The sequence below is a fragment of the Salvia hispanica genome, chromosome 5 (assembly GCF_023119035.1).
Source record: "Salvia hispanica cultivar TCC Black 2014 chromosome 5, UniMelb_Shisp_WGS_1.0, whole genome shotgun sequence".
Taxonomy (NCBI): domain Eukaryota; kingdom Viridiplantae; phylum Streptophyta; class Magnoliopsida; order Lamiales; family Lamiaceae; genus Salvia; species Salvia hispanica.
The window spans coordinates 20424791-20496879 of NC_062969.1; the positions used below are offsets into that span (position 1 = coordinate 20424791).

At 38.4% G+C, this 72089-nt stretch overlaps 5 protein-coding genes and 1 pseudogene across 7 annotated transcripts in view; 2 read left to right on the top strand and 4 right to left on the bottom strand.

The window, feature by feature from the left end:
* Window positions 1-9016: 9016 nt before the first annotated feature.
* On the bottom strand, window positions 9017-10873 carry LOC125186076 (ATPase WRNIP1). Its single transcript, XM_048082392.1, has one exon. It carries the CDS (start codon window positions 10846-10848, stop codon window positions 9262-9264), a length of 1587 nt encoding a protein of 528 aa, XP_047938349.1. The 5' UTR covers window positions 10849-10873; the 3' UTR covers window positions 9017-9261.
* Window positions 10874-12667: 1794 nt separating this feature from the next.
* On the bottom strand, window positions 12668-16146 carry LOC125188858 (transcription factor TGA2.2-like). The gene is made up of 10 exons (XM_048085920.1): window positions 15840-16146; window positions 15074-15180; window positions 14681-14751; window positions 14417-14614; window positions 14244-14318; window positions 14101-14160; window positions 13848-13977; window positions 13496-13767; window positions 13174-13422; window positions 12668-13023 (listed from the first exon to the last, which is right to left on the bottom strand). Exons 1-10 carry the CDS (start codon window positions 15926-15928, stop codon window positions 12877-12879), a joined length of 1398 nt encoding a protein of 465 aa, XP_047941877.1. The 5' UTR covers window positions 15929-16146; the 3' UTR covers window positions 12668-12876.
* Window positions 16147-22637: 6491 nt separating this feature from the next.
* Window positions 22638-28418, bottom strand: LOC125189595 (annotated as a pseudogene).
* Window positions 28419-37662: 9244 nt separating this feature from the next.
* LOC125187197 (3-oxoacyl-[acyl-carrier-protein] reductase FabG-like) lies at window positions 37663-39273 on the top strand. The gene is made up of 3 exons (XM_048083740.1): window positions 37663-38042; window positions 38559-38788; window positions 38873-39273. Exons 1-3 carry the CDS (start codon window positions 37706-37708, stop codon window positions 39149-39151), a joined length of 846 nt encoding a protein of 281 aa, XP_047939697.1. The 5' UTR covers window positions 37663-37705; the 3' UTR covers window positions 39152-39273.
* Window positions 39274-58397: 19124 nt separating this feature from the next.
* LOC125189596 (microtubule-associated protein RP/EB family member 1-like) lies at window positions 58398-59573 on the bottom strand. Its single transcript, XM_048086858.1, has one exon. The coding sequence runs from the start codon at window positions 59571-59573 to the stop codon at window positions 58398-58400; it is 1176 nt and encodes a 391-aa protein (XP_047942815.1).
* A 10366-nt stretch (window positions 59574-69939) lies between these two features.
* LOC125188532 (mitotic-spindle organizing protein 1B-like) overlaps window positions 69940-72089 on the top strand; it is a 2424-nt gene continuing 274 nt past the window's right edge. Inside the window, exons 1-2 of one of the 3 annotated variants that reach the window (XM_048085447.1) lie at window positions 69940-70054; window positions 70274-70481. In XM_048085447.1, coding sequence (XP_047941404.1) covers window positions 70277-70481 — 205 coding nt within the window. In that variant the 5' untranslated portion in view covers window positions 69940-70054; window positions 70274-70276. The remainder of the gene's footprint in view (window positions 70055-70273; window positions 70482-72089) is intronic. The other 2 variants (XM_048085449.1, XM_048085450.1) reach the window with 2 other exon arrangements.

Consider the following 72089-nt stretch of genomic DNA (forward strand, 5'->3'; position numbering starts at 1 on the left):
TGGATATGTTATACGAATTCGGGTCTGAGTACGGGCCGCAAACCCTACCAGGCTGTGTACACGAGGGGATCGTGAGCCGTCCTTGCTAGTCGGCCGGTCTCGTGGGCGAAAAGTGTGGCCACACTTTCGTCGCACCATGGATATGATTGTTATTTTGATGAGAAAATGGGGAGTTGTTTGATTGGCCAATCTATGAAAATATTTTGTGATACTCGATGATATTTTATTTGATAAATTGTAAAACTCGAGTTCACTTGGTAAGGGTGGCATAACTTATAAAATGTTTTGGCAACGAGCTCACTGAGTATTTCAAAATACTCAGCCCTGCATGTGTTTTCCTTATGTGCAGGTTGAATGACGACGAGCGGTGGCGGGTGTTGAGCATGATAATTAATTAAGATGGATGTTATGAACTTCAAGCATAGTTGTGTCTTCATACATGGCTATTCTTTCTCTTGGTCGTTTTCCGCTGAGTTTTGATGCACCTTAGAGTTCGTCGTTTTTGGATATTTACATCTTTCCTTCGATTTGAGGCCTTAGACTTTTTCTTGTGATTTTATCTTAAATATTATGTCGTACTCTTGAGAATTTGATCGTTATTTATGATACCCCTTTCTCTTTCTCATTCGAGCTTTTAGGCTAAGTTGTCGCTTTAAATACTCTGATAGTTCTTTTAAATCTCTTGGTCAAAATTCTTTAAATGAAACCCTAGCCTTGTTCATTTCTTCGAATCCGTTTGGTATATATTCTTAAATATTGTATTCATAAATATTGTACTCTCCTTGTCCCAATTAAGTTGGTACAAAACTTTTGGGCGCAGAGTGTGTTAAAATAATTTCCTTTATTCATATCTCGCACGAATTATATGATTCACTATGAATTTCATCAGCTGCGCAACGCCATGGGGATATCTTAAAATAATCTCCTTGGTCTTAACTAGAGAGAGTATGTTTTTCTTATAAATTTATAAGAAAATATGTATTCTTAAATATTGTATTCTTAAATATTGTACTCCCTTTGTCCCAATTAAGTTGGTGCAAAAATTTTGGGCACGAAGTGTGTTAAATAATTTCATTTATTCATATCTCGCACGAATTATATGATTTGCTACGAATTTTCTCAGCTGCGCAACGCGCGGGGGATATACCAGTTGACACTAATAATAATGACGCTTTATGAAGCGTTGGTGACTTATCGAATTCTTTTGTTGTAGCGACTATATAGTCATAGGTTTGCACGCTTACTAGCACTCCTATGAGCAAGCAACTTAGCTTCATACACAAGCCATGAATTGGGTGGTACTCCAGACTTACAACCTTTGTCTCCATAACTGCATCAAATTAAATAAAAAGATGATCATGATAAGTAGAGGAGTATATGATATCATACCACGTTCATCCAAGTACACAAAAATTTATACCCTAGAGATGGAGGAATAGTAAACCTTCTCTTATCACCAACACGCATCCCTAATTTAAAAAAATATAATGATTAGTCACATCAAATTATATTTCTCCATTCTCGGCATTGAGAGTACATAACTATTATACCAATACGTAGACCCGGGATGAGTCTCCTATTATCTAACTAAACATGACAGATACATCCATGAGCATCACATCTTTGTTTATAATTTAATCCAAAGAAGGAAAACAAATGATTATCTACCTAACTTCCATCGAAACAGTACCCGTGGCTTAATTGGCTGCTCATCACTATCCTTGACCTTCATAGCCATATGAATTCTAACCTACACATAGATGATAGATACATAAATCCAACTTAATTAAATACTTATATTACATTTAATTAGCGCCACATCAGCATCCACATTTTATCCCCAGTTTTTAGCCAACCCCTACAATGGTTTCTCCCTTATTTCTCCCTTATTTCTCCCTAACTCAACATTTCATTTTTACATCATCACTAATTTAATTGTTTTATTTTTATATATAATAAAGCTAGCTTATTTAATTTATAAAGATAAATCAAATAAATAGTAATAAAGTTCGTTGTATTAAACACGGGTACACATTACAACGAAGAAAATTAAAAAAAAAAAAAAAAAAAAAAGTACACGAATGGAAATAAAAAATCAAAAAAAAAATTCAAAGAAAAAAAAATTCAAGGGCGGTGGGCGCGGTTTCTATTTGCCCACAATTCTTCGATGATATCGTGTTGTAGTGCTTGATGGGCCTCCTTCTGGTGTATGTCCATGAACGCCTGGAACCGTTCATGTTCGTTGTGCGGTACACCCTGGCGGGCGGACTCGGTTGAGACACCGTGACTCGATGATGCAACACTTGGGTCGTTGGTGACGTCGAGGACGCCTTCGTGTTCATCTTCGATGATCATGTTATGCATGATGATGCACGCATACATGATATCGGCAATATCCCCCTGGTAGAAAAAGCGCGTCGGACCCTTTACCAGTGCAAATCGCGATTGGAGCACCCCAAATGCCCTCTCCACATCCTTGCGCGCAGACTCTTGCGCTCGGGCAAAATACCTTCTTCTATCTCCGAGTGGGCATCTGATCGTCTTCAGAAACACGGGCCATTGCGGATAGATGCCGTCAGCCAGGTAGTACCCCATGTTATGCACATTGCCATTGGCCGTGAATTCGATGGAGGGGCCTAATCCGTTGATCCGCTCGTTGAAAAGGGGCGAGGAATTGAGAACATTTAGGTCGTTGTTCGACCCGGCTATACCAAAATAAGCATGCCAAATCCAAAGCCGTTGGTCGGCAACGGCTTCAAGAATGATGGTGGGATGCGTACCTTTGTAGCCGGTAGTAAGCTGGCCTCGCCACGCGGTTGGGCAGTTCTTCCACTTGCCGGTGCATACTCTAACCTACACATAGATGATAGATACATAAATCCAACTTAATTAAATACTTATATTACATTTAATTAAAACTACATAAATCAGCACTTACCATTGCCCCTTTGCAAACTTTCTTTCCATTAGGGTCTCCCTTTTCCAATACTTCTGTGACAAGATGTTGATCTTTTACTTGGGGTGATATGGTTTTCTTTTTCTTCTTCATCTTTCTTTGCAAAATTTTCTTCTTTGTGCTTCATTTATCCAATAAGGTTGATCTACATCAAAATATACATGACTTCACTTAATAAAATAAGGATAGCATGTTATACTATTGTTATACTTACCCATCATCCTCAATTTTTTCACCATTTGGTACTTGTGGTGGTAGAACAACCTCCATGGCACAAGAATTAGGTGGATTTCTTGAAAAATGACATAAACATTGATTGGAACATTGTGCCATAACAAGCTTAAGTAAGACTAGCTTATACTATTGTAATACTCACCTATCATCCTCAACATTCTCACCAATTGGTACTTTCTGTGTAAGAACATCCTCCATGCCACCATTATTAGGAAGATTCCTTCAAAATGACACAAATATTAATTGAAATATTAGGCCATAACAAGCTTACTAAGACTAGTACTCCTAGGTAATTGTTATATCACCAGTTAGTGGAAGAACATCATTCATGCCACTAGAATTAGGATAATTTCTTGAAAAAAGACATAATTATTAGCTGGAATATTATGATATAACAATCTCATGTAAGACTAGCTTATACTATTGTAATACGCACCTGCCATCCTCAACTTTCTCAACAATTGGTACTTTCTGTGTAAGAACATCCTCTATGCCACCATTATTAGGAAGATTCCTTCAAAATGACAATAATATTAATTGAATTATTAGGCCATAGCAAGCTTAATAAGACTACTAGGTACTATTGTTATATGCACCCAACCTCCTCTCACTTTATCAACAGTTAGTGGAATGAAGCAGTGGAAAGTGAGGTTTTTCCATATTAAAAGTGAACTTGGATTCCTAATGGCCGACACACTAAAATAGTAAATGTCCCTACTAATGGCTGACGGATGGAGTACTATTATTTTACTTACCCGACCTCCTTAACTTTATCACCAATTGATGGAAGAACATCCTTCATGCCACTAGAATTAGGAAGATTAATACTTTTATTATGCCATATATAACAAGCAAACAAAGAAACATGGAAATCATATTTGCTTACCCCAATTGATTTTCAGTCTCCTCTTCTACACAGCCACAATCAATTGAAATGTCCATTGCCACATAAATTATAATTTGCCACATCAGTTTGGATCGAAGCATGTATATCAATCTAATGAATAAAAGAAAGGGGAGAGAGATGGGTGAAGAAGATGATGGCATGGAATTTATTTTTTATTTTTTATTTTTTAAAATATAATTAATCAAAACGACGTCGTTTTGATTGCCACATAAATTATAATTTGCCACATCAGTTTTGATTTTTTATTTTGGGGAAAAATGGAAAAAAAACTAAAGTTCATGTATTTACATTCAAAAAGTAAAATTTAGGAGAAAAATCAAAAAAAATTGAAAGTTCATGCATTTACAGGCAAATAACCCATTTTTTTTGGAGCAGTCAATTATGGTTAATCTTCTTAAGGTAACCCTATTTATTTTGTTATTTTATTTGAATGAAACAGAAAAACTAACGGTGTTAATCAATTAAAGAAAATGTATTAGTTTAAAACACTAACAAAACATTTTGCATGTAATATGTTAATTTGAAACTTTTTGTATCAATTTGAAACACTAATAAAACATTTTGTATGTATGGTGCAATTTCCCTCTTTTCATGGGATTGTGTTCATCTTTGTCTTCATGTGTATCCATCTTTGTGCTTGTGTTTGTGTTCGTCTTTCCCTCAAACATATACTATTAAATATTTATACTTTCCTTATATGTTAAACACCCATGTTTATTTCACATTTTCAATAAGCTTCTATTTTATAATCACTCATTTATTTATAATCAAATATCGTATAAATTTATAATTATTTGTCTTTCTCATGCATGAATAATTACATTTTTCAAATATTAAACAACATATGTATGCTGTAATATTCTGCATTTCCCTTCTTTTGTTTCGAGTTATTTATTGTTAATAATTTCATATTTTAGTATGATGTGATCCAAAAAACATTCTTTCCTTTTAGTGCGTATATATTTATATAGAATATACCCACCGTATGTATAACAGTGACCAATATATCGTTTCCAATACAACATTGATTCATTTTAGCAAAGATATGATTTTCTTTTCCAAGATTAGAAAATTGAAATTAGAAGCAATCTATCCTTAATTTTGATTAAACTACATTAATGACGTCTTAAATTAATTGAGAACAACTTAATTGCTTAGTAAACTTACCTAATGTTTATTGTTACATTTTAATTGCTAACAAATTAATGCGCATAATAGTTATTAATTAGTTGATTTGTTTAGATTAAAAAATGATAAGGAACTGTTCATATACACTATTCAAAATATTTATAATTGATGTTAATATTGGGTAGGGAGAAGTGAAACAATTGAGTAGATAATTATGTTAATTTTTATGTAAATTATAGTGTCTTTTCTGGGAATGGATGTTTTGGATAGCCAAATTCTCACTAACCCGCGTGGCTTAAGGCATTCACAATCATGTCTACAATCTATCTATATGGATGGGTCCATACCGATACCATACCAAATTTTCAATATACCAGAGTGCGATATACCGAAAATTCGTTATGATTAATTTTTATAGTCATCAAGAAAAGGAATGAAATCCAACAATAAATAACAATATTCGGTATGGTTAATTTTTGTAGTCACCAAGAATAGAAATAAAATCAACCAATAAATAATAATTTCATTCCTTTTATAGTCATTTTCACTACTTAGTAAGAGAATGGAAATGAATTATCATTCCATTATATCTTCATTCCATTTATTCCTTATTCTATTTCATCAAACCACAGTATGACGTAAAGATTTTAAATTTTCGATTTCTTTACTAAAGATTTTCAAGTTCTTTGTCAATGCTATGCTCATTATAAGATTCGAAAGCTCAATCTTAAAACTTATTAATTAAATTTCATTTAATTAAATCTTGTTCAAATATACTCCTTTCGTCACAAGGTAGACACATAATTTTAGCCTTTTAGGAGATATTTTGAGTGGAAAGAGAGAATTAATTTTTATATATTAGTGTGAGAGAAAAAAAAAAATTAGAAACGTGACATTTCGTAGTATGTAACAAACTAAAATTGAAAAGTATTATATCAGGAGTATTAATTTTCAATAAGGATTTTATAAAATTTTAGTTAATTTTAATTTGTCAATGTTGAAAATTAGTTATGGCCGTGATGGTACACCTGGTTACGTAAGGAAATTCTCTAAGAGCATCCGTGAAAAAAATTTCGTCCGTCCGTTCGTGCCGCTGAGCAGGCGTCGTCCGTCCGCCGCTGCAGCACGTCTGTGCCGCTGAGCACCCTTACGTGGAAGCGTCTGATTGGCCAATAGCATAGCCGCCGTACGTGGAAGCGTCTGATTGACAACTTCGATTTTTTATTTTTATTTTTTTAAAATTAGAAATTTGTTTAAAAAAATGTTTTTAAATAAAAAAAAATATTTTCCCACTTCCCAAAAAATTATATCCATTTTCTACCCACTTTTAATTTATTTTTCAATTTTTTCCCCAAAATTCACATTTTCATCTATAAATACCCCCACTTCAACACAAAAAAAATCACATTCTCATCTATTCTATCATCTACATTCTCTCATCTTTTTTCTCATATTCTCTCATCTAAATTCCCACCACACTACACAATGTCCGGCTCCGGCGATCACCCCTCCGGCAATCGCGGTTGGAACCACGATTGGTTCGACTCCGACTCATTCCCTAGTCCGGAAACGCAATTTACGGCCCCTCCTCAAACCCAAGGTTCGCAAGCTCCGGGTGGCTACCGTCCTTACCCGGTGCACAACCAAAATGCCTCCGGGTTCGGGTGGACACCCGAACTCGGCTCGGGAGGGAGCAACAGCTCTACTCCTACTCCTACTTCTATTCCTACTCCTACTCCTCCTACATTCGTGGCACCCGCACCCCGTACACTCCTAGTGAGATGATGGCGATGTTCAAAGCCTACTTGGCAGTCTCCGAAGATCCGGAGTTGGCACGAACCAAACCGGGGAAACGTATTGGTGGCACATCACTCGTCTTTACAATGAAACCCGGCCGGGGGGAACCATCTATCGCAATGATAGTATGGTGCGCAATTGCATCTACAGATGCAACGAGGCAATCGGGAAGTTCCAGGGGTATTACCTCCAGGAAGAGCGGTCGGCGGGGAGCGGCACGAGCGAGCTCGACATCATCACTGCCGCCTTGGCGACCTATCAACGCATGGAGTTCAAAGCGTTCAAGTACCTCGATTGTTGGCGGGAGGGGCGCTACATCCGAAGTATAAGGGCGGCGTAGTAGCATCCTCCTCCGGCAAACGGTCGAGGTGGGTAGCCCTATCCGACGGCGCCTCCGATGATGTGGCTACCCAGCTTGCCGGAACTAACTTGGGTAGCCCCGACGCTGGCCCGAGCAGTTCCCGCCGGCCGCAAGGAAGGAAGAAGGCGACGGCCACCCGCCGTTGCGCCTCGACTCCATCCGCCCCGCTCCCGCTCCCTTTGTGCCCCCTCCACCCCCGAACAACACGTTGTGGACCCTCTTGGGTCAACTCTATTTGAACGATACGTCTAAGATGACTCCGGAGCAACTTGCAATACGTGAGCAAATGATCTGGGGTCTCAAGAGGCAATTGGGGATAGAGAACTAGTCTTCCACGTGTGTAATTTTTAATTTGTAGGATTTTAATTATGTATTTTTTTATTTTCTAGGATTTTAATTATGTATTTTTATTTTTTAAGATTTTAATTATGTAATTTTTATTTTTTAGGATTTTAATTATGTAATATTTATTTTTTAATGTATTTTTATAATGTAGAAATATTTTTAGTAATTGAAGTATTTAAATTGAATAATAGAATGGTGGGTGAGACCCTTGAGCTTGTCCTTAGTTAAGAGCACGAATGTGAGTGTTGTACTCTTAGCTAAGGACAAGGAGTAAAAGTGGGTCCGGACCCACTTCCGTGCTCTTAGCTAAGAGCACGGATGGGGATGCTCTAATTTCAGGTGCATGGAAATCTTAATTGAAGAAAAAGATTATGGACTCTTCCATTCACTACACAATTTTAACTATAGTTTCTCCTTCTATAAAACATGTGCCAACTCTAAATGACATAATAATTCTATAAGACGGAAGGAGTACTATTTATAATCTCAATCTATTGTAATATGACACTTATTTGGGATTAAAGAAACAAAGTAAATACTAAGACAGTTATTGTAGAAGCATAAACATGGTGGAGGCCAAAGTCCAAACTAAAGAACTAAAGAGTTGTTGGATATCTTGAGATACTTGAAAATGGAAGCTAAAATATCAGATGGCTGACTTGGTTGAGATGGCTCAACAAAGTTACTATTTGAATTACATGTTCGAGACCCTCCAAACCAAAATGAGATATAGTGGATGAAAGAAATGTTGCATCAGAACTCACAAGGATACATCTATGTATCAAAGGCATGATTTGGATGGGGAAGACAGCTCTGGCTACAAGGCTGTCGCTAGCCAATTCGAGCCCTTTCTAGTAACAAATGGTGGAATGATATGAGGGAGTAGTTGAAAGAGATTTTTCGTTGGAAGAAATGGACAACCCAAGTCTCCTATGAATGCTTTGGCTTATTAGTTGTCCTTGGTGAGCGACATGAATTTCTTGGACTTGTTTTAGCAGTTGATGAAAATGCTCGAGCTCCTAGTGCATGCTTCTCAGTGCCGGTCACCCCTTTGCCAAGTATCAAAGGTCTTTTGCCCCATGGTATGCGGTGTACCACGTTGCTGATTTCTTCACAAAACTACTCCATCAACATTGTAGGTTGCAACGCGCTGCAAAGGTCGCCCGCAGTTCTTGATCACCTCAACTCAAGTTGTACATAGCCAGAAAATCATGTAATTATTGGAAAAACCACATTTCCCATTTTGAACAAGTAGTTTTGAAATCTGTCACTACAACCTGAACTAACAGGAAAACCAAAGGAGATCGGCTTCACCATCAAAGATGTTTCTCCTTCATATATCATAGCTACATAAATCAGTCTTGAATTTTTGTATATTTGATTACTCAGTATTTCTCCCTTGCTATCATACTAGTACTGTCTTTTACTTGCATAGCTTAAACGGAGAAGCACATTTTTTCAAATGTTTTAATCTTTACTAAGTGGGGTACAAAATATTACTCTACATTTCAACATAAAGCAAAAACAGAGGATCTAGGGCCACTGAAGGAATTTGCAACCTTGGAGCGATGGCGGCAGGTATGTCTGAGACGCCGCCCCATCGGGATCATCGGGTGGATAGGCGTACCCCTCCCCGTACCCGAGCTCCTTCATCAGCTTCGTCGGTGCGTTCCTCAGATGCATCGGCACCCTCTCGTTCTGCCCCGCGGACTCCTTCACCGCCTTCTGCGCTGCTCCGAACGCGCGGTACACGGCCACCGACTTCGGCGCGAGCGCAAGGTACGCCACGCAGTGCGCCAGCACGACGCCGCACTCGGGCATCCCGATGAAATGGCACGCCTGGTGGCACGCCACGGCGTGCCCCAGAGCGTGCGAGTCCGCAAGGCCGACGTCCTCGGAGGCGAACCGGATTAGGCGCCGCGCAACGTAGAGCGGCTCCTCGCCGCCCTCGAGCATCCGCGCGAGCCAGTAGATGGCAGCGTCCGCGTTGCCCCCGCGCATCGACTTGTGGAGCGCCGAGATGAGGTTGTAATGCTCCTCACCCGCGCGGTCGTACGCGAGGTGCTTGCACTGGAGGGCTTCCTTTACGTCGCCGCAGGAGACGCAAAGGCGGCCGTCCAGTGCAGGTGCTCGGGCGGCCGCCGTGGTGGCGGCGGCCTCGAGCGCGTTGAGGGCGACACGGGCGTCGCCGTCGCAGTTAAGAGAGAGGAATTCGACGGCGGAATCTTCGATTTCGACGGTGGTGGCATTGATAGTAGCCAGGATTCCTCTTTGTGAATCAATTGATGCTTGTTTGATGAGAGTGGAGAGATGGGGAGGCTGGAGGGGGCTGAGGGTGAGGACTCGGCAGCGAGAGAGCAGCGGCGTGATGAGGTGGAAAGAGGGGTTTTCGGTGGTGGCGCCGACGAAGACGATGCTGCCGTCTTCGATGACGGGGAGGAAGGAGTCTTGCTGAGCTTTGTTGAAGCGGTGGACTTCGTCGAGGAAAAGGAGGGTTCTTTTGGTGCTGCGGCGGCGGGCTGAGTCGACGGCGTCGCGGACCTCTTTGACGCCGGCGGTGACGGCGGAGAGGGAGACGAAGCGGTAGGAGGCGGAAGGGGGGCAGGAGGAGACGAGGGCGCGGGCGATGGAGGTCTTGCCGGTGCCGGGTGGGCCCCAGAGGATGATGGAGGGGAGGCGGCCGCGGGCGGCGGCGGAGCGGAGGAGGGAATCGGCGGAGAGGAGGTGGTCCTGGCCCAGCACCTCGTCGAGCGAGCGCGGCCGCATCCGCTCGGAGAGAGGCGCGCGCGGCGGTTCTGGTTGAATTTCCGGGGATCTGGGGCGCTTCAAATCAGGGGAGTGTTGGATTTTGTCAATTAGGGTTTTTTGGGGGTTTTTGAGATCTGTTTTGGGACTGGGATTGGGATTGAGATTGAAGAATCGGTTGATTTTGGGCTGGATATTGGGAGGGGTGGAATCGAGAGGTGGTGGTGGGGTTTGAGGAAGGTGAGGGTGGTTGTTGTTGAGGAGGAAATCGGTGGCTTTGTGGATATCGCCGCCGCAGGAGGAGAGGGCATGGGCGGCGGAGTCAGCGGCGAAGCCCATGCCGAGGAGCTGCTCAAGTGCAGCATCCGCCTCCATTTTTTTTAGTTGAAGAAAGTGGTGACAATTATTTTCCCTCTTTAATGGATTAATATGTACCCTAACTTTCCCGCTCTTTTCGGTGACTTTTGATGTTTTTGGAAAATTGTTCGTCTTCATAATTATAATTGAGAACATTGGATTAGGCCTATTCTTGAACGTGGAAGCCTCATTTGATAAATTTGTCAGAGTGTAAATGAAGTAATTAAAAAATTAAATTAAAGAATATACTTTTTCTAATTTTAAATTTTTTTTAAATTAATCTTTTTTTTCTAAATCTCTGTACTATTTAATTGTTGTAGCCTGAAATAATGTTTTCATTAGCTCTAATATGAACATAGATATATTATAAAATAAGTTTCATCCCAATTTAATGTTTACATGGGTATAAATTTTAGATTATTTGCATCTTCAGCAAAAAGTTTAGGAAATATGTAATCTTCAATCATACACCAAAAATGAGTTAGGTATATAGATAAATTGGGGCGTGTTAGGTATCTAATGTTCGTGTAATAGGTATGATGACGCGTTTATTATTCCTTCGATAAATTTATGATGGTGTTTTTTGTTATTGACAATCACAGGTTCTGCATTAAATTTTGCTCTTGAGATTAATCACGGTCACTATATCTTTCTTTGCGAATTGCGATTTGGGAAATGGAAAGTTTACACATTGTCCTACACAGAATACCTCCAAGACATGCTAGACGACCTAGGAAATTAGTTACTACCTAGAAATGAACATAAGGGAAATGGAGTACCACCACCAAGAACGTATGAATTGTGTGGCCTTTTAGTTCACAAGGACAACCGATTATTGGAGAGAAGCTCGAAGAAAGACCACGACTCCAGAACAACTAATACAGTTGACTTGGGAATATATGACAAGTATATTCAAAGAAATCGAGTTCTACAACTGAAGCAATATATTCAAAGAAATGAGTTCTACAACTGAAGCAAAGCCAAAATGTCTACGACATTACGTAGTTAGTAGAGATATACTATAGATATGTATTTGATGGAGTCTGCATCCAACACAACACTAGTCACTAAAGATATTTGAATTGTAATATATTTTCTCTATCCCATTAAAAATGAAACAATTTCCTTTTTATATTGTCCCATTAAAAATGAAACATTTCTTAAAACGGAAACAACACCATCTCTACTTTTTCATCTCTTTTACTTTATTCTCTTTCCATTAACTCACAAAACAACACTATATAAAATCTCGTATCGAAAAACAAATGTTTCATTTCTAATGGGACGAAGAGAGTATTGTTTATTTTAAGATAAAAAAACATTTTAGAGTATTATATCAATTTTTTAAATTATCGTTCCGCCCACTCCACTACATCTTCTGGCTTCGGATCCGCCACTGCACTATCTCCCAACCTAGCACAAATCCGGAGCAAACTCATTCAATTACCAGAACTCAATGCTCTGCTTATAAACATAACACTTTTCAAAAGTCTGGCAGCGGTTCCGTGGAGGAAACCGGCCACAATAGGACTGGCAAACCCGCTTGCCCGACAATCTGTCTTCTTCATCTGCAATAGAGCCCCAAAAAATGTCGCATCCGGCCGCAAGGGTTTGCGGCACTACTGTGAATGACTTTACAGATAAAAGTATTTTTATTATCAATAAAATTTACTATTGTTACTATGAATATAGATAACTGAGTATAAAATAATTTTTCTTGTATATAAAAGTAACTATTCTCACATAAAAGTGGGAGTACTTTTTCAAGAAAAGGGGCCGGATCGGTTCAGGTCGTACATGTAGAATGACTTTTCATGTATCTAAAGGTACTCACCTGTAGCTCTGAAAGGAAATCAATTTGAATTCTAAATCCACAAATGTAGAATGACTTTACATTTATCTTTGAGTTGGAGTAAATTGTAATGCAAAAACAAGCAACCATAATAACATTATTGCTATCTCTACCCTTTGACAACAGCAAGCATAATAAAACACACTATATTTTACAACATGCGGCCGGCATGTTATTCCATATTGAAGCATACCTCATTCGCGCGGCCTAGCTAGCCAAAGAGAGCTAAGAGCTCGGAGCCTCGAGAAGTAGTCGTGTATCAAGAGCAGACCTCGAGCTGATTGTCTGGTCGTCAGTACTCGGTGCATCTGTTGCAGAGTTTGTTCTCGTAGATTGTCGGCCTAGACAACAAAAAGGCGTTATCACATCAACCAACCTTTGAGATATGTATAAAAACCAATTTCATCGGATTTTAACTTGGCATGCGTGTAAATACAACTTGCGTATGTTTACAACTTGGCTCAAAAGTTACTGAAAAAAAGATCAATCACCTGCCGAAGGAAGCCATCCAGAGTTCCCAACTTCCCCATCGCCATCGCCATCTGGCCCATATAATTGGCGACATTTCCAGACGAGCCTTCGGGCCCTGAAGTGCCATTGGCTAGCGTCTCAGCTAGTGATTGTTGCAATGCATCCATACCCTGTGACAGGGCATCCTCCGCTTGCTGAGAGGATTCCCGCAGATTGTAGATCCCCGTCAACTGCTGCTCCGTGAGCGGCTCCAGCTGGTTCGCAAGAAGCTGCACACGTATCACCGTATGCATAAGCAACGGAGAAGTCAAGAAAGGAGCGACCTATTACAAGGGGACGCACCTTGAGAAGCTCCGAGGGGCGGAAGCCACCAAGCCACATGAAACACCTCTCCGCAGGTGTTTTCCACATTCCTGATAAGATGTGGAATACATCAGCCTTGGCTGCATTAGTCTTCAGCCTGAAAACGTCGTTGAAATGCGTCGTCACGTTATCCACGAGAGTACGAAGTTCAGTGTCACTTGCATGCGAATTGACTGCTGTTCTCAACTCGTTGATTAGTTTGTTCTGTTCTTCCGTCCACCGTGCGTACTCGGCGTCAAAAGCCAACGCCCCTACACCATGTAAATAATCAAGGTCAAGAATCAACGTGCAAAGTAAAGTAGTGAAGGCAATGCAGTAGCATAAATCAAACCGTTGGCACTCCCCACATGGGACTGATCTCCCGAGTTCGAAATGAAGACACCTTGCTGACGTGCACGTTGTAGTTCCTGCTCAAGTTGAGTTAGCTTCAGCCTGCTGTTTTCTAGCTGCTGCACATAGGCCTGGATAGTGAACGAAACCAGTAAGGGCTATCTCCAGTAGTTAAAGTGCTAACAATCAAAATCAAGATTTCTTAACAGAACCAACAGCAGTAGTCGAGCTTCAGCAGTTACGAGAAAACCTACTTTCTTTCTCAGTCTGCTTTTCCTGGCAGCTTCACGATTTTGGGCGAGCCTTCGCAATGTCTGCATACCATATCATGTCACGTAAGAAGAAAAGAATCTTTAGAGAAAGACAAGGACTTGACGACTAGTAGTAAAGGCACAACCTTCTGATCTGAGGTTTTTTCTTTTGATTTGTCACTGGAATCTGAAACCCCAACACCAGCGGATTGACCATCAAACTGCAGAGGGAGGAGAAACTTGTAATTTACAGCCAGAGACAAGTTATTTTGCTGGACTCATAGAATGCCAAAGATAGGAAGAAGGGGACAGAAAGAACCTTCTGGTTTTTGTCATCTGGGTCCAAATCAGTTGAAGTGTCCGTCCGGGAACTGGATTCTGCCATGTTGGATTCTCCCCAGTTTTCATGTTGGCCACTGGAAGTAGAGAATAGATTTGGCTGTGGTCCCTTTTGCAATTGAACTGGTTGAGAGCCCATTAGAGCTGCTGAAAAATTTGTGTTGGCCGAGGCATACGTCTGTACAGCAAATAGATATCAGAAACTGGGAGATGCGATACGAATCCCAAATGAAGTGATGATTACCTTATTGAATGCACCAGACTGGAGATCGGGGCCTACAGATTGGTTATTCATACTTTGGTTAAAAACGGGACCTGGATTAGGCATACATCAGAGAGGTGCAATATAACCACATACCATCTAAAACAATGGTTAGAAGTGCTTGCTCGAGAGTTACGTATCTGCTTATATGATCGACTCCCTCATCTTTTCAAAGGCTAAAACTAAGGTTATTTCGAACTAGCTTATCCATAGATAAAGGCATGGGCAAACATCTAAAATGCTTGAAAAATCATTATAAGAATCCACAAACTATCTTATTTTCTTGATGAATGAGTGGTAGAGGCTTGATGAATGAGGATACAGAAATGTAAGGTCTATACAAGGAAAACCACCGAAAAAAGTTAGGAGACTTACTTCGGCCAACATTATTAGCAGGATCTTCAATACGGAAACCAAGATATTGCTCGAGGACCCCAAAATTTGGAGCTTGTGGGGATTGAGTTGCACTGGATTCTGTACCACTGCAGTAAAAAATATTTCAGTTTCACTTAAGCTACCGAAAAGTGGCATTAGATATTTTTATAACTCTCGAAGAGAGAAGGATTATTTATTGCACGATGGTTCTCTCCGAGGATAGTGAGTGTAGTAAAACAACACTAACTTTTTTGTCCTCCGGAATCCTAAGCCTAGGTGGATATGAAATTGGCCTCATATGCAGATCCAAACCAATAGCTAATCACCAATTTCCTGTCTAATCTTATCAAGTAAACCCCCTTGAAATCTACCTCGACTTCACAGCCCATATATACTACTCAATTACAAGCACTGAATGAGATAGAGTTTGAACTAATAGCAAGAAAGGGAACATCCAACCACACTGGTGAAGGTAAGAGAGAACTTGTTGAGATGCAAAAACTTAGATTGAACCAACTCCAATAAGGACTACATTAATACAACTACAACTTGGTAATTCCAAATGAAGTCCAATATAGTCAAGCAATAACTAGCAGATAATCAAGTACAGAACCTTTTCACTTTGTTCCTTATTCATCCTAACTAATGTAAACAATCAATCAGCTCTCCTTTGTAAGTTCCTAACAATAAAGTAGATGTTTTCTAACATAAAAACAGATAGCCACAATATAATAAAAAAACAGAGGGAGAGAGAGAGAGGGAATACATGGGATTGGCAGCAGGAGTATGAGAAATGAAGCTGGGCATCCCTGCTCTGTTATCCTCTGCACTAAATTTGATGGTTGTGCTACCCATAAATCACCATCACCACCTTAAACAAGAAAGGTAAGAAAAAAAAAACACCCAAATCTAGTTTTGGACCACAAATTAAAGCGCCAGTTTATTTCCTATCAAAACTGACCTCAAACCCCAGCAGAAAAAAAAAAGTAAAAATCAATTCTTTTTCAATAAATCACAATACCACATAAACCCTTTTCACGGAAACGCAACCCAGATGCGTATATTTAGTCAAAGATCGCGAAAAACAGAATCTTGATGCTGAAACTTACAATTGTTCAGTTTAACTTTTAAGTTAGTATATGGTGTATCTAGAAATTTCTGTAGGAGGAGCACAAAAATCCAGGGCCCAGTTGTGGTTGTTTAATGATATTGAGCATTTGTTTATGGCGATTGAGAGACGTGACGTTCAGATCATTCCAAGCTAGGCGTCATTTTCATCGGAAGCATATTTTCCACTTTTCAAAGCCTTCCACTTATTTTTAATGCCTTTTGAAACTTTCTAAATTTATATACTCTTATGGTCCTCTAGTTTTCTGTATTTACTATTGAGTACACATACGTCTATTAATTTCCAAGTTTATCGTATTGAAACGCTGCAAGCCTGCACTCTTATGAAAAGAGTAAATTATATAAATGATCAATAAACCTTTTCCATGCAGTTATAAATTTTGAGTTTTGTTCAATCAATTATTACTAGTAATATTTGATGTTACTAGTAGTATTTTATTGGAGTGAGAGACATAAGAACGTGTACATAATCTTGATTTTATTACAATACACAATTTTTATTTTGTATTTACAAACACTTATGATGATTTTTACTACATATATATATAGGGATGCGTTAAAATGACAACACTCTTAAAATGACACTGTGACACCATGCTAGACTGCAATAGTATAAACGCTAGACATCAATCTATAGATTGCAGTCTAGCGTATCGGATATTGCAGTCTAGAGTATTGGATGTTGCGGTCCGCGTAAATTTACCCTTGCGAATTTTTTATGATTGCCACATGGCAGCTAATTATTCGTCAATGTGTACAAATGATTGGCTAGGAATGGTGGTATGGTGTTATTTTAAGATGAGTTGTCATTTTAACACATCCCTATATTTTTATATATTTAATTACTCCCTCCGTCCCACTGAAGATGACCTAGTTTCCTTTTTAGTTTGTCCCAACTAAATTGACCTATTACTAAAAATAGAAACGTTTTATCTCTATTGTATTCCATCTTTATTAGTTTATTCCCTCTACTTAACACACAAAATAAAGTTGCATGAATTCTCGTACCACCCAAGAAAAGAGTATGTTGTTTATTTGGAATATGGAAAATTATCAAAATGTGCTTTAGAATGTGAGAATTTTAATCTAAAAAGCTGGAAAAAAAATTACAAAATCATCTATGTATAAAATGCGATGTTCATGGACTTCTTTTTTTCAGAGTTGGATATTGTGGACCAAGTCATTTGGCCCGATTGTTGTATGTGAGCCCAATGTGAGTGAGTAGACCCATGTAATTTATGCGAGCCCACTCACCCATTCACTTCTGGCTCTCACCGATGGACGCCATGTGTCAATCCACTCGGATCATGATTGAGGGGCGGATTTTATTTGTGCTTGTTGTGTGAGGGGATAAAGCTCATCCACCTCACACATTCTCTCTCTCTCTCTCTCTCTCTCTCTCTTGTTCTGATCACCTTCTCCGGCCTTTCTTTGGTTCTCTGTGAGTTTTGACCGATGGGAACTTTAGCGGAAGCAACTCTTTCGGTTGCTTTGTGAAGTCCGATGTTGGATCTGACTGAACGGTTGGATCTGCTAAGCCGAAGGAGATCTCGTCGATGGTTTTAGAGATCTGTGAGTGTATTGTGTTCTAGTGTTCTTCGTGAGAGATTTTGTGGCGGTTTCCATGAGTTGAGAACAGAGTTGGCGGTAGTCGGTGAGATCTAGGGTTTCTGGGCTCTGATATCTAATGGTGCTCTTCTTGTGACAACCTATTGAGACTTGGGGAGGTCCTTGGCCCGGTGCAGTCACTGACGTGACCTAAGCCATATTCCAAATCTTTGATTTCTCTTTTCCTTTACTTCTTTAGTTTAGATCCTTCAGGATCTATTCTTGTTGTTACTGATTAGTGTATTAAGTGTGCAGGTAGTGTCAACTTGTGAGCGGCTTGGAGTCTGGGCCGGTGGTGATTCCAAACTAGTGCTTGGCTCTTACTTGTAGCCTTTTTCTTTCTTTTTTTTTTTACTCGGTCTGTTATCTCAGATATTGACCATATCTTTGTAATCACGGTGTAATACAAAGAGGTACCGGTAGTTAGTGAACCATGGTGGTCTGATCCCTAGCTACATTCAGGAATAGTTCATTCTTATAAAAAAAATACTCATATACAACTCACATATTCAAAATACTCATACCATACATTTATTCACTATTTACAATCTTAACTATTTTAATTTTATCATTCGAACAAATTAGTAAAATCCACAAGATGCCTCAATGAAACATATATTGTTGAAATCAACATAAATGCTAAAGTGTTTGGGGGTGAGACATGGTCGGTGGATAACACAATAATCTAGAGTAGGGCTTGGGCACGAGCCATGCACAATTCTGCTACACGCAAAGCTAAGACCAAAGTTTCAGAGCAAGTTGGTTAGTTGTTCCCCTCTAGCATCAGGTAGCTGGAAACTCAATAAGAATGGGGCAGTAAATGGAATTTATCAAGTGGCATCAGTTGATGCCGTTTTTAGAAATGATGTTGGGTCTGGTTTAAAGGGTACTCGAGAAGCTTAGGTCATGGATCGGTAATTGTGGCTAAGTTATGGGCCATATAGGGTGACGAAGCCGAAAATTTGACAGTGGGAGACCCAATCTAGTGTTAAAATAAGTAACGAAACAGTAGGATGTTTTATACAGTATAATAAAATAGAGGAAAACAAAAAATAACATAGAAAAAGGACAACCGAATGAGGCTTAAGATGATAAAAAAAAAATAGACAAAATAATGGTCTTAGGAAGAATTTAACACGAGACACTACCACATGAGACCAGAAGTAAACCACCTACGCTAGCTATAGAATTTAATAGTGTTGCACCTTGCTTGGGGCAACGACATATGAAGTATTAAAGTCGAACGTGACAATCAAGTTGTGATTTTTATGATCAACTCGAATAGAGAAGATGAAAGTTGCTTAAGTCTCGTTCGAAATATTTGGGGTATGTGTGATAGGAATTACGTATATCATGAAGTTAATTCAGTTGCAAACCGGTTGTCGAGTCGGGATATAGGTTTGTATTTGCATGATGAGCCATCGATTGTAATATGAAATTTGTTATTGGGCAATCATTTGGGAATTGAATATGTTCAACTTGGTTAGACTGTAGTAATACTTCCTAGTTCCGCTCTATTTTGTAATAAAAAATCCTATAATATAGTGATATATTCTTCAAAAATTAATTTCATATCAAAATTTAACACTGTATTTTCACATTAGAAATGACCCGTGTACAAATTTTATTTTGAACCAAAAGCCTAATAAAATTTTAACTAACCGATAAAATTTAATATTTGACTCCTTTTGGAATTATGACTTTTGATTTTGTTTCTTTTCGCGTAACTTTTTTATTAATGTGACGACAATGCCAAATACTAGTGTAAAATAACACCATGTCCCTGAAAGTACGATCTCTTTCCTTTTTAATCCGTCCCTAAAAAGTATGAACATTATAGTTTTGGAAATTTTTTTTTCTCTAATGAGATGAGGCTCATCCTCCACTAACAATACTTTAAAAAAAAATCTATCTAGTTTTCTCTCTTATTTACCAATTATGCATTAACACCTGTGTCAAACCAAATGTTCATACTTCTCAGGAACGGATGGAGTAATATTCTCTTCTCCATATTCCCAACTTCTATTAAAAGTGTGTTTGGTATAATAAATTATAATGATATTGTAATTATAATTTTATTACGACTAAATTTAAAATTTATAATGTTCTAATTCAGTTCTTTTTTTATTTAATAAAATTAAGCAAATAATATAAGATTTAAATTTAAAAAGTAAAAAGTAAAACAATCATAGTATTAATTTAAAGAAAATGAAAGATTACAAAAATGTACATTTAAACTTAAATTTGAAGAGGAAAAAGAAAAAAAAGGAGAAAAAAAATGAAAGAGGAGATAAAAAATAAATTTAGAAGAGTGCATTTGTATGTGAGTGTAGTGTAAGTACGTTTTATGTGTGTCGCGTATAGTTTGTAGGAGAAAAGGAAGCTATTCTTCCGTCCCATATAGTTTTTCTCACTTCCTTTTTCGCACTTGTTTTGTAAAAATAATAATAAATAGATAAAATTGAGAGAAAGTAAAATAAGAGAAAAAATTACACTCGTTTTACAAAAATAATAATAAATAGTTAAAATTGAGAGAACGTAAAATAAGAGAAAAAATAATGTAGGTAAGACTATTCTCTACATTATTCTTTATTTTACTTTACTTTCTCTCCATTTTAATTATTTATTATTATTTTTGCAAAATGAGTGTGAAAAAGGAAGTGAGACAAACTATCTGGGACGGAAGAAGTATTAAATATCTGAACTTTTGAAGCTCTCGATTCAAGGTTGCCAATCACATCCTTAACAAAGTTTGTCCGAGTTCCAATTATTTATTGATCATAGTATGAGAAATGCACAAAAAAACAATTTTTTCGCAAGTAAATATAAGAAAAGAGACTTGGTGGGTAGTATTGAAATTTAAAGATGTAGTTGGGGCTTGTTGCTAATTTTAGATATTTGGCTTTTCATGGAACAATAATTAAGATTGACTTGCCCTTTCCCCGCCGCCTATCATGAACGTTGACACACAATAATTATTTGTCATTTTTTTTCATATAGAAGATGACCATTTTGTCCTTTGTTTTAAAATTGTACTACTAGTAGTTTCATTTATATTTAAAGAGCACTTTATCTCCTTTAAAATATTAATTTTTCAAGAGTTTTGCATGATTTGCTTGTATAAATATAGTATGAACATCATTAGTACACATTATTTTTTTTAACATTTTAATAAAAAAATGTTTTCTTTCCATTTGGATATTATCAAAAGAGATTTATAGGCATTATTCGATTATAGTTCCAAATGAGCCATACTCATATAGAAAAGCTCACATATTATATAAATTAGTAATAAATTAAACTGCGGACCTATGGACAAAAGGACTTCATATAATCATAACATGTGCAAAGAAAATTGTGTCAAAACATTTAACATAGTACTATATCAATATAATCTGGTCATGTTGGATTTATCAAGTGTACATCATGTTGTATTGTATTATTGCAATCAAAAACTATTTTTACATATATTTATATTTAAGGTGTAACATATAGTATATTATTCATGTTTTATTTAATGATTTGAAAATATTTTCGAAAGTGAATTACTTATTCAAATTTCTTCGTTCTTGTTTAATCAAAAGGGCGGAGGTGTAATTGACCAATCTATGTCAAAGCAGAGACACAAGAGAATTAAAGAAGTCAAAGGTATTATTACATTCCATTAAAGGCTCATTTCCATTAAGGGCTCATTATTATTGTCACATTTATTATTGAAGACAACAAAATTGACATGGGATCTGCCACGCCTACGTAAATGCAATATAGTAGAAGAATCCAAAGAAGTATTTTTATATTAAGTGACGAAATAAAGAAAATTGTGAAATTAAATGGTTGTAAGAGTGGATAGAGTTGAGAAAATATTATTTTGATGCTATTGATTATGTATATATCAATTATCAAGTAGGAATAGTTTAAGGCATTGAGTTCATTGGCCCGTCGGTATGTCTAATTAAATTGACTATGAAAGGTTTAATCCTAAGTTACCTCTTCAAATAATCTCAAGAACTGAGCATAGAGTCTGCATGCATAAATATGTTTCTTGTATTGGTTGAGCTTATAGAATTTTAACTAATGTTGGGGATTGTTGACATTCAGGCATGACACCACAGGGGGGAGGGAGCCTTTTGGCTCACAATCTCTTGCAACCTGTATTGTCTTAATATCAATGATGGTTCAAGTACTTTGGTCGATTCGCCTCATTATAGACCGCCGTTATCCTCGGGAAGAGAAAGGCTGAAAGCCCAAATCCAAATAAAAAGAAAGCTCTACTTTTGTCAAGGTATACTCTCCTAATCTTTTTAAGAAAAGAGAGGCATTTGTTCAAGAACCCAATCTTTACAAAGGAAAGAAGCATGCCATTTATATAGTATGCTAATGAATTGCCGCACACAGACCTCCACAATCAATCAGATCAATATGTGGGTGTGTATGCATTAGAGGCATTCCGAATGGACGACGAGTTGAGATAGAGAGTGGTTTTAATTTTCTTTTTAAATGATTTTGTTAAATTGAGTTGTGGCTGGAACTTAGGCCTGACTGCTGCATTGTTGCTTTTGGGGTTGGAATTTGAAAAATAGGTTTGTGGCTGGATTTATATGGATTCTCTAAGAGCATCTCCAAGCATTGCACTTACACTACCACCAAACTCAAAATCTCTTCAGCCCATATCTGTACATGTTAGTTGTGAAGGGCATCCAAATCTGTCAGACGCGGCCAGATGCAAGCGTGTAGCTCCAAAGTCATTCAAGGCAAACAAATCCCAAGAAGCCAGTGATCCAATCCTTCATACTACATGCCCGAGTGAAAGACGGATGTCAAGAATTTCTCACAGAGATAGGGAGGGTGAAAGCAAACCGATGCTGAGTTCTTCTATCATAATGGGCATGTTTCCATCCTACTCAAAAAAATCATAAGCGAGGCGTGCATGTTCCTCCCAGCTGATATACGCTTATTGCTGCTGCACAAAATTCTTCTAAATCCATCTTTTTGCATTGAAGACAACATATAAAGTTAATATTATGAAGAAAGGATCTGGTAAAAGTCTTACCACATTGATGTATTCTAGAACCCGTGATTCCTTCATTGCATCAGTCGCGTTCTTTGCAATTGCCTACCGAAATTAATTTAGAAGGCTAAGAGTCACACAAGAAAAGACCGAGAGAGAGAGCGCTCACTGATTTGAAGCTATGGAGGGATATTAGTCCGCTTCTGTTTGGCCCTGACAATGTGATCTGTTTGTGAAGATAGGTTAGCTGTGGAATTGTGAGTGTTCTTGCAAGAGCCTGTTGAAACGGTAGAGCACATACTATTATTATGCACAATCTCAAAAAAAGAAAGAGAACAAAAGCAACCTGACCTATAGAGTTTATACCAAAGCAGATTCATTTTACATGTTAGAGAATTTAGTGAATCACTAACAAGGTACCAATGATATTCGTGTTCTTCTTTCAATAAGAGTAGGAATTGGACCAAAACATCTTATGATCAAATGAATTTTGATTCAGGATTCTGTGTAGACCAAAAATATACATACCCCTAAAGCATCCTTCTTCAGTGAAGAAGAACATATATAAGCTTTTACGAGCTTATAGGCTATCATATCCAAAGGAATCTTTGCATTTTGGACACTCGCTAGCCACAGATGACCTAAATTAATATTTGGCACACAAGGTGTTCCAATTATGCATATAATAATTAAAATGATCTCTCTTGTTTTACTACTTACTAGATGCTTGGACCGCGGTTAGCCTCTTACGATAATCCTTGTTCAATTTTCTTTTCGATGAGGAAGGCCAAGGGGCTTCATCAAAGCTTGGTCTGCCTTAAGAACAACTCTGAATATTCCAGATTCCGTTCTCGACTTCCATAAGATATGTGTAAGACTTCAGGTGCCACATAGTATGCACTTCCAACGATATCATTCAACCTTTTATCTGCCAATTAAATGTAACACACGGGCATGACTCTAGTTGCAATCGACTGAACCTGGCTTTACATAATCAGAGAGTCCAAAATCGATGGCCTTCAAGCAAGAATTCTCGTCTTTTGATGCAATCAAAGAAACCACAGTCAATTTGAGGAAAATGGGAAATCAGTGTATACTTCACTACCATCATTGGATTATCACCCAATGATCGGTTGTACTTGTCGCTGAATTATATCATTAGACAAAATTTAGAATGTTCTCTACAAATAAAAAAGAAGTATATATATTTCCATTTACCAACAAATAAATAAAAAGTTTCAACAAGTTATCAATTTAAGAAATTTCCATTAAGATATATTTCTTACATAAGATCGTTATGAAAGTTTAGTCACATTATAAAAATAGTGTAATAACACAGTAATCTCTGTTATTCCTTATTAGAGCAAGTTGTTATGCGGACATTACTATCTTAGAAAGTCCTAAAACAATAAAATGAGTAATTTTGTGGAGGAGAACTCCTGGGGATTTGGGAGCAGTACCTCAGGTTTTAGATCACCTAGAAAGTATCTGATCCAGTAATTCTCCTCCTTCGCATAATCTGGATGAAGAAAAAGGATTATAGATATCTTGTGAGGTACAACATAATTTGCTCTAAACAAAAGTAAGATGCATTCTTCATCTTTTAATTTATATATTATGAAACCTTGTTGGGATCTTTGACAAAGCACTTCAAAAGGTGTCAATCTCGACTTATTCCTAATCCTTGAATTTTGAACAGCATAACCAAATATTCCGGCTATATTTTTAAAATACAATGAAATCGTGTATGGTTCATAACATTGAATGAATGATCAGCATCCTTGAGAATAACCCCAGCTTCCGAAGAAGAACCGAAAATGTCACTAAGTTTACTCCAAAGTTTAACATGAGATAGTTAACTCTGTTTTCAATTCCAGATCATATGATGTACGTAGTATAGTACACTTTGCCATCACGGATCATTAGTGTAACAGCCCGCCCTCCTAGGGTACAATAAATGCGGCGGCTGCTACCCAAAACCGACTCCAAAGAAGTAAACATAGGCTAGGGTTTCATTTAAAGAGTATTGACCAAAAGAATTGAAAGAGATATCAGAGTATTAAATGCAACAATTTAACCTAGAAGATTAAAGGAAGAAAAATATCATAAATGGCGATCAAAATATCTAGTGAGCACGGCTCATTATCCCAGACGAAATCACAAGAAAAGACTAAGGCTTCAAACCGAAGGCAAGATGCAAATATTCCAAAAAGAAATTCTAAAGTGTATCAAAAATTCAGCGGAAAACGACCAAGAGAAAAGCATAGCTATGTATGGTGACACAACTACACTTAGAGTTCCACATATCCATATTAATTAGTTAAGCTGCTCAACACCCGCCACCGCTCGTCATCATTCAACCTGCACATAAGGAAAACACATGCAGGGCTGAGTATTTTGAAATACTCAGTGAGCTCGTTGCCAAAACATTTTATAAGTTATGCCACCCTTACCAAGTGAACTCGAGTTTTAAGCAGTTATAAAAGGAATATCACGAGTATCACAAAATATATTTTCATAGACTGGCCAGTCAAAATAACCTCCCATTTTCTCATCAATTAACAATCATTCCATGGTGCGACGAAAGTGTGGCCACACTTTTCGCCCACGAGACCGGCCGACTAGTAAGGACGGCTCTCGATCCCATCGTGTACACAGCCTGGTAGGGCTTGCGGCCCATACTCAGACCCGAATTCGTATAAGCATATCCAACAATCACATTAAAACAAACATAGGCATGGCATAACAGTTAAACCACCCTTATAACACCGAATAACATTTTGACAAAATAAAAGAGAGTTTTAAGAGTAAAGCCCACCTCGATTGCTTAGTTTTCAAGTAGTTTCGCTTTTCCGTTATCCGGCTTCGCAACCAAAGTTTCACCTTTTAATCACATAGGCACATATCACAAATTAGGTTCAATACTACTCTTACTCATGCATGTCTCATTACTTTTCCCTCTTCCCAACGATTCATCCTATCATTACTAATTAATCAAGATCATGTTCATCGCACAAGATTATTTAACCATCAAACACACACTACACAACACGACAACACACACACACACATGCGGTGCACACACACACACGCCACACACACATACACATGTCCCCACATCCCTTTTTATCCCTCTTTCACTCAACTAAGATGCATGAGGGTTCAAGAAGACCGATTAATCGGTTGGAAGAAGAAAAAGAAGAGGTAGAAGAAGAACAAACATAACTCTTAAACAAAAATACCTCTTTAGCGAAAAACAATCGGTAGAAAACAAGTATTAGCCTTGATTCTTCAAAGTTCTTGGATTAAACTTCAATTTCTTCTCAAAGGATGAAGGATTAATGGAGTAATGTAGAAGAAAAATTGAGAGAGTGTGTGTGAGGGAGAGGGCCGAAAATATGGGGGCTAGGGTTGGGGTTTTGGTTCTTATTTATAGAGTTCCACAAGATCTTTAGGTAATTAGAATAGAATATTTGGTAAGATCTCATTCTCCCAATTAAATAAATAAATAAAATAATATTGTGAAGTAGGGAAGAAGAATTAACAAAAATAGGCTAGGCATCTAGCATGGTATTTTCGAAAATTAGGCCTTCCAAAAAGCCAAGATTTTGTTTTGGTATTTTTCCATATAGAATAAAATATCATGGAGCAAAATAAAAATAAGGAAAATCCTCCATGAAGCAAGGTAAGGGGCGATTTCTATGCCTTTTAAATAAGGCATGGATTTCTTGAATATTGACTAAAATAAAGTAAGGCAAGATCTCTTGAAGTATGGAAAGATTTGGTAGAATAATTAAATTCTAGGTATGGAAGGAAATCAAGTAAGGAATCAAATAAAATAAAACAATTCCTTCCTTCCCAATTATAGTGATTTTCGAAAATCACTAGAAGAATAAGGAGGCTCGATTTTTTCATCTCTAAACAAGGAAATAATTGGCTCTTGGAATTTAATTTAGATAAATATCCCAAGGATTAAATAAATTCCGGAAAAATAGAAATTCTTTCTCCAAGGGGTCTAGGGTTCGAAAATTACAAGAATTAGGGTGATAAGTATTTATAAAAATTTTCTCTAATATTCTCACTCACCCATAAACAATTAAATTGCCACATAGTCTCATATCTTAATATATCACATGCCATATCATTAAATTAAATAGGTTTGACTTTTAAACTTTCAACACAAACCCTAACTCAAATCGACCATATCAACTCATGAAATAAAAGCATTCACGACTCCACGTCATCAAATAATTAATTCTAGGGCTTTAATTTAGGGTTCTAAATTCCGAGATGTTACAATTAGAGTAATGAAAAAACAAGAAATCCAACATAAACACACAGTTAAATAATGTTATAAACATCACTACCTCTGAACTCACTCCATCACTACATATACATTGTCTTCATTCTCATACACCTCGTAGAATTGCACAAGTGTTTATGCCCCGTAGTGACTTGACCTCTCTTCTAGCATCTTCTATAGCAATTGAAGTAGTCATATGCACAATGTTCAACATTATGTACACAAGATGATGAATTTAGATACACATTGTCATTTGGAACCATCAAATACTCCCTATGTCCTTATATAGCAGAGTGCTTAATTTATAATAAATAGTTAAGGTGGAGAGAGATGAGAATGATATCGCTATAGTATTTTCTCTCCACTTTAATTATTTATTATTATTTTTTTAAAATGAATGCTGATAATGAAATATCTCTACTACAGAGGGACATAGGAAGTATTAATCATACACACATATTTCTTTCTCCACACAAACCAAAACCAAAACCAAATTGAGCGATCAAGAACAAAGCTTTTGATTTTAAGATGAGTTTAACACTAAGACATTTGATTTGAGGATGAGCTTGGCAGCCACATCCTGGCCTTTGAAGGCCCCCTTTTCCTCTACAGCTGCAGAGGTGTAACCAAATTGGCCCCTCCTGATCTCTTCCCCAAACGCATAATGGCTTGTGAAATTCTTACGAAACCCAAATTTCTTGTCCAAACCAACAACCTCACACTCACACTCACTAGGACATTTAATTGGTTTGATTTTTGCCAATTAGACAAACTCACCTTAGAAAACAAATACTTCCCCAGTCCCATAAAAAATAAAACATTTGGAACGACATTATTTTAATGCATAATTAGTGAATTAAGAGAGAGATAGAAAGAAAAATAAATTGAAGTATAGTTAGTTGATAATGAGGTCCTGCTCATTAGAGATAAATAAGCTAACAAAAATAGAAAGGCTATTTTTATGGGTTGGACTAAAATAAAAACTATCTATATTTTTATGGGACAAAGGGAGCATCAAACTTTAATACTTTCTTTTATTTTCGAGTTAAACAATCTAACGCGCTTCCCTAAGGATTGGCCCTAAAGTGCTACAATTAGTGTTGTATTCTCGCAGCTTAACTGGAATATTAGGGATGATAATGGAAATTGTGTGAATAAAAGAAATACTACCTCCCTCATTTATAAATAATTTTTTTTGAAACGACACGAGTTTTAATTTATAATTGATAAAATAAGAAGAAAAAAATAGAAAAAAAAATGACTGAAGTATTGTTAGTGAATGATGGGTCACACCTCATTTGAGATTAAATTTTTTCCTAAAATAAGATGTTTCTAATTTTAAAGGATATCTAAAATAAAAAAATACTACTTTCTATTGTTAAATAACAAATGTAGCATAATCCAATATGTACAATATAAATTTAACCGATAGTGGGCCGCAAGTGACATAGCTCTGAGAATATTATGTATGAAAAGGATGAACACAAATAGGCAGAGTAAAGAAAATGACGGCCCATTATCCAAACTAAGTCTCTTTCTCTCTCTTAGATTTCTTTATTTTATTATTTTGACAGCATATGCTTGATTGTATGTAACTTTTAATAAAGTGGTAACCAACTAATTTATGTACTCTAAGAATTAGTCATTAAGAGTAGTAGTAAATACTTCTCCGTTCCGTTCCGTTATAAATGAACCACCTCTTTTTAAGCACAAGATTTAAGAAATTAATATTTAAAAAATTAAAGTAAAAAGAGTAAAGTATAAGAGGAAAAAACGTAGAAGAGTGAAAAAAATATAGTAGATGAGAAAATAAAGTAATAAAGATTAATTTTCACTTAAAAGTGAAATGATTCACTTGTGATGGAGCATCCAAAAGAGGAAAATGACCTGCTTATGATGGGACAGATGGAGTACTATTTAAAGATTATTCAGGCTAGAAAAAATATTGCTCGTAATTATTTTGCCTATCATTAATACTCCTTCCATCTTGCTATTCATATTTATTTTGTCAGCCTCCGCAATCGTTCGTCGGACAGAGAGATAACAATCCGACGAGGTTAGTTTCAAGCGGTCGAATTTGGTTTCTCAATTCAAAGTTGAATCTCTAATTTTTTTTGCCCAACAATTTCAGAGAGAACAATCTGCATTCATTGAGATTGGGTAATCGGGTATGCTTCTAATTTGATGGTTTATTGTTAGGCATAATTTGATAGCTATACTATGTTTCGACTAGACATGATACAAATAGTGATAGTTATATATCATAGTTTTTAGTAAATTTATCTTGATTGAGTTTTTGATAGCTAATGATATATAACTATGAGTTATCATATTTAGATGTTTAGTACAACAAGTTACAAACAAATAAAGATAAAAATTAGAATTGTCAAAATTATCCTCATTAATTTAACTTAACGATTAAAATATCCCATGTTGCCTTAATTTTGGGTGGTTTTGTCAATTTATTGACGATAAAAATATCCAAGCATACCATTTCTTATTATATAAAATGCTAAAAATGGAGTACATAATAAATATAATCCTAACTTAAACTTTTCAATTTTAATTTTTATTATATAATTTTATTTATATGAAAAATATTCAAGCATACCATTTCTTATTATGTTAAAATGCTAAAAACGAGAAATTAAATAAATATGACCGTAACTATATTTGTTACTTTTATTTTTATTATAATATTTTATGTATATTAAAAATACTCAAGCACACCATAGCTTAACATTTCTCCTCATATATTAATTATATGAATAATACAGTTTAATTCTTCTTTTATTATTTTGTTGCACATCATTAATTACATTAATTATTATTTGTTATATTGAAATATAATTAAAGTACGTCTGTGTATAAAATATAGTGTATATATATATGGCTATATATAAAATTGTTGGGTAAAATTGTATTTTTCTAAAACTAACTAGGTTGACTAGATATGTAACTTAGACAAATGGTAGTTACATTGTTGCTTGAAACATAGGCTTTTAAGTGGGCTTCGTTCAGGCCGGATACAAAACACGGGTCATGCAGATTTGTAACATAGCTACTAAACACACAGTTAAACCTAGATAAGTCCTACTATCTAGCTGTAACATAGCTACCAAATGGTCCCTTAGTTTTCGACCCTCCTTATAGGTTTTTTCAACTTGTTGAACAAATTCAACATGGGGCAATGATTGAAAGCAGTGGTATGTTTATTGGCTGCTTAGGAAGCAAATAAACCAATGATATGTTAGGAATCATATGGGTTTTGGATCACGATGCTTGTGTATTTCTCTGCATTTTGCTGTTCAACTGGTTTCATTGGGATTAATGGCATTTAGTAATGATAGATACACAAACTATGTTATTTATTTTCATAGAAGCAGGCAGCGTAGAGTTTGGATGATTTGGGAATGGAGTGGCATGTGTATATGAGCTAGGGTTAAGTGAGGACAAAGCTGAAAATACAAAAACTTATTAAGGGTACAAATCGAAATCTTTGTTATACTCAAGGTGCAATACTCACAAAGTGAACATAAGAGATGTTACAAAATTCACGGGAACAGTCAAACAGCGGTTACAACAACTATGGCAAACCTTGAAATGAGAATTCTAAACAAGGCCATCCATTTTCTTGTGTAATTGTAAACGGCAAACCAAACACATCTTAGAGAGTATATTTAATGGTCCACCATAAATGGGCTGATTTTTCATTTGTTAATGGGATGAATTTATAGTATAAAGTAAATTTTAAACGAATTGAGGTTTTGGTCCATGTGGCAACAACTTAAAAATATTGAACTGCCCAAAATAAAATTCACATATAAATATGATCTTTTATATTCTTTAAGTTCTATAGAAATAGACTATTTAGGATTCTCATGAGTTTTAATATGTTATTGGTAAAGTAAGAGAGAGAAAACAAATAGTTGAAATTATGTAGTGGATAGTGAGATCCACAAATGATAAAGTAAAAGAAAAGGATAAAAAGGTTACCATGAACGTATATGAGCTATTTTTATGTGACGGATGAAAAAGGAAATATGACATATTTCTATTAGACGGAGGGAGTATATTCCTAAACTATTGAAAGGGAGACAATTTTGTGATATTGTTTCAAGAGGTTAAGTGATAAATAAAATTAATAATATGTTATTTTGTTCAGGTATGAATTTAATAAAAACTCCTATTGGGTAGATACACAAAAGAAAAGTATTTCATGGAAGGTAGATGTCGCACTTGGGCTATATCATGAGATTTTAAGAAATGTTGTTTTGTTTGTGAAGTAGAGAAAAAATATAGTTTTATACATTAATGTGAGCGAAAATTTTCCAAAAATAAAACATGACATTTTTATTAGATAAATTAAAAAGGAAACTGGTTCAGAGCCTTTGTCCTAGCAGCAAGGAGCTTAGACATCAATGTATGAAGTGCCGAGTTCGAGTCATCTTCACCTCAGTTGTAATTTCCTCCTTTCTTAGGAGTTTATATTTAATATCCTCCTTCATATTAGAGTTATTTTTTTTTAAATTAAAATTAAAATTAAAAAAGAAACTGTGACATCACCTTCGGACGACAAGAGTACTATAAGATACATATAGTTTGTGTATTGAGATGATCAATTAGATCACCCTTTGACAAATTATGAGTAATGACGAGAAACAACTTTATATGGTATTGTTCGGTTGTTATGACTCATTATCATATAATTATTTATGTAGGATTATTTAATTGGAAGAAAGTGAGCTATGAGTTAGTATCATATGATTATTCATTAAAATTAAATTGAGATATTCAAATCATGAATCAAACATATAATAAATATTAAATCATATGAGATACAATCTTTTAAATTAAACGTGCTTATATATATTGTTAAGTAAATTGAAAAATTATGTATATGTTGTAACTTGTTGGATTGTATATCATTCTCATACCCAAAACTCAAAAGTCACGAATCCGGATTCATCAAACCGTATTTTGGTCAAATAGTATAATTTCTCAACTAAAAAACATGCGTTTGACTTGACTTGACTTGACTTGACTTGAAGCTTCCTTCAAAATTACAAGACATTTCCTCATTTATTCATAAGAAGTTTCCAATCATTGTTTAGGAATATAGGAAGAAAGTCTCTCTGGCTAAATTAATACAATATCTGTGTTTGTTTCGTGTGAAACTTAACTTACAAAACTCGTGTGAAACTTAAACTTGTTCATATTAAAATTGTTCAACACGCTGTAGTGTAGAGTCAGTGTCGTTACTTTGGTTAATTATATTCTAAGTTGTTTATTTTACCAACTACTATAAAACAATGTGTTATCGATGTCTGACTTTGTAATAGAAAATGTGCAGATCTTGGACTTCAGAAAACGAGAGACCATTATATTAACAAAAATAAAGAATATTACTGACGAAAATAATGACTTAATATTTTCACAATATGGAAACAAATATCATGGATGGAATTATGGGAAATGGATAAATAGTGAAGTAAATAGAGAAAGTGAAAATTTTTCCTCTCCAAAAGATCGAGGAGGTAAATAGAGTTATAGAGATATTAATTTAAGTGAAACAACTATCGTATTTACCTTTTTTCATAAAATATTTTTTATAAAACTCTCTTTCCAGTGAAAATGGTTTTTGAGAAGGAATTTCCACAAGGGATGTATATGTATCATTGAAAAGATAGAAGTATGGAATATGGGATAAGTTTTTTATTTGAATTTTGTAGAAATGGTTAGAGTTAAATTACTGCTGATGTGAAATATTTGCATGGTATATAGTGAGGAAAGCCCAAAATTAATAGCTTAATTTTTGTGCTTTGACATGATTAGTTACATGCTCCTTCCGTCCCATAATAGGATTCATATTTGGTGTAGACACGAGTTTTAAGAAATGTAAAAAATAGTGGGTTGAAAAAATTAGTAGAATATAATGTCCATTTTTTTATATTGGTTTTATAATAAAATGTGAGTGAAGTGGATTAATGAAATTTAAGACCTACTTACCATTTATAGTAAAAATGAAGTGTGACTCTTATTATGGAATAAACTAAAATGACAAAATATGACTTTTATTGTGAGACTGAGAAGGTATTTAAAAATGTATTGAGAGGAGAGATAATCTCAAAGATATGAGTAAAAAGAATAACACGATCAAAAAGAATATAAATGGGGAAAAAACGTTAAGAGATAGTGCAAAAATCCATATGTCAAAATAATACTACTATCAATGTTCAAGGAATTTGGTGGTATTATTCCTTTTTTAACTTTGAAGAGATATATATATCCCTTCTTCACACAAAATTAGGTAAATATAGTCATTATTTCTCTTTAATCTTTTCTTATTTACCTTCTTTATTGAAATTCACTATTTTTTATAAAGATTTGTTGTTAGCTTTTTTAAGAGACGAATGAGAAATATATATTCTTAGGGCCGTTTGATAAGTTAGTAATGCCTAGATATAGATATTTATATGACTATTTCTAAGTGTTTGATATCATAGTTAACCTATTATGTCAGCCCGTGGTTTTCTCTATGGCCCATCCGAGCCCGCAAATTTTTCCTTAAAATACAAAGATATGTATCTCACAAATTTGGTCGGATAACATTTCTACCTCATTTATTATGATTTATTAATACAAAATCTAGAGAATTTCTTGTCTATCAAACAACAACGAGAAAACCTTCACCCGAACTTATCTTGACACGAAACCCGCATTTCTTATCTTATTTAACAAATCTTGCTATATCTCATCTTTCTTATTAAACGAGCCCTTAATTTATTTGTTTTCTTGGAGGAGGTGTTATAAATAAATATTTGATGAGTATAGAGAATATCTTACAATATCAGTAGAACTTAACCAAACATATCATTTTTTTTTTATGTTGGGTAGTGTACCCCACAGTTATATACATATGAACTTCAGCCCTTTTTAAAATTTTTAGTTCAATTTTATATTTATTTTTATATTTTTAGGTTTATAAATAATTTTCTTTTGCTTTGGAAGAGGCATTCGTATATTGTAGAATTTTCAAATAAATTGTATTGTCCGTTGAAATTTTTTTGTGTCCTACGTATATTGATAACTCTACTATTTAAAAAATCATTTAGTCAAAATGCATTTTATTTACGAGTTACTCAGTTCAAAATTACATTACAATGTTACTCCAAATGTATAGTAATAATATGAAAACTGAAGTATATTTATATATTGAAACGTAGTTGTATAGAAGCTGCCCGAATTTAATAAAATAATTGTAGCACTACTCATTTTGTATTTATATGGTTGGCTGCTAGCTACTTTGAATAAAGTTTGTTCCACCCAATTGCCCATATTCCTTTCCTATCAATACGTTTTTAATCAAAATAACGTTTGACAACCCATGTGCAAATGACAAAATTACCACCACATTATTTTTTTATGTGTTACTTTACATAGAAACATCAAGTTTCGCACTACTTATATAATTAGAAATACCCGCAAACTTATTGTGTGTATTGTGTTCTATGGGACGCAGTCAATTGCTAGCTAATTACCAATCCCAAATTGAGACCAATTTTCAACCATTAGATTAGAAGATCTTGTAGTTAATCCTCAATTTTCAACCATTAGATTAGAAGATCTTGTAGTTAATATGATGCCAAGTGTAATATATTTTAAATTTAAATAATTATTAATGTCAAATCCTATATGTAGTAATTATAAAAATCATCTCAAATCTTTAAATTTACGTAACTCTCTCAATTTAAATTATTTTTTTAAAAAAATATATCAAATTAAAGATAATTTAATAAGGATTCCAACGAGATCTCAATTGCATATGTTCCGACGATGTTCGGGTGATGAAATTTGATAAATTATATTTCAATTTTCGTACATGTTGATAAGCAGCTATTTTCAACAAATGCAACAAAAAAATCTCAATATATTGTAGGCAAAATCTCAATATTATGCATGTCCAATCTCAATAAAAATGTGTTGATATTCCAATGTCATATTGTTGATATTTGTAATACACAATGTTGATATAAAAAAACACTCACGAAAATTATCATATGATAACATAATGACGATATTACCCTTTTGTTGATATTTTGTCTACTATTTATTGAGATTTTGTGAGCTTTAATCTCATCCACTTATTTTAAAATCCAAGGGTAGAGATTTAGTCTTGATTTTGAATTAGGGTGCTAAAAGCATTAGAATAGGACTCTGCGTTCTATAGTCAAATTTCTTTGTATTTTATTCTGGCATATTTCTTCGGACATTAATGTTATTTCCACCAATTCGAATTACTTTGGCTGCGTCAACATTCAATAAGCAAATAATAGTTGGAAATTTTCACGTGAAAAATTTCAGTGGACCATCCACACCACATATAGATAGCATACAATCTAAATTAATAAATCTAATTAGGCATTATTAAACTTCAATTGATACTAAAATTTAGTATTTGGTTGGCAATAAAAGCTCAACAATCAATTAAGTAATGAACGAACTGGTCTATGGCACGTCTCCTGCCATAGCAATTATAGCACCCCCCAAAACTTAGGCTCGTGTTCAATCAATTTGAGATGGTATTTATATTTATGATGCACTATTTTCAGCCAAGACTCTCCTTTTACTAGTCTCGTGATACAAACTGAAACTTGTGGTAGTCATGTATTTTCAACTATTGAATAATTTATTGCGACGAATTAACGAATTCTATCACGCGGTGGGCTATCCTAGATTACTCTATTAGTTTATGGTTTAAATAATAGATTATCGTGTCCATATTGACATTAATATATGGGCTGCGCCATTAAACTTAATTAGGCAGTTTTTAATTTGATTGTAGTTAGTCCCATATAATATTAGGTTGTTATTAACTACTAACTCCGTCTTCCAAATATTGTCCCCACTTTGATCCGACTAGGGTTTTAATAAACGTAATGGAAAGTGAGTTGAAATATATAATGAATTGTGGATCTACTTTTATATATTAGTTTTATAATTAAATGTGAGTAGGAATGAGTTAGTGGAATATGTGGTCCACTACCAAAAATGGTAAAAGTGAAATAGGACAAACTTTGGCGGACGGACAGAAATGGAAAAATGGGACAAACTTTCAAGGACGGGGGTAGTATTTTACATTTTGATCCGTCTATAAAAATTGCTCATTCTATTTTTTGATAACTTATTTTTTTAACAAGGTAAGTCATGTTTTCTACTTATAATTTCTCAATTACTTTTTATTTCTATCTCACTTACTTTACTAATTGTATATTAAAATTCATACCTAACCAAAAATGCATATTCTTGTGGGACGGAGAGAGTATCAGAATTCGTACTCTATTAAGTATTTAACATATACAAATTCTTAACATTACTAAAAAAAGAGTGAAACAATCAATCCAATAGCTTGAGGTTCTTGGCCAGATCATCAATAGCTCGTGGAGTTTTTGAGAGTCCACTCTTGTATCTTGTAAATCAATCCAATGTTTGAATAGGATTTTATATCCATTTTACTCCGTATAGTCGAACCACGTAATTGTTGTGTCTTCTCCAATCGATCGCACTTGTGGTTACTAAACAAATAAACACAAAATACAAGAAATTTACATAAGATATTAGATGTAGGAGTAATTTCCTTAAGGGCAGGATCGGTCTGTGAGAGGGCATTGGGCGGATGGGCTGCAAGGCGATTGGGGATACTAGAGTTGTAGTATATGTGAGGAGTGTAAATAGGTTAGTTTGGTCAAAAGATAATTGAGTCCTGTTTTATTTTGGATTATTCTTCGTTAATTTATGTAGTTCGCTTTTTAATAAAAATAATATATTTAATTGTTAGTATTTTATTTTTCTCATACTTATTTTTTATCTTCATTCTTTTTTCTCCATTTGTTCTCAAGCCAAAAGAAATGTGACAGGAGGGAATATTTTGAAATTATAAGCGCTTTTCAAAAAATAGCCCCCAAGATCTACTGTCCCTCCCTCCACCTTTGGCTGTATATGTTTGGTATATACTCTTTCCGTCTTATTCTAAGTGGAGTATTTCTATTTCTGCACGAGATATTATGCAGTGTTATTCTGTGAATAAGTAAGAGAGATGGAAAAAGTAAAGAGAGTGATGTTTATATTTTTAGAAAAGTGTCATTTAGAGTTGGACATCCCAAAAACAAAAACGGTTCACTTATAATGGGACGGAGGAAGTATGAAAATATAAATATCTCTTTTTATTATTATTTGATTTATGTAATTTGTAGTCCAATTCAAATTATTTTAGGTATTTTGAGAATGACCTTAAAACAAATTTGTAAGGGCTTGACTCTGTTCAAAGCGGATAATATCAAATCAATATTCAGTCAATCCAAACAATTACAATCTGCATATTATTATATAGAAATATAAATTTTTAGATGGTGTACATAAAAAAAAGAGTGCTGCGTGTTTAAAAAAAGAAAAGAGTTAGATATGGTACCAACCAAAGTTGATTAGTAATAAATCTCCCCCCCTCCACCTCTTTTCTCGTTATATATATATTCCAAGATTTCATATCTCCCTACAAAGCATAGCAGACTGACTAGAGAGATTTAATATGACGAGGAGCGAGAGCGAGAGCAGAGCTGAGGCGTTGGAGCCGTGGCTCCAGCTGAGTGACAAAGTGGTGCTGGTGACCGGGGCCTCATCCGGCCTCGGCCGCGACTACTGCCTAGACCTGGCTAAAGCCGGCTGCAGAATCGTGGCCGCGGCGCGCCGAATCGACCGTTTGAAATCACTCTGCGACGAGATCAACGGCCAATCCGGCGAACCCAGAGCCGTGGCCGTTGAGCTCGATGTCAGCGGGAGCGGAGCCTCTATCGAAGCCGCCGTCAACAAGGCTTGGGATGCTTTCGGAAGAGTTGATGCTCTCATTAACAATGCCGGTGTCAGAGGTAAATCAAATTATTCCCATTTATTTTCTTCGCCGAAATTTGTTAAGAGTTAGTTAATTAGTTCCCATTTGCTAAGATTGGAAAATACTATGTGTTAATTACAAAAAAAAGTTTATTTGGAAATTCGGTATTAATTACAATTCATATGGACCGCTCAAGAATCAATCAATTCACTACCTCCCAACCACACCAAAACAAATACTACTTCAATTATTAATGAAGGGTAATTCCATACACGCTTTTTTCTTCTCCATCCCATTCCCTTTAAACAACTAATAATGTTGATAATAGTCTCACAAAAAAAGTCTATTATAAGTGAATAAAATTATGTAAAGAAAAAATAAATAATTATGTTCAAATTGACAAAAATACTAAGCGGCTAATGCTTTCCGTGTGGATAATTTGGTTTATATTCCGGAGATGTTTATTCCTATTTATAATTAAATATAATACTTTTTGAAAATATTTTAATAATATTATTTTAGGTGACTTATGATATGCTTTGAATTTACACAGGAGTGGTGCACACTCCACTAGATTTGAGTGAAGATGAATGGAATGATCTGATTAGAACGAATCTAACTGGAACATGGCTGGTGTCCAAATACGTTTGCCGGCGAATGCGCGACGGCGGACGAGGTGGTTCCGTCATCAACATTTCATCCATTTCCGGCCTCGAACGCGGCCAGCTTCCCGGAGGTCTTGCTTATGCTGCTTCTAAATCCGCCGTTAATTCCATGACCAGGGTAATTAATTAATTAATTAATTGAGTTGAATATTCATATCATATCACAACTTAATTAATTAATTTGTGTTTATCCAATACGCAGGTTATGTCGTTGGAATTAGGGATGTACAAAATAAGAGTGAACTCAATATCTCCGGGGCTATTTAAATCAGAAATAACACAAGGACTGATGAAAAAAAATTGGCTAAACAATGTGGCTGTTAAAACGGGGCCGTTGAGAACGTTTGGAGAGTCAGATCCAGCACTCACATCATTGGTCCGATACTTAATTCATGACTCTTCTCAATATGTGACGGGCAATATTTTTATAGTCGAGGCCGGAGTCACCTTGCCCGGTTTTCCCATTTTTTCCTCCCTTTAGATATAAACTATTTTTCTATTAAGGTGTTAAATTAATACTCTTTATAGTAACTTTTCATCCTCAAAATATATAAACCAAACCACCATACTTCCAATAATATCTGTTTTTGGAACTATTTATTATGTTTTTTCCATCTATATATATTTGTATTAGATTAAGCCCTCAAAATTTTGGATAATTCAACTTGTATAACTCCCTAAAACATATATACACTAAATAAGCTTATAATATTCATAAATGCGTTACGGCTCTAACTAACCAGGCCTCTATCAAAGCCCAACCCAGTCTCCACATATTACAATTTACAAATACAGAATGAACAATGATACAAATACAAAATGCACAAAGACTTTCCTTAAAAGAAACTTATCTTATAAGGAAATTAATTTAGTTAGCGCAATTATTTGTGCTGCTTAAAATTGAAAAATAACTAAAACTCAGAACAAAGAAAGCGCTATTAAGTTAGTGAACACAATTATTAGTTACACCTTAATCTTTTGTTTGTTTGTGATCTTTCGTTCATATCCATTAATTTTAATTGAGACACCAAAAATAATTTTTTTTAAAAAATGTAAATGATACATTTAGAAACACAATTTACTGTCTTTAATTGACTAAAAGATGTCCTTAGACATTTTTTTAGTATTTTCTTAAGAAAGATTAGTAGTGCAATTTTATTACTAGCTTGCTAATCACTTTGACATCATAGATTCATAAGTGTTTGGAATTGGAAGTGTATTTAAATGATTAACTCTGAAAGTGTATAAGGTAGTATAAAACATGTCCTCAAATCATGCAACATGCAAAGTTTAATCATAAAATTTAATTCCTCATCTACTTATGTGATTAAGCATAAAAAATCTGAAAGGTATTTTTTTAGTTATAACTAATAATGTATGGAATATTTGACTAAAAGGGAACGAAGACTCTAAAGCAAAGATAGAACTGACTTTCTAAAGCAAAGATAGAACTGACTTTACTTCTTCATTTAGCCCCAACTATCTATTCAATAAAAACTCTAGACTGTCTAGTTTACTTTCCATTTTCCCCAAATTCCTTTATTTTTCTTTCAACCTATTTTCATAATTTGTTTCTCATATATCTTCTTTCTTTTTATTTATAATGTAGTATTACAATACTTTCTTTATTTTTCTCCTTATTTCTTTAACCCAATTCACCCGCACTCATTTAATCCACAATCTGAATAAGGTTCACTGGCCTGATTAATATCCCTAGAGGTGCCCAAAATTTGTAAACAAGATAGACTAAAATTAAACTTATATTCTAAAATATTTACAGTTTCAAACATACTCCCTCCACCCCAGCCTAAGTGAGACGTATTTCATTTTGGTACGTCACAACCTAAATGAGACGTTTCCTTTCTTAGCGAAAAATAACTCACTCATCTCTCCTACTTAATCATATCTCTTACTTTATTTTATCTATCTCTTTCTTACTTTATCATCTCTCTTATTTTATTCTCCCTTTCTCTTCTTACTTTATTCTCTTTTTTACCTTTTTATCTCATTCTCTTTCTTACTTTATTCTCTTTCTTATTTTACTATTAATAATTTAATTCACTAAGAGCATCCACAATGCCGGCTAGCCGATTCACGTCGCTAGCCGATCGGCTAGCCGAACCATTGCAACCGGCCAGCCGAGAATCGGCGTGGGCTAGCCGATTAGAGGGTGTTGGCCGATGCGCTGGCCGCCATTGTGGCGTGCCGATCGGCCAGCGCCAATTTTCGTTTTTTTTTAATTTTTTTTTGAAAACCTATATATACGCGATTTTAGTTTCATTTTCATTTTCACCACTTGTTTTAACGAGTTTCTCTCTCTCTAAATTTCTGTACAAGAGCAACATCGAGGGATGAGTAACGCGGGTGGTAGCGGTGGTGGTAGTGGTTGGGATGCTGAGGAGTACGAACGGCGGATGAACGAGGCTATGGAGGCCTACATGAACCGCGAGATGGAGCGGTACATGCGACCGGGTCGAACAACGACCTCAACTCGTCGCCCCTCTTCAACGAGAAGTGTCGGGCATCGGTCCAGCCGTCTCATTTGTGGCCAACGGCAACCGGCATGATATGGGCTACTACTTGGCGGATGGGATATACCCTAGGTGGCCCGTCTTTGTGAAGACGGTCAGGCACGCGGCGGATGACAAGAAGGCCTACTTTGCGGAACGACAGGAGTCGGCGCGCAAGGACGTGGAGCGCGCATTTGGTGTGCTCCAGTCTCGATGGGCGGCAATTAAGGGTCCAACGCATTTGTGTGATGTCAAATGCGTTTCCCAAATAATGTACGCCCGCATTATCATGCACAACATGATCGTCGAAGACGAAGGCGTACAACTGACTAGTTGGGCCAATGACGATGAAGCCGGTCCAAGCCACGGAACGGCCACCCCAAGCGTACGACATGGGGTACCTCTCGATGAAGTCGGCCGCCTCCAGGAATATGCCGACATGCGCCAAGTGGATGCTCATATTCAACTCCAAAAGGATATAATTGAAGAGTTGTGGGCACGGAAGACTGCACGGCGATAGTTTTTTTTTCTTTATTATGTAATTTATTTTTTTAAATGAATGTACTTTTTTTTAATACAATTAATGAATTTTCCCGTATATGTCTCGTAAATTTAATTCCACAATTTAACCGTAAATTTATTTCCGTAAATGTAGTTGTTTTTGAATTATTTTTATTGCGGCTGGCCTATGGCTGGCCTAAATCTGATGTGACAGGTGGATTTTTAGTGTTGCTGACGTGGCAGAGAGAGAGAGTGGCTGGCCTATGGCTGACCTATTTCTATTGTGGATGCTCTAAACACCACTACCTAAATTCTTATGCCAAAATGGAAACGTCTCGCTTAGGCCGGAACAGAGGGAACACTAAAACATAAAAAATTATTTACTCAGAATTTATTACCGACAGGCGGCAACTACATCTACTGAATTATGGCCGAGAAAGATATTGGTGGTGTGGGTGTTGATTAATTTGGATGTAAATACTACTCCCTCCGCCTCAAGGTAGTTAAATCGTATTCTTTTTTAGTTGTCCCAAAGTAGTTGAATCATTTTTTCATTTGAAAAAAGTTTTTTCTCTTTCTAATAAGTCTCTTTACCTTTCATCTCCTACTTTATTTTATTTACTTTAACCTCTAACGCATTAATTTCTTTAATTGTCTCTACTACCTTGGTACAAAAGGAATATTATATACTCCCTCCATCCAGTTTAGCAGTGTCAATGAGTTGCACACGGATTTTAAGAAATGTAAAGGAAAATTGTGAGTCTAATTTTTATATATTAGTTTTATAATAAAATGTTTGTGAAATAAAATAGTGGAATGTAGAGCTTATTATCATTTATGGTTAATTGTAATTTAGACTAATTATGCATTAAGTTCGTGTCCAGCCAAAAGTACATATTCTTGTGAGATTGCAAGGAAATATTTCTTAAAACTCGAGCCAGATCAACGTGAGACACAAGAACGAATGGAGTAAACCCAATAACTATATAATCACTAAATGTGCGTGTATGAAAAAGCTATCAAGAATTTTGAGTTTTTATTAATTCTTGAAGTGATAAATAAAAAATGAACGACTATATACAAGAACAAACAAATATGGATTTCTTCAAATAATATTCCTTCTCATACCATATCATAGAAAAATGTTATGGGCGAGGAGACAGACACTTTTCTCTATTACGCCAACAACCACACATTAATGGCATCGATTATTCAGAATCATAGGTAAATGAAACATTTCTGGTTTTGTGCTACTCCATCTTAACTCGCTTCAATAAAACGTACTAGTAATTTAGTTTTAAACCAAACAAAAATTAAACAAAGTGAGAAAACACAAGTTTCATCTACAAAGCCAATCTCTGTCTTCAAAAACAAAATTCCTTTGATACTGTGCCAAAGCATCGAAACCCTTAATTAAAATAGAAAACAAATGGAACCCTAACAAATAAAAGAAGAAAAAGAAGCTAATTTATGCTAGTATATATGTTGTTGAATGAGAAAATAGATTTATATCTCATAATATATAGTATATATATTATTTTTGCAAGAATCTCCACAAGTAATTACCTGTTGTGTAGAGGATTCGGACCAGTGTACATTCTTCTCTTTTCAGCTCCAAAGACCTCATCTCCAACATTATCTCATTTGTAGTGATTTCGATGGATTCTTGAAGGATTTGAGGTTGTTGGTGATAAACCTTTTTTATTACTTTTGATGAATCTGTTGCTCCCATCTGCAGAATATGGATTCTCCAACAGTGAAAGTATCAGCAGTAGAAGAAGGCACAATTCTCTTCCACTTCCCATTTCAAACTTCTCTCTCTCTCCCCTCTTACTTAGCTGAAATTAAAAAAGGAGTGGTTTAAGAATATTAAAGTGGTAGCTTAAGTCAAAATGGTGGGGAGGGAAGGACATATTTGCATGGCATTTGGGATGACACACATCAAAAGCTCAATAAAACAATTGATATTTTTCATTCAAAGTTTACTAATATTGGGTCATGTGAGATCAATCATTTTCTTGGCTTCTTTTCTTGGTTTGTTGGATAGAGGCTACTCCCACTGTACACGAATATGAGTCTCGTTTTTCCATTTTAGTCTTTCCACGAATAGGAGTCCCGGTTTAATTTTACCATAAATGGTAATAGGGTCCAACTTTCCACTAACTCATTTATGTGACATTTTATTTAAAACTAATATATACAAGTGAGACCCTTATTCCACTAACTTTTTTCCATTCTTTTTTCTTGATATTTCTTAAACTCGTGCAGCCTATAAATGATGAGACTTCTAATGGCGGACGGAGGAAGTATTTGTTTTGATGGGGAAAAGTCATTATCCCTTGTATGTTTGTGAAAAGTTATGCCACTCACTTTTTGTATATATATCTGCGTAGGCAGCAAATATATATACAATTAAATTTTTGGATACAATTCATAAGTTTGACATCTAAAAAAGTTGCTATCCTTTCTGTTATAAAGTTTTGGCAAACATAGTGATGAATTTAATATATACAATTAAATTTTTGGATACAATTCATAAGTTTGACATCTAAAAAAGTTGCTTTCCTTTCTGTTATAAAGTTTTGGCAAACATAGTGATGAATTTAATATTTTTAAGAGTAAAAGTCAATTTTGATGCTAAACATGTGAGTAAATGTGAATTTGGCCTAAAACATTTATTTTTTTGAATAACGGGTTCATAACAAATGAAAATGTCGTCGAAGTAGTCTTTTTCTTTTTACGGTTCCATAAAAAAACTAACAGTCAATGTTAAATGAACAGTGGCTTGACGTTAGTTTTTTGACGGAACTGTCAAAAAAGGACGACTCCGACAAAATTTGTTATGGACATGTTTTTAAAAAAAGTGACCTTTACTCTACACGGGTTTTAGGAAATATGAAGAAAAGTGGGTAGAAAAAGTTAGTGGAATGTGTGTCCTAGTTTTTATATTGGTTTTACAATAAAATGTGAGTGAAAATGAATTAGTGGACTATAGGGTCCATTACCAAAAGTAGTAAAAAGTAAGTGTGACAAGTATTGGTGGACGGACAGAAAAGGAAACTAGTGACAAGTAATGGTGGACGGAGGGAGTAATTTGAAGATGTGTCCGCATAAGTGTGAATCTATGGAAGTTTCATAAGAGTGTCCACAATGGTGGCCGTCTTGGGCATGCCCAACAAACTTGGCCCTTGCCCTCAAAACTTGGCCACCACAATGGTGGCCCTCCGGGCCACCATTTTTTGTTATATTCTACAATAAAAATTATTTTCATACATTTTTTGTTATATTTTAATATTACTAGAATTAAAATTATATGCCTATATAATAATTTTAAAAAAATGCAAGAATTTAAAAATTAGTGAATTGAAACCAAATTTTCGTCATATTATAGCTAGGGGAAAATTATACAACGAATTTTTTTTTAAACAATAAAAAAAAGACGCCACCGCCCGCCTACTCGGTGTCGTCATCGAAATCCATCACATCTTCTTCACCATCGCCGCTGCCGCTTTCACCACCGGCACCGCCGCTGCCACTTGCACCGCCCGTCTGTGACCCTTAGCCCCACCCCAACTTCGACCTCACCAGAATAATGAGGTCGTAGTAAAATCTTTAGGCCTCCGGATCAGTCGACTTCTCGTACAAGGCCAGATTCTCCTGAAGTTGCTTCATCATCTGCACCTCTAGGGTATGAGCCAACGCCGCCCTTGGTGTTGATGGCACTGCTGTAGCATTCGCAGCGGAGAATGGGATCCACTTCTAGCTTCGCGGATTGTGGCACGCTGGCCCTGCAGGCGTGGGCGCCGCGAGAGTGTGGAGGCAGGCTCTTCCTCCGAAGCATCATCGTTCAGGTCGAAGGAACGGGAGTCGCTATTACTACTGCTGTAGTTGCCGGCTGGGTCGAGTCTTGTCCGCTTCGCACCAAGGGCCGCCTGATTGTCAATGAGGGACCTGAATTTCGGGCAGTCCTGCAGAACGAGGTATTCGTCCCAGTAGGTGAACTTGGGCTAATTTTCAGTATTGTACAACTGATACGACAACGCTCGTACGTTGGCTTCGGTGCGGCCGCTCTCAGCAAGGCGGAGTTTGGTCTCTTATATGCCACTGAACCTCTTCAACGCTTTAGTAATCCTTCCGAACTTCTTCCGGATCTAGCTATGTGTACGCTCGACGCTCCCATCTGGTTTGAATTCGTTGTACACGTCTAGAACGCGCTTCCAGAAACAATCATCGGTCTGATCCGTACCGATTATAGAATCGGTCGTGACCGCCGACCAGGCTCTGCCTAATGCGAGGGATTCTTCATTGCTGTAGAAGGTTGACCACCGGCCTCCGTCGCCATCGCCAACGCCACCGCCACCTCCACCGCGTCCGCCTCGACCACTTCGCCCGCCACCTCCGCCGGTCCCCTGCTCTTCGTCGCGGCCAGCGCCTCGCCCACCGCCATGGCCTCGCCCCCCACCGGCGGCGCCATTTCGCCCGCCGCCGCCGTTTCGCCCACTGCCGCCGCCTCCTCTCCCACCGCCACTGCCGGAGCCTCTCTCCATATCCACCGTACCGGATGTCGGGGTCTCCGGTGGTGTCCCCATAAGTTGTTCCCACGTGAATCTAGCAGTTTCAGATAGAGGCGATTGGGTGTATTGGAATTGGGAGGATTGGAATTGCTGAGAAGGGTTGTTGATCGCGTCCATATTGGGCCGGTAGTCGCCGAACCCCGATTGGGGTCGACCCACGTTCCTCTGTAGATTAGAGGAGGACTGATTCCGATGGACTGGTTGTTTCCACGGCGGCGGCGATTGCGGACTCCACAGGTGGTTTGGAGGGGGGTGGGACTCGATCTCCACGGTTGGGAAGACGAGAAGTTGCTGTTGGAAATGGTGTAGCCTTTACACGGGCAACTCTTGTTATTACAAAAGAACCAAAAACTAGAAGGTAAATAAAACAAAGTAAATACAATAAAAAAGGAACAAGATGCAAACTATAGTCTTCTTCAAGTCGAGTCGAGGTATCCCTCTCTCCGCAAGACGAGATACGCCCCGGCTAGTGCTCACGGATTGGCGCAACGTCCCCAAAGATGAAACGACTTTCCTCCTACCGAGTTGAAGCACCTCAAACTCGTAGGTTCCGGCGAACTTGAATTGGAGGCGAGAACCGAGCTATGCAATGCTTCTAAGATGGAACTAGAATCCTTGAGAGATTAGAGAGAAGAGAGAATGATTGTTGGTGTGTTCTCCTCTCCCAAACTCCACCTATTTATAGGATAGGGGAGACCACCTCAAAGGTCTTGACATTAAGGCACACCATAATGCATTTGGAGGTTACCAAAAGATGAAAGGCCAAAGGCCTAGCCTTTTCAAATTTCCCACATGTTTCATGTTTTCCTACAATCCCCCACATTGGTTAGAGCGCCGCAAGCTCAAACCAACACCAGACACAAATGCATGTATGCAGACTCTTTGCTCAGTTCTCGAGAAACGATACTGTCTTTGGAGAGGTAACTTGTGGTTTTGAACCTTCCATAGTCAACACTATCGGACATACCGGCGGGCTAGTGGACGCGATGCCTTGAACTATTCCTCCTTGGTGTATGCCTAGTCAATAGTATCAACACAATATTGTCTCAACTCCATCAGTTCTCACGTTTGTGTCCGTTTCGGCCGTGGAACACCTCTTTGGAATTCATAAGTGACTCACACACACGAAGCGGCCCCACTTCTCACTTACATAGGTGATTCTTTCATGAGTATCCTGCCATACTTCATCTCCCTGAGATTTCAAGAATCATTAAAAGTCAAAAGACTTAACCTCTTACCACGTGCAGGTTACAACACTCAATGCTTTCTAAAGAATGGGCGAAGATTAAAATCTTCTGAGTGTTACAACTAGATTTGTATAGCTTTGTTTCCCATTGAACCAATCCCATGGGATCTCCAATCGTATGGTTGGGTTACCACTATACTCATCTTTTAAGATGTGGTTTTCAGTCCCATTCCTTTTAGCAATTTATGCATTTGATCACGGTTTAAACCTTTTGTTAATGGATCCGCTATGTTATCCACCGACTTAACATAGTCAACTGCGATAACACCACTTGTGATCAATTGCCTTACGGTATTATGTCGTCGACGAATGTGTCGAGACTTACCATTATAGAAGCCACTGTGTGCTCTACCTATAGATGCTTTACTATCACAGTGTATCACTACTGTGGGCACTGGCTTCTTCCAACATGGAATACATTCTAGGAAATTTCTGAGCCACTCGGCTTCTTCCCCTGCTTTATCCAAAGCGATAAACTCAGATTCCATGGTGGAGCGAGCAATACACGTCTGTTTCGTTGACTTCCACGAAACAGCACCACCCCCCACAGTGAACACATACCCACTCGTCGAAAATGAGTCTTTTGAATCAGAGATCCAATTTGCGTCACAGTACCCTTCAAGTACTTGGGGATATCTTGTGTAGTGCAGTCCAAAGTCAATAGTATACTTCAAGTATCTCAAAACTCTGCACAAAGCTTTCCAATGTTCCTTGCTTGGATTGCTCGTAAATCTGCTCAACTTGTTCACCGTACAAGCAAGATCTGGTCTAGTACAGTTCGTGATAAACATCAAACTTCCTATAACCTTTGCATACTCTTCTTGAGCAACAGGCTCACCCATATTCTTGCTTAGATGGACATTGAGCTCCAAGGGAGTCTTTGCTGGCTTACAATCAAACGAGTTGAATTTCTTAAGCATTTTCTCAACATAATGAGATTGCGTTAAAGCAATTCCCTCATTAGTTCTCACTATTTTGATTCCGAGAATCACATCAGCTAGACCCATATCTTTCATATCGAAATTTCTTTTCAACATGTTTTTTGTCTCGTTAATAATGGCACTATTGCTGCCCATTATCAACATATCATCAACATACAGACACACAATAACAAACCCGTTATCTGTGTTCTTAATGTAAACACACTTATCACACTCGTTGATAGTGAATCCATTTGACAACATCACATTGTCGAACTTCAAGTGCCATTGCAACGGCGCTTGCTTCAATCCATAAAGAGACTTTACCAATTTGCATACCTTGCGTTCTTGCCCGGGCACAACAAACCCTTCAGGTTGCTCCATGTATATCTCTTCTTCCAAATCACCATTCAGAAATGCAGTTTTCACATCCATTTGGTGAATCTCAAGATTGTGCAACGCAGCAATCGCAAGAAGCACCCGGATGGAAGCTATTCTCGTAACAGGTGAGTAAGTATCAAAGAAGTCATGCCCTTCTTTCTGCTTGAAGCCTTTCACCACTAGGCGAGCTTTGTACTTATCTACAGTACCATCGGGTTTATATTTCTTTTTCAGAATCCACTTGCAAAGGTCTTGACATTAAGGCATACCATAATGCATTTGGAGGTTACCAAAAGATGAAAGGCCAAAGGCCTAGCCTTTTCAAATTTCCCACATGTTTCATGTTTTCCTAGAATTTCCAAATCCCACGTCTCCATAGCCGGGTGATAAGTCGTATTCTAAGCCTTGGTTACTGGTCGGTATGTCGTGAAATGCATGTATTATCTGCAAAACAGTTGCTCAAGTGTGCAGGATTGAAGGATCCAAGTCAGTAGGAGACGATTCAGGTGACGCAAGTGAAAAGGGCGCGGAGAAGGGTGCGATCTTGACCCGGGATGCATGCCGGAGAGAAGGCTCGAGATGGAGAAGGAGGATAGTGTTGGGATGATCATTGACAAGGGCAAAAAGGTCAAAACGCGGGAGAAGTCTACCCTAAAAGCAAGGGCAAGCCTCCCTATAAAAGAAGCCACTTGGAGAGAGAAAAGGAGTTCGACGATCGCACTTAGAGTTGGTTCCTTTGAGTTCGATTAGAAGTTCTCGGTTCTCAACACACTTAGTAGAATTCTCTCTAGAATATCAGTCCTTCAGCATTATCCTACCTCTCGTTCCTCGCCACAGCCATGGTCACTTGACGTCCAAGAGTTTGCCGGAGAAGTCATCAGTCCGCCGTTCCAGCCAGTTATCGTAGCAGTGTAGTAGTATCATCGCCCGGAGTGGCACAAACAATCTTAATCGCTTTCTTAGTTTAAAGTTTACTTGTTTTCATCGTTAGTTACTTGCAAACACTCATCGCTGTTGCTCTTTTGAAGTACTTTGTTATTTTCCAACATTTACGTTATGAAGTTTCTATTTCGCATGTCACTTTGGTTCGAGTTTGCTTCATTCTGCCTAGGAAAGTTAGATTTAGTTATTGCCTTCAATTTCTAAGTGTTTTCTTATCGGGAGTTGTTGATTCACAAGTTGTAGCTATGTTTAGTCAAGTTTTCGTGCATGAGTTCTTTTCTGCGTTGTGATTACCACCTTGCATGTCAGTCAGTAGAAGTAAAGTTGCAGTTTTACCGTTTAATTTAAGTTTAAGCATTTTAATCGATGGATCTTGAGTTTGAATTTATGAATCTGAAGTTTTAGTTATGGTGTCTGTGTTCATATGATTTTTGTCAATACTTGGTGATGAAGAAAACGTCAAAATCAACTTTATTGGACCACTTTTACTTTTAAGTTACTTTTGCTTTTGTTCCCTACTTTTCAGATGTACTGCCCAGACCTGTCAGAAACCCCCAGCCATCAGATATACCTTGTTGTCTAATTTTCCTCTTTTAGTAACTGTCTACTTTCAATATGTCTCCGATACACCTTGTCCCCTATTTTCACGAACACTCCCACATGTCTGTTATTTTCCCGCCTACTAGTCAGTAGAGTACCACCTTTATTTCCCGTCTAGGTAAAATCTCAACCCAAGCGTGGTAGCTAACCAAAACACCCAGGAAAGTCACCACAGTTATCAAAACGTGTCCATCCTCGTGGGATTCGACCCTTACCTCCATTATACTAGCCAGTAGAAGTGGGTTGAGGAAACTTGTTTGAAGCCAGGTCCCGGTTATCGTACCAACGACTCAGCTGGGTCGGGAATCTCTTCCTGATCAGTTGGATACACTCCAAAATTACATACGATAAACCACAAAACACCCGAAAGAGTGGAAAGGAACCTAGGCACCTTCAAAATGGCGCCGTTGATAATTTTTCTTTTTTTTTTGTTTTCAATTTATGAGAAGTGGCTCGGCTCCTGGCCAGTGGAGACCAAGGATACTTCCCCGAGGAACAATACTCGTTACCACTCGTTCTGGCCTGTCGACAGCACTGTCCGACCTAGGCACGAGTAGCGACGAAGAAAAAGAGGAGCTAGAGTACCAACTCCCGGAGCTTCCACCCTAGCCAGTAAGAACACTAGTGAGGATGGCCAACTCCGAGCCAAGGGCCGCGGCCCTCCCACTGTGGACAATCTAAATACTACTATCTCTGTCCCATAAAAATATGAGCAATTGAAATGACATGAGAATTAACGTACAATTGATAAAGTAAGAGAGATAAGGTAGTTAAAATAGTGTTAGTGGATAGTGAGATGCACATTATTATTAATGTTTAATGAGTTGTAATGGACGGGTCATTGTGATATAAATTGTAAATAAATTGATATATATGAATAATAAATTGGGGATAACTTTTTACAAAGAAAATAAAAATTGCACATATTTTATTGGATGGAAGGAGTACTTTTTTCTCAGTACCATTCAAAATATCTGATAATTTTATGTTGAAAATAAAGGGTCTTTATTTTTAAAATGTATAATTTATATTTATGCGTGTGCCAATTATATCTGTTTTGAATCATGAAATTATATATTGAAATGTTAGGATATCATGATTCATGAGGGATGAGCACATGTAGAAGTAATTATATTTTTTCTTTATAGCAAGACAAAATAAATTTAGAAAGAAATGATCCAAGGAACATAAATTTAGAAACCCCAAATCTGATTCTTTTTTAGTCTTATACTCCCTTCGTTCCATAGTAATAGAGGCATTTCATTTTGTACACTCGTTTTGAAAATATAATTATAAATAGTTAAAATGAAGAAAAAGCAAAGTAAGAGAGAGAATATTATAGATAAGACTCTTCTCTACATTATTCTCTCTCTTACTTTACTTTTTCTCCACTTTAACTATTTATAATAATTTTTTCAAAATGAGTGCGCAAAATGAAATGTCTCTATTACTATGGAACGGAAGGAGTACTATTCAAGAAGGAATGTGCAACTTGATGCATCTACACCGTTGCATTTCCTAGGTAGTACTCCCTCCGTCCCCGATTAAGAGTCACACTTTTCCATTTCGGTCCGTCCCCAATTAAGAGTCACACTTCATTTTTACCATAAATAGTAAGTAGGTCCCACATTCCACTAACTCAATTCACTCACATTTTATTATAAAACTAATATAATAAAATGAGTCTCACATTCCACTAACTTTGTCAACCAACTTTCCTTTACATTTCTTAAAATCCGTGTCCGGTCAAAGTGTGACTCCTAATCGGGAACGGAGGGAGTACTACATTTGATTATAAAATACTTTTGATTTAAAGCATTCAATAATTCAATATAGTATGTCAGATCAGGAAGCTAGAACATAGTGGGCAAGGCCGACTGGGGTTTATAATTCTTAGGCTGATTATCTAATCCAACCATTGTGGGCAAGGCTAAATGGGTTTTATAATATTGTGCAATAACTGTACTCATCTATCAACTACTGTAATCATAAGCCAACAAAGAATGAAAAGAAATTTGTTAAACATTAATGATAAATAGTAACAACAACGATGAAAGAAATTTCCCTGAATTTTTTCTCGGTGAAGAAGGGCCTGCTTCCCTGTTCACTACGTCAAATATGTTGGAATTTCATTATAGACACCTCAAATTAATCATTCATGTTAGAGAGCATTGCAAAGATGATCGAGCTATTGCTTGCAATGTGAAGCTCTCAATTGTGCTTGATGAGCAACGGGAGAATGCAGGTGCGTGTGGTGCACGAGAGAAAGTATGCAACAAATCGACACAAGCTGAGCTGGTGGCTGTACCTAGGATACCAACTAAGGTGCAGAACCATTGTACTACTTGGAGAGACGTGTTGATCAAAGGGTTAAGGAGGAAAGTGGATTTGCAGAGTTAGTTATGTTTAGTGTGTGTTTATCTTGCAATGTCTAGATTAGAGCTTGATTCTAGAGAGTTCGATTGATGTGTATATGTATGAGCTTAATGAGAATTTGTCTTTATGCAATGAAACAGTAACTTTCTCTCAAACTATTTTTAGCAAATTCTGCATTCTACTTTCTCCTTCATGAATTCAATGAGATCTTTCCATGGTATCAGAGCAGGATCCTTTTGATCATGTCTCTCCTACCTACTCAACCTAGTTTCTTGTTTCTTTTTCAAAAATGGCAGAAGCCAACGAAACTATACAACTGGCAACACTGCCTCCTATCTTTTCTCAGTTACCTCCTATTTCTGTCAAGTTGAGTGATGGAAATTTTCTCATGTGGTAGCAACAAGTAGATGTTGCCGTTTATGGCTACGGCCTTGAAGGGTTTCTTACAGGAGAAACTAATCCTCCTGAGAAGCTTATTCCAGATTCAGATGGTGAATCGATGGTGTTGAATCCGGCCTTTGTGACATGGCAAAGGCAAGATAAAAGAGTGGCAGGATGGCTCCTATCTTCTCTCTCAGAGACTGCCTTGACCTTGGTGGTAGGACTCAGATCTGCAAGAGACATTTGGACAGCACTGGAGACCAACTATGCAAGCCACTCGACGGCTAAGGTGATGCAATACAGACAACAAATGCAGGCCTTGAAGAAAAATGGCTAAAAGCGCAGGTTTTCTCTCGGTCAACGTATGTAACTGCAAGATTGTATTCAACTGATCAGGATGAGATTCCCGACCTAGCCGAGTCGTCGGCACGATAACCAGAACCTATTATCAAACAAATATTCCTCAACCCACTTCTACTGATTAGTATAATGGAGGTAAGGGTCGAATCCCAATCCGGACACGTTCGGATACTGCGGTGACATTCCTGGGTGTTTTTGGTTAGCTACCACGCTTGGGTTGAGATTTTACCTAGGCAAGAAATAAAGGTGGTGCTCTACTGACTAGTAGGCGTGAAAATAACATGCATGTGGTTGTGTTCGTGAAAACAGGGGACAAGGTGTCTCAGAGGTATATGAAAAGTAGACAGTTACTAAAAGAGGAAATTTAGACAACAAGGTATATCTGGTGGCTGGTTGGCTCTCTGACAGGTCTGGAAGGTACAACCGAAAAGTAGGGGACAAAAGCAAAAGTAACTTAAAAGTAAAGTGGTCCAAACTAAAATTGATTTTGACGTTTTCTTCTTCACCAAGCATTAACAGAAATTATATGAACACAAACACCATGACTAAACTCAGATTCATGACTTCGAACTCAAGATCCATTGATTAAAATGCTTAACTTAAGATGAACAGCTGAAACTACAGACTACCTCTACTGACTAACATGCAAGTGGTGATCACAGTGCAGAATAGGAAACTCATGCACGAAAACTCAAACTGAGACGTAACTACAATATTCGATCAACAACTACAGATCAAGCCTACTCGAAGGAAAATACATGCACGCATTTAAAGGTTAAAGGCGATAACTAAATCTAACTTTCCTAGGAAGAATGAAGCAAACTCAAACCAAAGAGACATTCGGAATAGAAATTTCATAACTTAAACGTTTGGATCTTCACCAAGTACTTCAAAAGGCAACAAAGATAAATGTTTGCAATAGATCCAACGAAGTAAACAGGTAAAATTAAACTAGAAAGCAAATAACGATTGTTTTGCCACTTCGGGCGGTGATACTGCTATACTACTACGGCAACTGGCTGGAACGGTAGATCGATGACTTCTCCGGCAGACTCTTGGACGTCAAGTGACCATAGCCGTGGCGAGGAACGAGAGATTGGACAATGCTGAAGGATTGATCTTCTAGAGAGAATTCTACTAAGTGTGTATGAGAACCGAACTTGCGAACTCCAAAGAACGAACTCCCTTTCTCTCTCCAAGTGGCTTCTTTTATAGGGAGGCTTGCCCTTGCTTTTAGGGTAGACTTCCTTCACGATTTGACTTTTCTGCCCTTGTTAATGATCATCCCAACTATCCTTCTTCTCCATCTCGAGCCTTTTCTCCGGGCATGCATCCTGGTCAGTATTGCACCTGAATCGTCTCCTACCGACTTGGATCCCTTAATCCCGCACACTTGAGCAACTGTTTTGCAGATAATACATGCATTTCACGACATACTGACCAGTAACCAAGGCTTAGAATACGACTTATCAAACTGCTCACACTTACCACATGCTTGTCCTCAAGCGTGAAGACAAACAAAAAGAAATAAGTCGAATTTTAGCCTGGTTACTCCCCCTGACCGACTCTACCTAACTAGACTCAAGACTCTGACGCAAAGAAAAAAAAACAACGACACAAACACATGACACATATGAATAACTTAAACACATAGAATAGGCTATATTTTCAACTATCCCTCCCTTCGAGATCAGGTGCAATCCGGCCTTAGGCAGCCTTGAACTTCCGCCGCCCCCCTTTTCCTCCCCAGTCAGTATATCCGCTTGTCAGGATCACCCAATCCTAGGCCAAACACTGGGTTCACTCAGTCACTCATTCCTCACAGGGGATGTTAGGACTGTTTTCTCTCAATGCTGAACCACAGATGCTTCGGACTCAGATCTCACGTGCAGCTCCTGAAGGTCTTTAAGGCTTGTAACGGGGCTATTGGTTTGTAATGTTTGGGGTGGTTGTTCCTAAGGCTCTAAGGTTCAAAAACTAACTACTTATTACATGTGGGAGAACTGTGTGCATTTGGGCATCTGGCTAGGGCTTCTTCTCCCATGGACAATTTCGGCATTGGCTTCCAACCGGTCAGTAGCATCCTTGTGGCTTCGCCACCCTTATTCCTTATTCCTCCCATTTCTTTTTGCGGTCAAGTATCTGCGACCATTTTCTTCGATTTTCTTTTCTGTGGCTTTGCCACCCTTATACCTTCTTATATTTTTGGATCTGGATTTTTTTAGATCGATTTTCTCCTTCTTTCTTTGCTTTTCTTTTCTTCAGCTGGTTTCTTTTGTATGTCCTCCTGGGCAGTTGTCTCCTTGCCTTATGCCTTGCACACACACAGTCCAGTGGCTGATGGGTTATTTCGGGGTTTAGATCAGGTTAGAAAATGGGGTTCTAAGGGCAGCTTTTTTTTTCTTTTTTTTTCCTCAAGGTTTCCTACTGCCTTCAGGGTTTGCTACACGCGGTCACCTTGCCCTAGACATCATGTGGTAGCCACTTCTTTTTTTTTTTCAGTGTTTAGTGGAAAGCAGTTCCACTTTGGGCTTCTAACTCACCTTTTAAGAGGGCTTTCGTGTCTGACCTAAGGGATGAGTTTTTCCTTCATACTTGCATCATCTATACTGACTAGGGGTTACTGGAGGGGGTGGTTTCTGTTTTCCGGCATGCCTTATCTCCCTCAATTCCCCTCACCGTCAGTTCGAGGCAGTTGAGTTTTAAGCCCATTCATAAAAAACACATAACACATAATTCCTAGACCTAAACAAACCCTAAAAACACTAACATGCACTGACTCACATAACACATTTACACATGTCATACTGGCCATTTGCTCCCCCCTCTCCCTTCACAAGTGTCTGCCCCAGATACGGGCTGTGAAGTGAAAAATGGGAATGGCTAGTATGACAGACACACATTTATAACAAACACATATTATATCTAAAAACTTCTCACACTTAGACTATGCAATAGGCTAAGTGGGAGAGTTTCAGGTATACACATAGAATTAACAAAACAGAACAGAATATTACAAAACATGCTATATACACATATAAACTCCTCACACTTAGACTACACAGTAGGCTAAGTGTGAGTTAGCATGGTTATGAAAAAACACAAAAAACATAAACAAGACACATGCACCGAAGTAGCAAACCCTTTACTTCTCACACTTAGACTATTAGATAGGCTAAGTGTTATGAATGGGGTTTGCTCACCTTAAATACACATAATTCTACCTATTTAACAAAAGTAAAAGAAAACAGAAATAAAAGAAAACTAAAAATTAAAAAGAAAACTAACTGGTCAGTTTGGGGGGTGGTTCGATCAAACGTTCCTCCTGCTCCTCCTTGGCGCAGGGGTCTGTGCAGGTGGTTCCTTTGGTTCCTCTTCAGTGGGTTCCGGTTGGTTGTCATCTGCTTCCTCTTGTTCATCACCTTCTTCTTCCTCAGGTTCGGTGGGTGCATCGTTCTGGCCTCCATGTCCACTTGTTCCAGCTCCAGTGCTTTCCTTTCCTCTCGCTAATTCCTTCAGTATGCTCTCCATCAGGGTTGTCAGCTTTGCCATCTCTGCCCGTGATTGTCTATTTTCCTCCGCTAGCTCAGTGACTGCCCTCTCCAGATTTTCTTGCCTTAGCCTTTGCGCTTGTTCAATCTGCCCAGCTTGCCCCTCTTGGACTTGTTGTGCCCTTCCACCAAGGGCTTCTCCCATTGGGTAGAATTGGGGCACTCCTTCTCTATAGTATACCAAGTTTGTGCGGACGAAGAAGGGTATATCGAACAGGCCAGGAGCGTCGACCATGTACATCGGAGATAGGTCTTCTGCCTCTGTTATGATGATGTTGTTGCGCACGAAGGCTCCTAGTATGTGGCAGAGGGACAAGTTCCTAGCTGGGTGGGTTGCTATCAGGTGGCATTGGTAGGCTGTCCAGAATCCCAAATGCAGCCTCCTACCACGATTAGCGCACCACACCATGTACAATTCAGCCATAGATGTTCTGGCAGCCGAATTACTCTGTCCCAGTAAGTTGTATCCCAAGTAGAGTTGCACTAGTCTGAGCATGGAATTGTTGAAATGGGTGGATCTGGATGTAGTGGAGGCGAACTGACCAGCATCGGGGTGGGTTAGCTCCTCCCAGGCTTCTTGGGGCTCAAAGTCTATGTATCTCCTCGGTACCCCCTTCTCTCGGCTTCTCCATTCTGGTCCTATAGCCTCCTCCAGGCTACACATTCCCAGTCGCATGGTCCATTCGATCAGACTCATGGACAGCTCTCCACCGAATATCCTGAAGGAAATTGACACCTCGTCTAGGTCCGTTGTGACTTGGAACCTAAACGTGGTGAAGAACTCCTTCGCTAATCTCACAGATATCTCCGGGTCCTTATTCTCTAAAGCCACTCAAATCCCAATGCTTCCATACTGGCTAGGAATGAATCACGAACAGATAACTCATCTAAAGAGGGTATGTGGAGTACCTTTCCACATTTGACTTGCTTGCTGCTATCTTTCTTGTCGTCAAATGCGTCTTGAAGCTTTTTGGTGTTGTAGCACTTCATGTCCTCCATAAGCTCATCAGTGAGCTTTACCCTCCACCGTCGGTACACAATCCTCTCTACCGGAGGGTGGACTAGTTCTTGGTGGTTGTCGAGGAGCTGCTGCTCATGATACTCTTCCCCTTCTAGAGAGATATCGCTCTCTGAGTCTGACTCCTCGTTGGAAGTGTAGTCGCTGTCACTTAACCTCCTTCTTTCTTCTGTCTCTCTGATCACTATGCTGGCATTGGCTGTGCGCTGTTTCTTTACGACTTGCTTTGTCTTGACAGGGGCCTTCCCCTTTCTCTTTCTTTCCTGGATGTACTTTTCTTCGACTTCCATTGCCTTTGCTTCTTCGTCGGCTTGTGTTGAAGTGGCCTCCCTGGGGAGTAGGCTCGGTCACCATGCGGGTACTAGTATCACTTCTTGTCGCCTCCTCCCGACCTACGACTCGATGCGAGGTCCAGACCCTCAGCCACCTTGTCAGCATTCTCCTTCTGGTCAGTCGACGTTGATGATACTGTCCATGTTGCTATTTGGGTGTCCTTCTGGCTAGCTTTCGAGGGCTCCTCCCCAGGTTTTGTAGGAGTAGTCCTCTCGTCTTCGCTAGAGACCTCCACTGCATCTACTGCTGTGTTTGCTCCTGCCTTGTTGGACTTCCACTTTCCTAAGCATCTCTGTGACACTCTTTGGGGTTTCTGCCTTTCTGCCTTGGGGTCGTTCTTCAACACTAGCTTCCTCTTTACTGGCTTTGGTTTAGACACTATTGAGGCTTCCTCTGGTTGTGTTTCTGGTTCCTGCCTCTCCTCTTCAAGTTTTTCAGCTTTCTCGGTTTGTTCTTCTATCATCTCCTCCACGGATTGGTGGACTACCCCCTCTGACTCATCTGCTTCCATGGTTGTTTCCCATCTTCCTACTGCCTGGGATGCGAGGTCCAGTACCTCAGCCACCCCTTCAGTATTTACCACGATCCTATCTCCCTTGTGTAAAACCGATTGGAACTCCTCATCCGTCATTAACCCTTGCTTCTTGGCCGTTTCGTTCAGGTCTATCTCCTCCTTCTCTGCTTCATCGGCTGTGGCTTCAGTGGCCATTATCTCCTCTGCTTCGCCCTTCTCGCCCTCGCTTACTCTCTCTCCGCTCTCCTTTTCCTCTGTTTCTCCCCAGTTGGGATCTTGATAGGCGGAAAGAGGGCTAACGTCGAGCGGCTCTGTTTGTTGGTGTATGGGAGAAAGGTGAGAGGGTTCTGATTGTGCAGTTACTGTTGGGGAGGTCTTTTCGGATGTCGGGTTTGAGGTTTTTGGGGTGGTGATGGGTGGGTTTACTGTGGTCGCAGTTGGGGTAGGGTTTGGTGTCGCCGGCATTCCTCCGGTCAGGCTAAATCCAGCCAGGGTCGCTGTCCAATCCTTGTTCGGGTCCTGTTGCCTCAGGTACGCCGCCAGTGCGTCTAAAGGAACCATTGCCGGAATTTGTGTCGTCGGCGTTGGCTGTGATCGTTGCGGACTCGACGGCCGCGATTCGGCTGTCGCTCGGACTTCTGGGGGGTCTTCGCCGGTGGTAGATGCTGGGTTTTTGGTTGCTTTTCTCTTCGCCATGGTCTGTATCGGTGGTGGTTCTCTTTTTCAGTTAGTGGTTCACGGTGGTTTTTGGTGGGTGGTAGTTTCCAGAGTGGGGTGGTGGTTGTGGGTGAGAGAATGCAGGTAAGGGTTTGTAAAGTGAAGGGGAGTAGGCGGTGGGGTATTTTATAGTGGGGTGGGCAGTTGAGGGTTTTGACCGGTTGTAGGCGGTTGCCAGGTTGCGACGCTTCGGGTGGGAGGCGGTTGGGCGTTCTCGCAGCTGATTGGACGTCCCCTGTCACGTCTCTGCTCCACGCGCCCTCCCAGTCTCTACACTCGCCTGCAAAGTTGCAACACCCCAAAATTCAAACTTCACTCATCTCCCCCTTCTCAATTAGCTAAAAATAGAAATAGAGCAAATAAATGGCTCTTAAATATAATTCAGAGTTTCACCCAAGTGGTATCCTCGTGGTCAGCACGGACTCCAAATTAATATTTAAGATCCGAAAATCTTTTTGGTATTTTTTCCTACTTAACTTAAGTTAAATTACTAAATATTCACAATATTTACATCATTACTAAGGGTATTTAAAGTTTTACCTGGTCAATAAGCACAAATCATATTACGTTGACCAGGTGGAACTCCAAACCCCTTTTCTACTGGTCATTTAGACGCTATTGAAGTGTAGTGGAATTTCTTCCACTACACACATCTCTTCATTTTCCCTATATATTTTTAATCTATGCCCATTAACGACAAAAGGTTCAGAGTTAGGGACACTCCCTGAAATCTCGACCGCTCCATTAGCACGTAGTGCAGTGATAATGTAAGGTCCTGCCCATTTTGACTTGAGTTTCCCAGGCATTAGCTTCAATCTTGACTGGAAGAGTAGTACTTTCTGACCAACATGGAGATCCTTGGTTCTCAAATTTTTGTCGTGCCACATCTTTGTTTTCTCCTTGTACCACATGGCTGAGTCAAACGACTCCAATCTGAGTTCTTCCAGCTCTTGTAGCTGCAGCTTCCTTTCCTCTTCACAGGCCTTAGCATCCATGTTAACTTGTTGAACTGCCCAGTACGCTCGGTTCTCAATTCCCACTGGTAAGTGGCACATCTTCCCAAAGACGATGCGATATGGGGACATCCCGATAGGTGTTTTGTAGGTTGTCCGATATGCCCACAGAGCATCCTCCAACCTTGTGCTCCAATCTTTTCTAGAGGGGTTGACTGTCTTCTCTAAGATGCTCTTTATTTCCCTGTTTGAGATCTTCGCCTGCCCGTTGGCTTGAGGGTGGTAAGGACTAGATAGGCGGTGATGAACCCCGTACTTCTTCATCAATGCTTCGACCGTTCGGTTGCAGAAGTGAGTCCCTTGATCGGAGATGATTGCCCTCGGTATCCCAAATCGGCTGAATATATGACTCTTGAGGAACTTGGTGACTTCTTTAGATTCACAAGTGCTCGTGGCTTTGGCTTCTATCCACTTTGATACATAGTCAACTGCCACCAGGATGTAGGAATTCCCATAAGATGAGGGAAAAGGACCCATGAAGTTCATGCCCCAGATGTCGAACACTTCACAAACAATCACTGGAACTTGTGGCATTTCATCCCTCGCGGAGATCCCACCGGTCAGTTGGCAGCGGTCACAGCCCTTGCAGAACTCGTACGCATCTCTGTTCAGAGTTGGCCAATAGAATCCGCTATCCAAAACACTTTTCCTGGCAGTCTTCCTTGGTCCGAAATGTCCTCCACATGCCAAGGAGTGGCAGTGCGTTAGTACATCCCGTTGCTCCCAGTCAGGAACACATCTCCTTATAACTTGGTCGGTTCCTGCCTTCCACAAGTATGGGTCATCCCAGAAATTATACTTTGCTTCACTATTGATCTTCATCCTCTGAGCCTTTGTCACGTTTGGCACCATTGGTAGCTCTCCCGTCACTAGGTAGTTGGCCAAGTCCGCATACCAGGGTTCCTGTCCTACTTTCTCCTTGCCCTTGGTTGTTGCGTCCTGCCCAGTAAGCCTCATTACTTCTTCCTAGTCGATCTTCCTTGCGGAGAAAATCACTTCACACAAATGCTCTTCCGGGAATCGATCTCTCACATCCTCACTGTTCCCTTCTTGTACTATTCTGCTCAAGTGGTCCGCTACTTTGTTTTCAACCCCCTTTTTGTCTTCTACTTCCCAATCAAATTCTTGTAAAAGCAGCACCCATCTGATCAGTCGGGGTTTTGATTCCTTCTTCGCAATGAGATACTTAATTGCCGCATGATCAGTATAGACGATGACTCTGGATCCTAATAGGTACTTGCCTAAACTTCTCGAATGAATAGACAACAACCAACATCTCCTTCTCGGTGGTGTCATAGTTCCGTTGGGCTTGATTTAAGGTCTTAGATGCATAGAATATCACGTACCTCTTCACATCGATCTTCTGACCCAGTACGGCCCCCACGGCATAGTCACTGGCATCGCACATCACCTCGAAGGGGTGATCCCAGTTAGGAGCTTGAATAATCGGTGCAGAGATCAATTTTTCCTTAAGAAGGTTGAAAGCAGCCTTGCAATGCTCGTCGAAAATGAATTCCACCTCGTTCTGGAGAAGTCTGGTAAGGGGTTGGGAAATCTTGGCGAAATCCTTGATAAATCTTCGATAAAATCCAGCATGGCCCAGAAAACCTCTTATTCTCTTCTGGTCAGTAGGGAAGGGCAGTTTGGATATGACTTCGACCTTAGCTTGATTCACTTGGATTCCCTTTTCTAACACCACGTGTCCTAAGACGATTCCTTCTGTAACCATAAAGTGGCATTTCTCAAAATTTAAAACCAAACTCCTTGCTTGGCACCTTTCTAGCACCACATCCAAATGTTGCAAGCACGAGTCGAAAGAGTCTCCGTAGACAGTGAAATCATCCATAAAGATCTCTATGCAATCTTCAATTAAATCCGAGAATATGCTCATCATACATCGTTGGAAAGTATCGGGGGCGTTGCATAGGCCAAACGGCATACGCCTATACGCATAGGTTCCAAAAGGACAGGTGAACGTGGTCTTATCCTGGTCCTCCGGATTCACGTAGATTTGAAAGTAGCCAATGTACCCATCCAAAAAACAGAAGTACTTCCTCCCAGCCAGTCGCTCCAGCATTTGATCGATGAATGGCAGGGGGAAATGGTCCTTCCTGGTTGTAGTGTTCAGCTTCCGGTAATCTATACACATTCGCCATCCCGTGACTAGTCTGGTGGGCACTAGCTCATTCCTCTCATTCTTAACCACCTGGATCCTTAACTTCTTGGGGACCATATGGATTGGGCTGACCCATTCACTATCGGGTACCGAGTATATAATGCCCAGTGAGAGCAACTTCAAGATTTCCTTCGGTATCTCTTCCCGCATGTTTGGGTTCACCTTTCTTTGCGAATCTCTATGCGCCTTGACTCCCTCCTCCAGCCTAATGTGGTGCATGCATACATCCGGGCTTATCCCTACCAGGTCCGTAAGGCTCCATCCAATAGCCTTCTTGTTTTTGCTCAGCACGGTTAGTAGTCTTGCCTCTTGCTCTTCAGTCAACCCGCTATTGATGATTACAGGGAACGAGTCTTCCTCCCCGAGGTAGGCATACTTAAGGTTCGCTGGCAACCTTTTTAACTCCACTTGTGGGGGTATCGTGTCTGTAGGTAGAGGGTTCTTTTTAGAATCCTCCTCTCGCTCTTGTTCACCATCTGATTTTTCCTCCATACTGGCCGGTAGTAAAGCCCCTACGAATCCCGCTAGTTCCGACTTCTGACAGAATTCCGTAATTGTTCCTTGTTTTAGTTGGCCAGAGATAGGTTTAAGGGGCGGGGTAGATAAATGTCAATCATAGAATCAATGTTAACCTTTCTATTTAAGCATGCAGTAGCTCACTTCGATTTACATGCTCCAACTTTCCTGCCCCCAAATTCCATCTACGAACATAATTACCTCTCTCCCACAAGCATCCTATTTGTATTATGGTAAGTGGTCGCCAGAGGTTGATGAGATCGTGTTAAACACGATCATTAAGCTGAAAGGAACGATGCACTGGATGCTCCATGACTTCCCCCAATGGTTCGTGATGACAGCGCAGCAGGAGGTGGCAGCGAAGATGTCTATCCAAGTTACTGAGTCGGAAATCAAGAAGCGACTTGATTTCATGAAACTTAGGTATGACACTTTCAAGGCGTTGCAGGACGACGGAGCTTTGTGGGACGTCCGGGCGGCATTTGTACGGGCCAACGATGACCTCCGGGCAATGATTCTCTAGGTATGATGTGTTACACTTTCAACCATTGCAGAAAACTCCTTTGGCCGGGGCATATTACTGTAGTGATTACCCCCATTTCTCGAAGCTCGCTTGCTTGTACATGTTAGGCGATGTAAAGAAGGAAGGGGAGGTAGAAGTTGTAGTCATATCTGACCGGACAAAGAAGGTATCCGCTGATGAGCCACGCTGTTACGAGATTAATGGATGCGACGCAGAGGTGAACTTGCTGGCGGTTTTCCCACCACGAACGGTTCGTCGTAAGCTCTTTCCAGAGGATGTCGAACCCCCAAGGGATCGCGAGTCATCAAATGAAGTTGGCATTTGTTTCATTGACTTGGACGCCGACGAGAAGCTGCACACTAGGATTGAGAAGGGTAGGGACTTGCCCACCCAACCCGAAGCAAAGAAAGACAAAGTTGGTCCATCAAGGTTCTCACCAAACACGAGTTTGTGTGCGTCGAACTCGCCTAAGCGGCGGTGGCCATATATTTACAAAAAACCAAGAGTGTAGATCGTGAAGAATGGATCGGCTCATGGGTGCCCAAATGACTAGTTACGTTTCTAATTGGTATAATAAATGTCATACATTTGGAAATATCTATTTGGGACCTATCTTTTGCTACTCGTAAGCTTGACTCATCGTGTAGTAGTTAAAGCTTGTGAATAGGTTTGGTTGTTACTATGTTATTTTGTGGTGTGCCCATATGTATAGTGAATAGGTGTTTTGAGTACTACATGGTATATTGTTCGCATGTTCCTTTTTGGTTAGGATTAACATATATATTATTCTTAGTTTATCTCCTTCAATATGCATTTGGTGCTATGTCCATTCACCACTTAAGAATACGATAATATATTATCCATTACTTGTGAAAAATTACATACATTGGATACACATATGTGTCTTCGTAGCATCAAAATAGAAGTTTGTTCATGGCTACACATATGTGTGAACGTAGCATCAAAATAACAACCAAAATAAAAGCTACACGACTAATATCCTAGAGTTCAATATGCATCATAAATATAAGCTTAATTAAACATAGAACTGTACCCAAAAGTCTCTGATCCAACTGCCATTCAAGCCCCCTTGTCATTCTTCTCGATACACATAAGTAGGTATCCACGATGAGCGGAGGCTGGCATGCCCAAAAAGACCTCCATCTCCATCTCCATCTGTTGCGGTTTATCACCTAGGATATTACAAAGGTGATACTTCTAGGCGAGTGTGAGACCATCGACAGTACCCAACTTATCAAACACATCTTGCCTAGCCTGCCCAAGATCGAACTCATACCCGATCCTGGATGAAATCACCTCCAAACGGTTGTTTTAGCTAGAAACTCCTTGAGTGCAGTGTCAGGACCATCGACCTTGCGCTTCTTACTACAGCCGAACTTTGTTTTGGATGTTTGTTAGTCACTGTTACCGAACTCATGTCCAGATTTCCCCTCGGCCGTGAAGAAGGAAATGTCTTATCTGCTGACGGCTCATCCAGGCCATGATTGTACTCGTTTTCATTCACTTCAGAATGCGCGGCAGCATGGGCACGCATACGATCAGCCACATCATTTATCTACTCGGCACCGCCCCCACTCGCACGGTCCTTGCCGAAGATTAGCTTCTACGTTTCCCATAGCGTCCAAGACATATGGCGCATATACTGGGCGTCCTTGTCAGCCTACATTAGTGCATACAAGATTAGCCGTTTAGTTCAAGAGTGCTATTTCGAATATAGTATTTCCAATGATACAACTCCTTACCATAACGATTGCTTCCCATTGATCGTCATCACATTTGATCTTGTATTCATTGTTAAAATTGAACCCAACGCCACTCTTACTAAGTATACCTTTTAGGCTAGTGTAGCTCTTCTTCCAAGCAGTTATCTTCGATGTTACATGTGGCGTGCCTTTGATGTCCGTGTTTGGAAATTCCTTTCGGATGGCGTCCTCGATCTTCCCCAAATACCCAGCCCGAAAGCCGTTGTCAGACTTCCACCCCCTAGCGACGAGGTCGAGCATACAGGCAGCCATGACTTCTTCCTCTATAACCGTCCACATCCTACGAGATCGGTCGTCTTTACGAAATTTCCGGCGTGGTGACCGAGGGTTAACTGCAACCAATTGTACACATCAACTACAACCAGTGATGGCGTTATATGTATATTAGGTACATGAATAGAGTACTGTGGAATTTGTTAACAAAATGACTTCGTGATGGATTTCCCACTTCGACTACTCCAGATCCCCTCATTCTCATTCTGTTCGTCTAATCGCATATGCACAAAAGTCGAGAACAATGGGAAACATATCAATAACATCATCCTCCAGATTTATATGAACTTTGGAAACACCCAAATGACATGTCACAAAATTTGATTAGGTTCCCACACAACAAATGGTTCATAGATGATTGAAGTCACATGTATTCATAGCAACAACCAATCGTCAAAAATAACCAATAATTGACTCCAATTTTGCATATTAAACTCATAAAATCAATAATATATCCACAACTACCATCCGATCCGACCATATACATCGTCATATAAGTGAACACACATTCCTAGAACATCGTCTGCGGAAAATGTTGTGAAGGGTTGGTCTTGGCTTACCTCATTTTGGAGCTCCACTCGGTAAATGGTAGGGATGTTTGTGATCCAAGCGTCTGAGTTATATATTTGAGTACAAAGTTTGATTAGTTCTCCAAATGACCGCCTTTTATTTTAATTACGCGAGATATCAAATTTTTTGAATTTTTTAAGGGCAAACTAGTCATTTCGATTAATCAGGTCTTTTATTTTATGAGACAAAGCATAAATCTTTTACTTAATCAGGGCCCAAAATTGTTACCCCGAACGAGGTAATCAAATAAGTCGGTGGTGGGCCATACCCAATTTAATATGCTCAAGTAATAAATCTGACCAACACAAATCTGCTTAAGCGAATGACTCCAAAGGACATTATTTGTTGGATTGAGTTTCAGTATATTGTTTGTAATGTTAGATTTTGTTTTAGTATATTATTTGTAGAAGGCCCAAAATGTACTTAGAAAATAAATTCTTCTTATTTCTTTTGCATTTTATTTATGAATTCAATTTTCGTGTAATTAATTAATTAATACCTTGTTGTTATGCCAACTACTAATCATCGACTTAAAACCTCTGATTAAACAAACACCACATACTATGCCACACATAGCAACACATAGCATACCCATCGAATTAAATATCAAACATGATCCAAGCAACGTTGGTCACACATAACACACAATAATTAATTGATCAACCTAGCAAAAAATGACATATAAATTGCACATAACATATCCTTTCACGACTTATCATTTAAAAGACTAGAAAAGAAAATTGGCAGAGGCTAACTTAGCTAGGTTCGATGTCGACTTCCTAAAATGCAGAGCGCTTCCCACAGTTCACCTTCATCTAAAACCACCAACGAAAAAATGTTAAAAATAATTATAAATTCAAAATATGAATGTAGTAAAGAAATTCAAGAACAATGTTGCTTCGTCTTAAGACTATATCCACGGGAAAACATACACTAGGTCTTTATTCACTCCTTAGTAGATGAATAAGATTAGTAGAGAATGAAAAACAAGAATGAGATCAACACTCAAAACCGCAAAATGAATCTACACAACTGAAAAATCAAACTCTCAACGATCATCCACTTAAGCTGAATTTCTACCTCTTCTCTCGCTTTCTTTCTTTTTCTCTTTCAACAACATAAAAATATGGGTAATGGATACGAGAATCAAGACAAAATTGATAAAGTAAGAGAGATGATGCGAATGATAATTAAAGTAGCATTAGTGGATAGTGTGATCTACATTATTAAATTGATATAACTTTCTAAAAATGGAATGCACATGTTTTTGTGGAACGGAGGAGTAGTTAATAGTAATAAAGTATTTTCCACGTCCTTAAAAAATAGACAAATTTGTAAATGATAAGGGTTTTAATGTGCAAGTAAAGTAAGATAGAGATGAGAAAAGATAAAAAAGATGGAAAAGAATGGAGTTAAGAGCATCCTCATCCGTGCTCTTAGCTAAGACCACGGAGGTGGACCCGGACCCACTTTTACTCCTTGTCCTTAGCTAAGAGCACAACACCCACATCCGTGCTCTTAGCTAAGGACAAGCTCAAGGGTCCCACCATTCTATTATTCAATTTAAATACTCCAATTATTAAAAACATTTCTACATTATAAAAATACATTAAAAATAAAAATTACATAATTAAAATCCTAAAAAATAAAAATTACATAATTAAAATACTAAAAAATAAAAACACATAATTAAAATCCTAGAAAATAAAAAAATACATAATTAAAATCCTACAAATTAAAAATTACAAACGTGGAAGACTATTCCTCTAACTCCAATTGCCTCTTGAGACCCCGGATCATTTGCTCATGTGTTGCAAGTTGATCCGGAGTCATCCGAGACGTATCGTTCATATAGAGTTGACTCAAGATGGCCCACAACGTGTTGTTCGGGGGTGGAGGAGGCACAAAGGGAGCGGGGCGGCGGGGGCGGGGCGGATGGAGTCGAGGCGCGGCGGCGGGTGGTCGTCGCCTTCTTCTTTCCGACCGGCCGGCGGAACCGGCTCGGGCTAGTGTCTGGGCTACCTAAGTTAGCTCCCGGCAAGCCGGGTAGCCACATCATCGGAGGCGCCGTCGGATAGGCTACCGACCCGGACCGTTTGCCGGAGGAGCCGGATGAGGATGCTACTATGCCGCCCCTATACTTCGCATGTAGGCGCCCCTCCCGCCAACAATCGAGGTACTTGAACGGTTTGAACTCCTCCCATTGGTAGGTCGCCAAGGCGGCAGTGATGATGTCGAACTCGTTCGTGCCGCTCCCCGCCGACCGCTCTTCCCGGAGGTAAATCCCCTGGAACTTCCCGATTGCCTCGTTGCATCTGTAGACGCAATTGCGAACCATACTATCATTACGATAGATGGTTCCCGCCGGCCGGGTTTCATTGTAGAGGCGAGTGATGCGTCACCAATAAGTTTCCCGATTTGGTTCGTGCCGACCTCCGGATCTTCGGAGACTCGCCAAGTAGGCTTTGAACATCGCCATCATCTCACCCGGAGTGTACGGGGTGCGGGTGCCATGAACAGGAGTAGGAGCATGTAAGTAGGAGTAGGAGTTGAGCCGCTGCTCCCTCCCGATCCGGGGTTCGGGTGCCCACCCGAACCCGGGCGTTTAGGTCGTGCACCGGGTAAGGACGGTAGCCACCCGCAGTTTGCGAACCTTGGGTTTGAGGAGGGGCCGTAAATTGGGTTTTCGGACTATATCCGGCCCGAGTCGAACCAATCGTGGTTCAAACCGCGATTGCCGGAGGGGTGATCGCCGGAGCCGGACATTGTGTAGTGTGGTGGGAATTTAGATGAGAGAGTATGAGGAGAAAAGATGAGAGAATGTAGATGATGATAGAATAGATAATAGATGAGAATGTGATTTTTTTTTTTGTGTTGGAGTGGGGGTATTTATAGATGAAAATGTGAATTTTGGGGAAAAAAATTGAAAAATAAATTAAAAGTGGGTAGAAAACGGATATAATTTTTGGGAAGTGGGAAAATATTTTTTTTTATTTAAAAACATTTTTTAAAATAAATTTCAAATTTTTTTTTAAAAAAAAATAAAAAAACGAAATTGCCAACGGCTATGCCGTTGGCCAATCAGAAGCGTGCCACGTAGGGCTGCTCAGCGGCACGGACGTGCTCTTAGCTAAGAGCAGCACCGTGCCGCTGGCACGGACGGACGAGCTTCCTCCAACCGCTGCGGATGCTCTAAAGTTAGTGGATTTTGAGGTCCACATTATTAGTAACGTGAAATGTGTTAAAAATTTACTATATTTAGACTCATTATGAGGAACGACTAAAAATGATGAAACTAGTCTATTTTTAAGAATCGGGTGTATGAATCTTTTAGAGGAAATAATGAAAATCCACTTTTATATCATTGGATAATAAGTTAGTTTTGACGCATGTTTTAAGAAACGTAAAAAAAAAAAAAAAAAAAAAAAAAAAAAAAAAAAAAAAAAAAAAAAAAAAAAAAGTCTTAAATTCGAAAATTCAGATGGAGGGAGTAAAATACAGTCATATCATCAATAAAAAGCTTGTAAATCGAAAATTCAGCATTTTCTCTCGGGAGAGGAAAGTAGACCGTCACTCACCGGCGAAACTTGTCCGTAGTATGTTGAGTACGCATGTGTAGCTCATTTTTTTTATGATCCTGCTTTTGATTGCGATTTTTTTACTCAAAACCCTATCCCCAATTCGTGAAATTGCTCTGGTCTGGAATTTAATTTTTGATTTGATTCTTTCTTATATGATGCTTTGCTACTGAAAATGAAAACAAATCTGGTAGATGGTTTTGATAGATTGTGGAAATGAGTAATTAGCAAAAACAATTGGTGCAGGGCATGGATCCGGAGGCAGCTAGAACTGCGCGTGATTCTCTCGACTTGGCGTTTCACATGTCGAACATTCTAGAAACTGGTTTGGATCGCCACACGCTTTCGATTCTGATCGCACTCTGTGAGATGGGCATCAACCCTGAATCTTTGGCCGCCGTTGTTAAGGAGCTTCGTAGAGAATCACCACCTCCTTCTTCCTCCACCGTGACAGGTATTGCTGAATTAATTTGTTTTGCTATTTGTTCATATATTGCTAATTTTGTTTGATTATGTGGTTATGTGGTTGTAACCTCACTACATGTTTCATTCTTAGTTGTATGATTTGCATTATTAATTCAGTGAAAAATAAAGATTTCAAATCATTCATTCAACATTGCAGGAAGGATTATGCTTAGTTCTACTGTAATTACATCAAAATAGTCTGTTACATTAAATTTGGATGAGAGAAGAGTTTTATTGTTTTCTTAAGATATTGAAATTGCTATTCATTGAGACAATTATGTGAAGCAACTTCTGTCATTGTTTATATTTTACTGTAACTGTCAAGAGGCTGTCTTTGGTTGAGGATGTATAGATCTTAAGAGCATTAGCAACCCTAGCCACCGCCTAGAAGGGCCCTTTTGCAACAGCTGAGTCGTGGGGGAAGGGGAGGGGCACCCGAGAGCACGGGCTCGGCGAGCCGTCTAGCCGTTTTTTTTTTTGCTTCTATAAAATACCCTACTCCCATTTCATTTTTCTAATTAATTTCGTAATATTTGATATAATTTGATAAAATGAATAAATGGGACGGTTGTTGGGAGGGCTGTGGGAAGGCTTCGATGATGTGGCTGGGCTGTGGGAAGGGCATTGCTATTGCTAAAGCCATAGTAGATTCTTTGAACTTATGTTCCATGCACTATTTAGCTGTCTTGAACATATAGTAAGTTGTACATTGTCAAGTATTTCAAAAACTCTTTGCGTGCTTTTCTCTAGCGACCCAACAAAACCAACCCTTTTGAAATCAATAAATAAATGTGAACTGAAGTAGCACATTAACTAACCTAAATATGCTCTACAATACAGTAATGTGCTACTTACTTTTGGTTTCTTCGTATTGTTAGTAGAATTTATGGGAAAGATTTGGTGGAGATATGCACAAGCTTCTATTATCTCGCTAATGTTAAGTTACATCCCGGTTACTTTATAGATAACATGTGATGTGAGGATGGTCTATGATTTTTAGTCAATTTTATAGTGTCTGGACTTTCTGTTTTCTTCTTTATTTCATAAAGAAATCAAAATCTCATATTATCTGAAATGGCTACTTTGTTGATGTATATACAATGTGGCGGTGCTGGTACCATTATCTTAATTAGCTTTCACATCCTATCCTACTTTTGCATATGTTGAAGAAGTTTTTCCAAAAAACAAAATGCATAGTTTTTCTATGATAAACTGAATCTATACAACTAATAGTGCTCGTTTGGTAGCCTAGATTAGACCAAAATATATGAATTATTTGGCTGTTTGGTAGATAAAATATGGCCATATTAGGCCATCAAAGCCCATCTCGGCCCGGAGTGAATTAGTTCAAAAGGGTGGATTATTTAACAACCTCACATAGTGCGATAGCATATCCTTATCTCTAAGCTCATCTTAATTAATTATCTTGTGCTAATTTAACACGGTTACCAAACATGCTTATTATATGAAGTACATGAATCCATCAATTGGCTCATCATAGCAATCAAAATCCTGTGCTCTGCGTGTGCACATCAAGTTTCTATAGAGGCAGCCATTTTATACGTTTTCTGCTATAATTCATAGAAAGTTTGTCCAC

What these genes read in the sequence shown, in the direction of transcription:
- LOC125189596 (XM_048086858.1), bottom strand. Translation starts at nt 59,573, where the DNA reads ATGGCGAAGAGAAAAGCAACCAAAAACCCAGCATCTACCACCGGCGAA.
- LOC125186076 (XM_048082392.1), bottom strand. Translation starts at nt 10,848, where the DNA reads ATGGAGGCGGATGCTGCACTTGAGCAGCTCCTCGGCATGGGCTTCGCC.
- LOC125187197 (XM_048083740.1), top strand. Translation starts at nt 37,706, where the DNA reads ATGACGAGGAGCGAGAGCGAGAGCAGAGCTGAGGCGTTGGAGCCGTGG. An exon ending in TAACAATGCCGGTGTCAGAG is followed by an intron (nt 38,043 to 38,558) that starts GTAAATCAAATT and finishes GAATTTACACAG; the next exon opens with GAGTGGTGCACACTCCACTA. An exon ending in CCGTTAATTCCATGACCAGG is followed by an intron (nt 38,789 to 38,872) that starts GTAATTAATTAA and finishes TCCAATACGCAG; the next exon opens with GTTATGTCGTTGGAATTAGG.
- LOC125188858 (XM_048085920.1), bottom strand. Translation starts at nt 15,928, where the DNA reads ATGGGTAGCACAACCATCAAATTTAGTGCAGAGGATAACAGAGCAGGG. An exon ending in AGTCTGGTGCATTCAATAAG is followed by an intron (nt 14,615 to 14,680) that starts GTAATCATCACT and finishes TTTGCTGTACAG; the next exon opens with ACGTATGCCTCGGCCAACAC. An exon ending in GCCCCTCGGAGCTTCTCAAG is followed by an intron (nt 13,423 to 13,495) that starts GTGCGTCCCCTT and finishes ATACGTGTGCAG; the next exon opens with CTTCTTGCGAACCAGCTGGA.